The sequence below is a fragment of the Cherax quadricarinatus genome, chromosome 21 (genome assembly GCF_038502225.1).
Source record: "Cherax quadricarinatus isolate ZL_2023a chromosome 21, ASM3850222v1, whole genome shotgun sequence".
Classification (NCBI taxonomy): Eukaryota; Metazoa; Arthropoda; class Malacostraca; order Decapoda; family Parastacidae; genus Cherax; species Cherax quadricarinatus.
Genome location: NC_091312.1, coordinates 31,982,512 through 32,054,600, shown reverse-complemented (window position 1 = coordinate 32,054,600; position 72,089 = coordinate 31,982,512). Strand labels below are relative to the sequence as shown.

General features: G+C 41.5%; 1 protein-coding gene across 1 annotated transcript; it reads right to left on the bottom strand.

Moving 5' to 3' along the window:
• Nucleotides 1-35,662: 35,662 nt before the first annotated feature.
• Nucleotides 35,663-68,323, bottom strand: LOC138853036 (low affinity immunoglobulin epsilon Fc receptor-like; the record flags this gene model as incomplete). Its single annotated transcript, XM_070087354.1, is given in 2 exon segments — nt 35,663-35,897; nt 68,263-68,323. Coding segments are annotated over 2 exon segments (224 nt in total), but the record flags the coding sequence as incomplete, so codon positions are not given.
• Between the last annotated feature and the right edge of the window lie 3,766 nt (nt 68,324-72,089).

Sequence of the window (72,089 nt, the reverse complement as noted above, 5' to 3'; positions counted from 1 at the left end):
TGCAAAGTCATGAAGATTGGGGAAGGGCAAAGAAGGCCGCAGACGGAGTAATATCTAGGGGGCCAGAGACTACAAACCTCACTCAGGGAAAAAGATCTTTGGATGAATATAACACCAGGCACATCTCCTGAGGCGCACATCAACCATATAACTGCTGAAGCATATGGGCGCCTAGCAAGCCTAAGAAGAGCATTCCGTCATCGTAATAAGGAATCACTCAGGACCCTGTACACTGTGTACATTGGGCCCAAATTGGAGTATGCGGCACCAGTTTGGAACCTACTTCTAGCCAAGCACGTAAAGAAACTACAGAAAGTACAAAGGGTTGCAAGAAGACTAGTCCCAGAGATAAGGGGTATGCCATACGAGGAGAGGTTAAGGGAAATTGACCTGACGACACTGGAGGACAGGAGAGATAGGGAGGACATGATAACGACATATAAAATACTGAGGGGAATTGACAAGGTGGACAGAGACAGAATGTTCCAGAGATGGGACACAACAACAAGGGGACACAGTTGGAAATTGAAGACTCAGATGAATCACAGGGATGTTAGGAAGTATTTCTTCAGCCACAGATTAGTCAGGAAGTAGAAGAGTTTGGGAAGCGCTGTAGTGGAGGCAGGATCCATACATAGCTTTAAGCAGAGGTATGATAAAGCTCACGGTTCAGGGAGAGTGACCTAGTAGCGACCAGTGAAGATGCAGGGCCAGGAGCTATGAATCGACCCCTGCAACCACATCTAGGTGAGTACAACTAGGTGAGTACACACTTACACTTATACACACTAATACTTATACACACCTATACACACACTCTCATATACACATTTGTACGCACTAATACATACACGCACGCTAATACACATACACACACTTATGCACATTTACACACTTCTGTACACTTTAACACACACATAAATACACTTAGACACATTCATACACACCTATACACATTTATACACTTACACAACGCCTCAAGAACAAGATCCACATAACAACATCTAACTGCAGCTTCTCTGGTCGAGAGTATCCTCTCATACCCCTTTAAAGGTGTCCGTAGCTCGGTCTCTAGCGTACTCAGTTCACACACTGAAGCCTGGGGATCGAATCCCCAGTACGGCTGGAAAACATTAGGACGTGTTTCCATAAGGCACCTGCTGTCCCTTTTCACCCATCAGTAAAATGGGTACTTGGGTGATAGTCGACTGGTGCTGGTCGCATCCTGGGACAAAATTTACCTAATTTGTCTGAAATGCTCTGCATAATAAGGGGCTTTCTATATAGTAGTATGTCAGTGATGTCAGCTACGCCGGCACACCTTGTGCGTGTACTTGTAGAAGTAAAGATATTATTATTATTATTAAATGCCATACTACATGTGGTTCAAAACTTAAACATCAATAAATCTCTATAGTTTACCCCTATATTTTCAATCAAATTTTCAAAGATTACTCCACATTTTAATTAAAACATTATAATTTACCACATATTTCCAATAAATATTTTAATTGATGGTACATAAAATCCAATATATTTTTTTTATTTAATCTCGTGGAACTCCGTGTTCATCAAAAACTGCCTTTAGCGTTCGTTGGAGAGGGAGCATGGACACAAGGGTCATCTCACAGTGACTATAAACAACAGAAATATCCCCACTCCACAAAGATGGCAGTAAAGCAATTGCAAAGAACTACAGACTGATGGCGCTAACTTCCCATATAAAAATCTTTGAAAAGGTTTTAAGAAGCAAGATCTCCAACCACCTAGATACCCATCAGTTACACAACCCAGGGCAACACGGGTTTCGAGCAGGTCGCTCCTGCCTGTCTCAGTTACTGGACCACTATGACAAGGTCCTGGATGCGCTAGAGGATAAACAAAATGCAGATGTAGTATACATAGACTTTACAAAAGCCTTCGACAAGTGCGACCACTGTGTAATAGCACACAAAATGCGTGATAAAGGAATAACGGGAGAAGTTGGTAGATGGATCTTTAACCTACTAGCAAATAGAACACAAAGAGTAATAGTAAACAGAGTAAAGTCTGAGGCAGCTACAGAGAAAAGCTCTGTTCCACAAGGCACAGTACTCGTTCCCATCTTGTTCATCATCCTCATTTCTGACATAGACAGAGATGTAAGCCACAGCACCGCGTCTTCCTTTGTGGATGTCATCCATAGAAGAAACTGCAAGACTCCAAGCAGATATCAACAAAATCTTTAAATGAGCCGTAGGAAACAAAATGAAGTTCAATGAAGAGAAAATTTAATTACTCCGATATGGAAAACTTGAGAAAATTAAAACTGTATCAGAGTATAAAACAAACTCCAGCCACATAATAGAGCGGAAAACTAATGTAAAGGACCTAGGAGTGATAATGTCAAAGGATGTCACTTTCAAAAACCACAACAGAGTATCAACGACATATGCTAGGAAAATGATAGGATGGATAATGAGAACCTTCAGTACTAGGGACGCCAAGCCAAAGATGATTCTCTTCAAATCGCTTGTTCTCTCTAGGCTGGAATACTGTCGTACACTAACTGCCCCCTTCAAGGCAGGCAAAATTGCTGACCTGGAGAGTGTACAAAGAACTTTCACGGCACACATAACTACGATAAAGCAACTAAATTCCCTGGAACGCAGGCGAGAAAGATACATGATAATATACACTTGGAACTTCCTGGAGAGATTAGTACCAAATTTGCACACGAAAATCACTCCCTACGAAAGAAGACTTGGCAGAAGATGTAACATTCCTCCCAAGTGAAAAGCAGGGGCGCCACGAGTACACAATAAGTGTCAGAGGCTCAAGACTGTTCAACTGCCTCCCAGCATACATAATGGGAAGTTACCAATAGACTCCTGGCTGTCTTCAAGAAGGCGCTGGACAGTCACCTAAAGTCATTACCTGATCAGCAGGGCTGTTGTTCGTACGTCGGTTTATGTGGGGCCAGCGATAACAGCATTAGTGATCAGGCCCTGATCCACCACGAGGCCTGGTCACAGGCAGGAATGCGGGGGCGTTGACCCCCAAAACCTTCTCCAGGTATACTCTATGTATAGACTTCTTTATATATTTATATAATATCCTATTTTTTCATTTTCTTCGTAGTCTTCTACATATTTTTTCATTAAAATATTCATAAATTGTCACATATTTTCATTAAAATATCCACAAAGTATTCATAGGATATCCCATATTTTTATTTAAATATTCTAAGCTTACTCCAGAATTTTATAAAAATATTCATAGAATTCTCATAAAATCCTCTATATATTAACCAGGCCCGGTGGCCTGGTGGCTAAAGCTCCCGCTTCACACACGGAGGGCCCGGGTTCGATTCCCGGCGGGTGGAAACATTTCGACACGTTTCCTTACACCTGTTGTCCTGTTCACCTAGCAGCAAATAGGTACCTGGGTGTTAGTCGACTGGTGTGGGTCGCATCCTGGGGGACAAGATTAAGGACCCCAATGGAAATAAGTTAGACAGTCCTCGATGACGCACTGACTTTCTTGGGTTATCCTGGGTGGCTAACCCTCCGGGGTTAAAAATCCGAACGAAATCTTATCTTATCTTATCTTATCTTAAATCTTCATAAAATTCCATATTTTCAAAGAATATTCTTACCATACCTTATATGACAGAAACTAAGATTCATTGAGATTTCATCATTTTAGAAGTACTAATCCACACACATTTTTACCGACCAGTGACTTCAATACATCCATTAACTACTAATCCGTCCATTTCTCACATATAAATTTCTGTCACCAATATTTTTCTCAGGAGATATTTTGTTTATGACAGTAATTATTCCCAGATCACTAAATAACTCGCACCTCTCTCTCTCAGAGACACTTTCCAACCAGTTTAAATTTGTGGTCATACAATAATTCTTTTCACACAATCCAACCATTATCACCTCCATGCCTACATTTTTGACTCTACCCTTCTTTTCTCAGTACCCAAAATTACATCAAGAATGTCATCACAACCATCAACACTATCATCACACAACTGTCACTGCCATCACTATCACAACCACCATCACTAACACCACAACACTATCACTGCCGCCACCAATACATTCACTATTACATCCATCACCACTATCATCACACAGCTGTCACTGCCATCACTATCACCACCATCATCAATAACACCACAACACTATCACTGCCATCACCAATATCTTCACTATCAGATCCATCACCACTATTACTACACTACTATCGTCATCACAATAATCATAACAGTTACTATCATCACCGACTTTATTACTGCCAAAATTAACACCATCATCACCACCCGTATCACCATCACATTCAACATTATCACCATTATTACCATCATAACCATCATTACTATCGCCATACCATCTCTATCTTTAACATCACTATCACGAAAATTACTATCAACAATATCCATACTGGCTCTTCTACCATCACTATTAACACTATCGCCATCATCATCATTGACCTAAAATTACATCAAGAATGTCTTCACAACCATCAACACTATCACCACCGCTGAGAGGTTCCATCCTACTGTGACGTCATTCACCTGATAACCTTTTTTCTACCTCTGACGTCATTTGTCAGGGGGTGTTAGGTAGGCCTGGCATTTTCAGGTGTAAGGGTGAAAATAGCGTTATGTAATCTATCAATATAGATCTTATAGTAAATTTTAGAAATGGGTGATAGGTACCTTTATTCGATTAGCATATGATGATGTTGGTGTTTTACCAGATTTAATGTATGTTTTACCGACTTAATGTGATGATGTGCTGGTGATGATGGTGATAATGCCGGTGATAGATGTAATGTGTGAATGATGATACTTGTGATAGTATCGGTGGTGATGGTTATTACGAACACAGGTGTAGAACGGCCTGCTCACCTTGTTGTAACTGAACAAACAGCGGAGCAAGCAGAGGACAATATCAGTATATGACTTGTATTTCCTTCACTAAATAAACAAGCTTGTATTTACAATATGTACAATAATGTAAGAGTAAGTGTACAACACGGTGGTCAAAGGAAGCAAAATGCAAGAGATAAAGAATGCACCGTGAAAGACCAGCAACCCATGCTGCTTTGGCCTGCCTCATGGTGGGCGAAAACACATGAAGCAGGCCAAAGCAGCATGGGTTCGAGTCCTTTACTAGTGCAGTGTTGTTACTGATCAATACCACTAGTTAGTGGTCACATTAATATAAAATACTGCTCGGTGAACTAGTACACTAAACAGGGACTAGAATGACATTAGCCTAGAGTCATCCACACCATCGTGTGTCCTTGGGTAGGGAGTACCACATCCATTTCCGCTAGATGCCCTACTCTTAAGGATCGCATGGTTCAGTGGATAAGGGCGTCATGTGTTTTCGCCCACCATGAGGCAGGCCAAAGTAGCATGGGTTCAAGTCCTTAGCTAGTGCAGTGTTGCTATATATATATATATATATATATATATATATATATATATATATATATATATATATATATATATATATATATATATATATATACATATATATATATATTATTTTTTTTATTTTTTTATTATCACACCGGCCGATTCCCACCAAGGCAGGGTGGCCCGAAAAAGAAAAACTTTCACCATCATTCACTCCATCACTGTCTTGCCAGTAGGTAGTAGGTTGGTAGACAGCAACCACCCAGGGAAGTACTACCGTCCTGCCAGATGACTGTGAAACAAAAACCTGTAACTGTTTTGCATGATGGTAGGATTGCTGGTTTCTTTTTCTGTCTCATAAACACGCTAAGATAACAGGGATATCTTGCTACTCCTACTTACACTTTGGTCACACTTCACAGACACGCACATGCATATATATATATACATACATCTAGGTTTTTCTCCTTTTTCTAAATAGCTCTTGTTCTTTTTTATTTCTTCTATTGTCCATGGGGAAGTGGAAAAGAATCTTTCCTCCGTAAGCCATGCGTGTCGTATGAGGCGACTAAAATGCCGGGAGCAATGGGCTAGTAACCCCTTCTCCTGTATACAATTACTAAAAAAGAGAAGAAGAAAAACTTTATATACATATATATATATGTATATATATATATATATATATATATATATATATATATATATGTATATGTATATATATATATATATATATATATATATATATATATATATATATATATATATATATATATATATATATATATATATATATATATATATATATATATATATATATATATATATATGTTATATATATATATATATATATATATATATATATATATATATATATATATATATATATATATATATATATATATATATATATATATATATATATGTTATATATATATATAACATATATATATATATATATATATATATATATATATATATATATATATATATATATATATATATATATATATATATAGTTGCAGAGATTGGTGGATGAATTTGGTAGGGTGTGCAAAAGAAGAAAATTAAAAGTGAATACAGGAAAGAGTAAGGTTATGAGGATAACAAAAAGATTAGGTGATGAAAGATTGGATATCAGATTGGAGGGAGAGAGTATGGAGGAGGTGAATGTATTCAGATATTTGGGAGTGGACGTGTCAGCGGATGGGTCTATGAAAGATGAGGTGAATCATAGAATTGATGAGGGGAAAAGGGTGAGCGGTGCACTTAGGAGTCTGTGGAGACAAAGAACTTTGTCCTTGGAGGCAAAGAGGGGAATGTATGAGAGTATAATTTTACCAACGTTCTTATATGGGTGTGAAGCATGGGTGATAAATGTTGCAGCGAGGAGAAGGCTGGAGGCAGTGGAGATGTCATGTCTGAGGGCAATGTGTGGTGTGAATATAATGCAGAGAATTCGTAGTTTGGAAGTTAGGAGGAGGTGCAGGATTACCAAAACTGTTGTCCAGAGGGCTGAAGAAGGGTTGTTGAGGTGGTTCGGACATGTAGAGAGAATGGAGCGAAACAGAGTGACTTCAAGAGTGTATCAGTCTGTAGTGGAAGGAAGGCGGGGTAGGGGTCGGCCTAGGAAAGGTTGGAGGGAGGGGGTAAAGGAGGTTTTGTGTGCGAGGGGCTTGGACTTCCAGCAGGCATGCGTGAGCATGTTTGATAGGAGTGAATGGAGACAAATGGTTTTTAATACTTGACGTGCTGTTGGAGTGTGAGCAAAGTAACATTTATGAAGGGATTCAGGGAAACCGGCAGGCCGGACTTGAGTCCTGGAGATGGGAAGTACAGTGCCTGCACTCTGAAGGAGGAGTGTTAATGTTGCAGTTTAAAAACTGTAGTGTAAAGCACCCTTCTGGCAAGACAGTGATGGAGTGAATGATGGTGAAAGTTTTTCTTTTTCGGGCCACCCTGCCTTGGTGGGAATCGGCCAGTGCGATAAAAAATATATATATATATATATATATATATATATATATATATATATATATATATATATATATATATATATGCAATAAGATCACGGTAAACAGGTTATTTCAGAATATGCAAAACAACCACTCTGAAAGAATAGAGAAATTCCAAGCGCGTTCGTGACTACTCACATTATCACATTGATAATGTGAGTAGTCACGAAAGCGCTTGGAATTTCTCTATTCTTTCAGAGTGGTTGTTTTGTATATATATATATATATATATATATATATATATATATATATATATATATATATATATATATATATATATATATATATATATATATATATATATTTTTATAAGAATTCTATGAATATTTTTATAGAATTATGGAGTAAGTGGTCAGTCCTCAGGGACTAGCCACCTTAAATGCTGTTTCTCCAAGGTTTATGGACATCATTGTTTCCTTACTACACCTGCTGACTCTATGTTTGAATGAAGAAGTCTACTGTGTAGGCGAAACGTTTCAACAATAAAGCAAGCTTTGAATATTTAAATGAAATTAACGGCTATCCTATTAATATTTTATGGGTATGAAAATATGGAAAAATCTATGAATATTTTAATGAAAAATATGGAGAAGTCTATTAATAAAATTTTCAAAAATATAGAACTTTGTGGATATTACTATGGAGATAAAATAAAAAAAATATATAAGATTTTATGTATCTTCTGTGAATGTATTTATTCAAAATATGTGGTAATCTATAAATATTTTAATGGGACTGTGGAGCAATATTTGAAAATTTTATTCAAAATATGGGGATAATCTTTCAGCATTTATTAAAGTTTTTCAAAGGGAATGGAGTACGTCGGTCTTGAGCCAGGTGAAGTAAGGCATTTATTGAGGTACGAGAGGATGTTCTCTTTATTCTGAAACATTTCTCCTACACAGTAGGCTTCTTAATTGAAATACAGAGAAGATAGTAGAAAGAGTAGATAAGTAGAAATGATGTTATCAGCCCATTCACCCTCGAAGATGTAGTTTCGAAGTGGTCAGTTCATCAGCCAGGAGAAGATTTCTGCTCCATAGTCTGGGACTGACCACCTTAAAACTATGTTTTCGTGGGTGATGGACTAAATATATTGTCTTTTCATCTCTGCTTCTTCCTCAACTGCTTAATATAAACATCACCACTAGAAACACTGATTTTATCATCACCATTATCAGCAACAAAAGTAAATAACCTAATATGAGACAGTCACAATCAAAGCTACGTATACAGATTTTGTATATATCTGAATTTACTTACAAAATTAAATAACTTACTTCTCAGTGGCACTCACGGTGACCTCCCGTCAAGGTACAATATTCTAATTTAATTTTCAGCCTTAATAAATTCTTTTGCAGCAGCTACTAGCTTACTGTACATGCCGCATCCATCCTGTGGACGGTAGAGTAAGACAATATAGATACACAAAAAGCCTAGGAACTAAGCACTAAAAAGGTTAAAAGCAATTCAAACTTATTTACTAGCATTATATTGTATCTTAATATTGTGGCTTCATCCTCATGGTTGATCTAAGGATTCTGCTCACTTCAATGAGGAGTAAATGATATTGTATTGCATAGAAACGAAGCAGCAACAATCAGAAACCATAAGAGCCGAGCCAATGGAATTATCAGGATCACTCAACACATACTGAAAAACACACGGAACAATTTAGTGTTCCTTTAGAGCTAAACAGTATAAGTCACGTGATTTTTACAAAGTTTTTTTGTGTGAAACCGTTCATTTTCTTAATATGAGCACTGAAAATACATTACATTAAAAATGTTGTAGAAAATATTGTATATTTTCTAAAAATACAGCGTATTTTGTATGTAAATTGATGGCATATATTGTAGGTAATAAAAATTAATTTGTAAATAAATAAAGAACCAGCGATGGGTGAGCATTGCTGGGGAGGAGGCGCCATTGTTTTGAACGGGGTAAATTCACGCTAGTGAAATGTGCATATATTTCGTCGCTCTGGAGGTTAAATTGTGGTTGGAACCTCTCAAATAGGAGCCGAAATTGTTGGATTTGCAGTCCTGCATAACGTGAGCATTAAGCAGATGGACAGGGCAGCTTTGGAACCCCAGATAAGTTGTCTATTTATGTTTGAAATTCTGGCCAGTATTTTCTTCATATTTTAGACAGGGAGTCTGGTGTATGACACACCGTAATCTCCATACTAATTGGTGAGTGGTATTAAGATAAATTCTCCTTCAATGTATATGTATTCACATTTTAAATTTAATATACAGTCCACATATTTATATTAATGTTTTTACCAGAATTCCTGGTGATGTATATTTTATTTAAAATTAATATAGGTCCAGAGTGACTTGTCTCTGTAACTTTGATAAAGAATAATTATTTTTGTTACCATTTACTGGTATGTATCTTATTAGTTACATACAGGCATATGGACAATTAAAGACTCAGCTCCGCGAACTGAGTAAGACACCAGAATTGTTGACTGCTTATAATGATATAATTACTGAAGAATTAATTAATAAATTTATAGAAGAGGTACCTCCTGAGAAAGCCAAAATTTATGGTCACTATTTGCCACATCACGGAGTGAAGAAGGATTCTAAGACCACTCCTCTGAGAATTGTGTTTAATTGTAGTGCCAGGATTAACAAAAATGTATATAGTTTAAATGACTGTTTGATGACAGGTCTGTCGTGACGGAAAAATTAGGAGATATCTTATTAAATTTCAGGGTGAAGAATTTTGCCTTTATGGCTGACATAAGTAAAGCTTTCCTAAGAGTGGGTTTACAAGAGGCTGACCGGGATTATACCTGCTTCTTATGGTCTGAGAACGCTAGTGACCCACTTAGCCCTCTGAAAACCTTTTGCTTTAGGAGTGTATTATTTGGTGCTACATCCAGTCCGTTCCTACTTCAAGCGACGATAAATGCACACCTTAAACGTACAGGAAGTCCACTGAGTAAAGTAATGAGCAAACAATTTTATGTGGACAATTTCCTGGGTGTGACGTCAACTGAAGAGGAACTGTTAATGACTTATAAAGAGGCTAATTAAATAATGAAAAGTGCAAATATGCCTTTGAGGGAATGGAATAGTAATTCATCCAAATTAAAGGACAAAATAAGTAAAGATTACCCTGGAGATGAAGTACCAAAATGTAGTAATGCATTGGGATTAACTTGGGATACTGAGAGAGATTTGTTAATGTTAAAACCTAATAATTACAGTATGCCCAATAAATTAACTAAGAGAGTTTTGCTTGCTGAAGTTTCCAAATGTTTTGATCCACTAGGCTTAGTGTCACCCCTTACTATAAGAGGGAAATTATTAATACAAGAAGCATGGAAGCTTAAATGTGCTTGGGATGAAACTCTGCCTGAGGAATTCATTAACAGGTGGGATGAATTAATTGGTGATTATGAAAAAAATCCAATGTTGGAGTTCCCACGCCAGGTGACCAATCCAGATGGGAAAAATATACTCCACATTTTTTGTGATGCTTCAAAATTGGTGTATGTAGCAGTTGCTTACGCTAGTGAAATGTTCATATATTTCATCGCTCTGGAGGTTAAATTGTGGTTGAAACCTCTCAAATAGGAGCCGAAATTGTTGGATTTGCAGCCCTGCATAATGTGAGCATTAAGCAGATGGACAGGGCAGCTTTGGAACCCCAGCTAAGTTGTCTATTTATGTTTGAAATTCTGGCCAGTATTTTCTTCATATTTTAGACAAGGGGTCTGGTGTATGACACGCCGCAATCTCCAGACTAATTGGTGAGTGGTATTAAGATAAATTCTCCTTCAATATGTATGTATTCACATTTTAAATTTAATATACAGTCCACATATTTACATTAATGTTTTTACCAGAACTCCTGGTGATGTATATTTTATCTGTGTTGGCACTTGAGTTGGCGAAAATCAATCTTGAGCAGACTAGGGAACAGAGGACATTTGCCAAGGAAGAGTTTGATAGGGAAAAAGAAAGAAGGCACTTTTCGCAAGTTGTAAATGACTAGTTTACAGAAAGCAGTACAGCTTGTTCCCCGCTTCAGTGAGGCAGAACCAAAATTTTTTTTCGAAACTTTCGAAAATCAGGCTCGAGCCTTGAGGTGGCCGGAACAGCACTGGGCGACATTGGTTCACACAGCATTGTTTGGTAAGGCACAGGAATTTACGTCAGTGTTAAATGACATTGATTTTTCCGATTATAAAGTAGTGAAGACCACAGTTTTGGGAGCATATACATGTATCCCAGCTAAGTACAGAAAGTCGTTTAAATTAGGCAGACGACAGCTTGGTCAATCCCTGGTTGATTTTGTGCAACAGCAGACCAAAGCTTTTACCAGCTGGTATAAAGCAAGTGGTGTTGCTACCTTCGATGATCTTGTGCATCTTATTCTGGTTGACAGCCTGCTGGAGTCTGTGGGACTAGAGGTTAGAGTCTGCAGGATCGTGACTTAACCACTGCATTGGAGGCAGCCAGGTTCGCTGATACCTTTAAAACTAACAGCTCCTTATCCGAGCAGTCCCCTCTCTCTTTTCAACAGCCTGGTGTGACCAGAGATCATCAACCTTGGAGGATGAAGTGCCAGCCGGAGGGAGAATGTCTACGGCAGCCAACTAAGTCACCTGGTGAGCCATGCTACTCAACTTATGGTCCACCTGGTGAGAGACAAACCACTCAACATGGTGCAACTCGACAACAGTATCCAGAGAGACACCAACCAGAGCGACACCAATTGCAACATCAGCAGGTAGTTAAGGACAAGCCTGTCGTCTGCTTCATCTGCAGTAAAGTAGGTCACATCCATCCCAACTGCCTCCAAAAACCCCAACCCATAGGGAAAATCTATAGTGTCCCTAGTAACATGTCCCTGAAAGAAGTAGAGAAAGGGATGGCTCCTTATTACTGTCAGAGTTGTATTTCCCTTCAGGAAAACTAAAAAACAACTGAAGTCAGAACCTTTAGAGATACTGGAGCATATTGCTCACTTATAAGAGAGGGAGTACTTCCCCTTTCAGAGAACACCTCCTTGTAATCCTTTGTTTTGCTTGGAAGCATTTGGAGGAGCTATATTTTTTGTCCCCTTGCATAGAATTTATGTACATTGCAAATATTACACTGGATACTTGACTGTGGGTGTATCCGACGGATTCCCCATGAAAGATGCAATGGTATTACTGTACATAGTCTTGAAGCATGGTTTACTGCCATTCGTTCTCATGTTAATGCTCTAGTTGACGGTCCTCCTTCAGAGGAAAGTCTTATCAGACTTGCAAAAGAAGCTCTTCATTGGTCCCCTGCTGCTGTTCACTTTGTGGATCTCCTTGAAATGCGAGACTTCATGAATCTTATTAAGTGGTCATAATATGAGGAACTGATTCATTCTTTCCTTGTACCAGTAAAAACAGCTGATCCATATGTTGTTCTTCGGGAACTCGTGAATGCTAAACCCATGACTAATGAATCGTTGAGTGCATTTGCTGTTAGATTAGATAAACTTTTATCATCACTTATCAATGCTGTCCAGTCCACAGCCTTTGTCCTTGACGAGGATAAACGATCCATAGCATTGTTTGCTAAAATAGCAGTTCTGGAGCAATCAAAGAACTAATGCTGCCTGCTTCTGTGTGTGCTTATGAGGCTAATCCTCTAAATGTGAAGATGAAATAACTTACAGCCCTAAATCATGTACATTCCTTGTGCCTCCAGGGTACTTTCCTGTGTGTGAGGGAGAAGTTCAATAGATAGGAGTAGCGAGGGAGTATATAGTAATGATAGTTTGACTGCCAGCTGCTTGTTAAGGTAGGGTCAGTCTAGCTCCCGCTATCCCTTCCCCTCCTTCTGCCCCCCCCCCGAAAGGTGACGTGTGGGGCTCCGGTCCAAACAGTAATCACTAGACTCACAGCTCCCAGTACTACTGTAAGTACATGCCTGCCTTGTATTCTAGTGGATTTATTGGTTAAAAGCTTCACTTTTGACCAATAATAAACTTAGTCCTTTCAGTCTTGCTCTAAGTTGACTGTTGTAATAACCACCACATCTTTTAGGTATTGTACTTATAATGGAGAGTGATTTCTTAAGCAGTGGGTAACCTGTCTATCTTTCCAGCTTGGATGACAGAGAGGGTCACCTGCCAATCAACGAGCAGAACTGATGGAGATGGACTAACGTCCTGAGACTTCCCCTTTTTGGATTTAATTACCTGTGCACCTGTATGAAATTGCAGGACGTAACCCCTCATCATTGCAGTGGTAAAGAACCTGCTTTCCTGTCATCGGGATATAATACTCACGGCTATACTGTGAAGAACGAACCGGTGGGTTGTAACCAACACCTGCGACCCCTTCCCTATCATCAGCAATGGCTACAATTTCAACAACACAGTGTCACCAACACCAGACACCCAAGTTTTAAATTAGCATTGAATTCAGTTATCATTTATATTTTTCATTTTTCATTTTCTTTAATGTAGGATTAATATTACATATTTAAGTGTTTTATATTTTATATTTTCTATATAATAAAGTGTTTATGTTTGTCTGTTATTATTTCTTTTTCTATTCATTAATTTTCCTGAGGAGGAGATTTATGACGATGTTTGTTTGGTATTCTGGTAGCGGGTGTGAATGATATACTTCTTCGGAGGCTTCTTTCTTTATTGATAACTAGTGTTGGGTTACACAGGCTTGTGTGTTTGTGCCCATGGCCCGGGCAGGGCCATGCCCACGAGAGAGAGCTGGGAGGTCTTGTGTGTTGTTGCTAGGCCGCTGTGAGAGTGAGGGCGAGGCAAGTCTGGGCATACTGAAGTGGCAAGGCCTAGGTGGCAGCACCAGCATAGCGCAAAATATGAACTAAGCTGGCAGACAGCATGGGCTGTCTGTGCAGACAGTACAGGCTGTCTACATACGCTCGGCCACCTACCGCGCGTCGTCCCGACATGACAATGCTGGTAGTAAAAGAAACTCGGTCTCTCTCTCTCATAGGAACAGGGCACAGAACACAAAATAAAAACATATATATACATATGAACATGGAAAAAAAACTTCCTACAGGGAGGGAAGAAAAAACATGTGGGGTGTGCTAAACATTGTGGTCATAGGCAGTGAGCGTCGAAGGGCATCACTGCACGACTTCCTGCGTCTAGACAGATACTGCAACACGGGAGACATTGCTGCGGCTGAGCTGTGACGTAACAGGGTACGGTCTCCTCTGGAACGGTGAAGCAGACATCGTAGGAGTCGCTGCAGGTTTTCACTCAACCTGGGGCACGACTTGCTGGTGCCCTCGAGTGAGGAGTCGACAAAACTCGGCAACTGGGCAGGACTTCTGGCAAGCGACTCAGGACACTTCTCGACTGGTACTGTCGCTGGGCTGTCACTGCCGGCGAGCGTGGAGCGAGTTGTGGAGCAAGTCGTGGCAGAGACGACTGGGCAAAACATCTGGGAGTCGTAACATCATACACCAGACTGCAGTGAGCGAGCTAGCAGTCAAAGTGACATCATCTTTGTGCAGGCTGCTCACTGAAGCTTGTGACACGAGGCTGACACAGCGCCTGCCGACAGGCCTGGCTGCAGCTTGACGAGTATCATCTCTCGACAGTTGGAGTTATAGCAGAGGTTAGCCTAAGCGTCCCCAGACTTGTTTCTCTATATATAACTGCACTCTGACGGTCTGGAGGTGAAGTGAAAGAAATCTCGATGGGAATCGTAGCAGGTACGATTCTACAGAACATCACGAGCGACGAGCATAAAAGCTTTCTGTACAAGGGGGCTCATACGCTCAGGGCTGAGTAATCAGCTGTCAAACACTGGTCACGCGGGTGACTTAGCACAGTGGTGCAACTCAAGGGTCTGACCACAGACCTCACTGGACACACGGAAAACTTACAAACACACCGCTGTACATACGGTACAACATGACTTAACTAGCAAATGATGCTTTTCTGTGCATAAAACTGACTAAGACATACTAAAATGTGAGAACACTGACTGAGAGGAATTAATTAACACACGACATATATCTTCTCTCAATCTTCTCGACAATACTGAAATAATTACTAGAAACACTCGATGTTGACATCATGTGATGTCTGGCGTGATGTCGCGAGGTGACGTCAGCAGACATCTCGAGGTGACATCAGCAGACATCTCGAGGTGACGTCAGCAGACATCTCGAGGTGACGTCAGCAGACATCTCGAGGTGACGTCAGGCAGACATCTCGAGGTGACGTCAGGCAGACATCGTGACGTCATGAAGTCGGGCAGCATCGTGGGTGACGTCAATGTGATGCAGGCAGCAGACCACAGCATGAGGCCTGGGACATCTGGTAACTCACGTGGCTTTGTAGGTCTACGTGACATCGCCCACACCCACGTGACGTCGTGATCCACGTAGCTTCGAGGGATACACAGCACTGGCAATGAATTCATACGAAAAACAGCAGAAAACACAGCAGAGGGAGTGGGCAGTGGTGAGTGGTGTATGGTAGACGGGTGAGCATGAGTAGGGCGAGCATGGGCAAGGTGAGGAACAGCCACTTCCTCTCCTCTCCTCCCCCACCCACAAATACGTAGAGCTCACACTGGACGCAGAAATCACCACAAAACTCACCTCTGGCTTGCTGAAACAGCTGTGCTGAGCTGAACAACAACAGCAACATACAAGTGACGCTGAACACGTGACTTGAGAAACAGCGTGGGACACTGTAGCGTGGAGTCACTGGGACGCCACGTACAATTCTCGAAGAAAATTCGGCAAATATCGGCTGGATCCTGCTAGTACCTGTGTCTGGATGCTCAAACGTGCAGACACGACAGAGAAGGGAAATAAGCACCTGCTTGTAATGGTAGATAACTTGACGCGGTACAGTGAATTAGTACCCATTCCTGATAAAACCGCCGAAACGGTCGCTAGTGCTTTCCGTGAGCATGTTCTTCGTCATACTTGCCCACGTGTCCTTCTGTCAGACAATGGGTCTGAGTTTATAAATGGCATAATGCAGGATCTTTGCTCCAGATTCAACATTCATCAAGCGCCAGTAGCTCCACGCCACCCTGCGAGTAATGGTCTTGCTGAACGTACAAATCGCAAAGTCCTGGAGGTGCTCAGAGTAACCGTTAACCCAAGTTGTACTACATGGGATGAGGCTATCCCAGATGTTCAGTGTACATTAAATTCCTCCCTCAACAGCTCGATCGGTGAGACACCTCATTTTGCTTTGTATGGCTATGACAAGCGCTTACCATATGAAATTCTGTTTGCTCCACCTAGACCTACTTATGATACTGAACCCCAGTGTAGTAAAGATGAGGACAACGCAGCTTGTCTTCCAGCGGGTACGAGAGAACCTTATGAAAGCTACTGATAGGTTCACGTCTGAGCGCAATGCCCGCACCAAGGAAAGCAAAGTGGAACCAGGTTGCAAAGTTATGTTGCTCAACCCAGTGCAGACCCCAGGTATGCACAAACTTGTCCCAAAGTTTGTGGGTCCTTACCGTGTCCTACGACAACTCCGTGGCAATAAGTTCGAGGTGAGGGAGATTGCTACGGGAACTATCAAGGAAGCCCACCTTGATCACATGAAGTATGTGGACTATATGCAGGCCGAAGCAGAGCTGGAGGCGCGTGCATTGCAACGCCACGATCAGACTAATGTTAGGGACAAACCATCTATCCCTTCTCCCACTACTACTGGTACAGAAGACGGCCCAGTAAGGCTCCATACTTATGGCCTGCGACCCAGGACAACAGTACATTTCTGTGACATTGACGTACCTACTGACTTGTCTGACTCCTACGCTAGTTATGCTAATTGTTTGCTTGCAGAAATGGGTATAAATGCACACACATTGTATAGCTAGTCGATAATAGAGTCAGGGTGGACAACATCATGTAATTAAGTAAATACTTTTAGAAGGGTACCCAGAGTGTAATGAATTCCATGGATATAGTATTATTGTACGTATGTGCACCAGTGTTTTATAACAAAAGGAAAAAAAGCCTGTATTACGGTCAGGGCAGTGCTGCCCTCTGAGTCACATGTCACACCTTAGGAAATGCTACTGTCAGTCATTGTTTGCAGATGTGAGGGTGCAACAACGTTCGTAGACGAGTGGTCAACTGATGTTCAGCTCTGCGGACAACCTGTATATAGAAGATTTTAGTTCCAGTGCTGACGTCTCCGGACTCTCTCCTCGATGAAACAGCGCGGGCAAACCCGTTTTCTCTTCCCCTGGATGGGAGAGTTTTTTTTTTGCCTGTTGCATTTTTATGTCCATTTTTGATTTACTAGTGAGCGAAAGCCAGTCCCTCTCTGGGGTAGCTAGTGTACGTAATTCCTTTATACCTACGGGCCCACCAGTATTGTCGCGTCGGGATGATGCGCGGTAGGTGGCTGAGCGTATGTAGACAGCCTGTACTGTCTGCACAGACAGCCCATGCTGTCTGCCAGCTTAGTTCATATTTTGCGCCACTCAGGTGCTGCCCTCTGTAGCCAGGCCTCTAGGTAGGCACGCCACCCTGCCGGCCCATGCCTCTCCCTCACTCCTAGGCCGATCGACTTGACAGACACAAGTGCTCCCCCTCCACGGACTGGCTTGTGGTCACTCCCTCACACTGCCCGTTGTGTACTCACTCCTACCCAATTAAAGCCAAACTAGTCCACGGCCGTATCATTGCTACCTACGCTACCTCCATCGGCACTAAACCATTGTTCAGCAGTAAGAACAGTAATAACACCAGCCTTAGTAATACTTACTGAAGTTGTTACAGGGCTGAGTAAGCCTTCACAAGTGGCGACCTTGCCAGGATCAACTCGACTGAAACAAGATTCAACTCCATCTCGAATCTACCATTGGAACTTCAACGCCGCATACCACAGACGGTTACCACCAGCCATGAGTAATCATTCTCTATGGTTGGACTACAGTACAGGTATTTAAAAGATCTGGTGATTGTTAGTCTCAATTTATTGTAAGTCAAGTCATGGCAGGAATACTAGTTAATTCTGCCATCTATTTTTGTGTGAGCTTGAAACACTTTGGAGGATTAGACTCTAGGGACCCGAGATTTTCCAGTGACAATTTGTTTCATTGAGCTCTTTATTATATCAAGGGAACTGTCATAGGACACTCTTGATTTGTTGGTGAGAAGATTGGTTTGTCAAGTGACCCCAATCTACTTACTGTTTGCTTGGAGCCGGCATAGAACCCTTCGTTTTAATTAATACATATTGTTTAATTGAAGCAGGGATCAAGCCCTCTGGTTTATTTACAGTTTGAGCAGAGCAGGAATTGAACCCTCCGTTTTCTTTAATACTCATTTCATTTCCCCTGATAGTTTAAGTTATTCTTGCAAGCATGGAGGAATACCAGTTTTGAATGAATGCTGGAAGTAAGTTAGGAATAACAGGGAAAAATTTAGAATCTTTCATTAGTGCTAAGATCCAGGAAAGACTTGAAAGAGAGAGAATTGAGAGAGAAGAGAGACAGAAAGAGAAAGAGAAGAAGAAAAGGAGAGAGAGAGAATCGAAAGAGAAGAGAACAAGGAGAGAGAGAGAATCGAAAGAGAAGACAAAAAGGAGAAAGAGAACCTTGAAAGACAGGAGAAAAAGGAGAGAGAGAGAATTGAGAGAGAAGTCCAAGAAAGACAGTTAGAAAGAGAAAGAGAAGACAAAAAGGAGCGTGATAGACTTGATCGTGAAGCAAGAGCTAGAGAACGTGAGGAACAAGCTAAAATACGTGAGGAAAAAGCTAGAGAACTTGAGTTAATAGAGAGAGAGGAAAGGATTGCGAGCTCGAAAAATCTCTCCTTGAATTGGAGAATAAAAAGTTAACTCTTACACAACAGCAATTAGAGGAAGGAGTAATTGAACATCATGCAGCTAGTTCACATATTCCAACACCTAATTTACCTCCCTTCACAGAGGGGGAAGACATAACTTCATACATTATCAGGTTTGAAAATACCGCTACCCTCTGTGAATGGCCTGCTGACACCTGGGCTACCAGGTTAGGAATGTTATTTTCTGGTACAGCCTTGAATATCTATGCAACTTTGTCGCAGGATATCATATGTAATTATAACCTACTGAAGAAAGCAATCCTTAAAGCATATCAAAAAACCACTAATTCTTACAGGAAAGATTTCAGGTATGCCATCTTACAGCCTGGCCAGAACTTTCAGCAGTTACAGGTAACACTCTTTCGTTTGTTCAACTTTTGGATAGAGAGTTCAGGAATTGATCGCAGTTATGAATCTCTTAGAGACTTCATGGTTGCTGACCAGTTCCTGACAGCTCTTCCCCATCAGATACGAACATTCATCAGAGAACGTAACCTGATTAAAGCTGAGGAAGTTGCTGAGGCTGCTGACCTGTATGCTGAGGCTCACAATTCCTATAAAGACCTAAAGGGATCGAACCCTAAGGGCAAGGGTTCATCAGACCTTAAGAAATCAAAGCCTCTAGTGGGAAGTAAAATGACTTCTTTTATTCCTGTTTGTCATTTGTGTGGTGTTAAGGGACATAAACGTCCAGATTGTCCTTCTAAGAAGGTCCAAAAAGTTGGAAGATGTTTTAAAGACTGTAATGACCAAGCACCCTTCTGTTCAGGAACAGTTAATGGACTTAATGTATCTACCATTTTACGAGACACTGGATGCACATGTATAGTCATTTCTGATAAGCTGTTCCCTAACCTTAAAGAAACTCATTCCTCTGCTATACTTTCAGACTACTTGGGGCCATACGGACACTTTTCCTACCATCCGTTGTTACATTAGGTCTAAATGGTTCACAGGTTGGTCTGAAGCCGTACTAGCTCCCATCACTTCTTGCTCCGTACTAATAGGTAATGTAAAAGGTGCCATTCTTCCTTCTGAGGTTGACCTTTCATCACCAAAGATGGACATAGGTGTTTCAGATCCTCTTTCTGTAGAGTCAGAGAAGCCCCTCGAAAGTTCAGATGAGACAATGTCTCGTGAGATTCATGTGAGATTAAAAACCAGTCATGATACTCTCGTAAGCGAGGTAGTAGGATCACCGGTTCACTTATTAGATGAAAGTGAAGATATCACCTCCGATACTATAAATGTCTTGACTAGGGCTCAGACCAAAGCCCAGGCTTCTCCTACTATCCATCCTTTGATTTTTCCTGACTTTAAGCCTTTAGACATATCAATTTACAACGTAATTGCCCTTCTCTTCAGAATTGCCATAATGCCGCTAAACGAAATCAAGTTATCCAAAGGAAAAACTTTTCATATAAATTTGAATATATCAAAGATGTACAAGTCAGTATTCAAATTAAATTCAGATGAGAGAGACTATTCCATCTTAGTTGTTCCAAGTCAATGCAGAGAGACTGTTCTTAAAATGGCTCATGACCTGCCAGTGGCCGGACATTTCTCGCATCGCAAAACCTTAAATAAAATTAGGGAAACCTATTTTTGGCCAAAAATGTCCTCAGATGTCACCACCTATTGTAGATCGTGTAAAGTTTGCCAACTGTCATCCTCCCGAGGTACCAGGCGAGTACCTATGGTCAAAATGCCAGTCTTTACGGTACCTTTTGAAAGAGTAGCTATTGACATCGTTGGTCCTTTATCTCCACTTTCATCTGGGGGACATAGATATATATTAACATTAGTTGATTATGCTTCGAGTTTTCCTGAAGTCGTTCCCTTAAAGACCATAACTACTACTGAGGTGGCTGAAGCCCTTTTGTCCATCTTCTCCAGAGTGGGCATCTCTAGAGAAATTTTGTCTGACCGTGGGACACAATTCACATCTGACTTAGTGCAACATCTATTCCAACTTCTGGGAGTGAAACCTCTCTTCACCACACCCTATCATCCCAGCTGTAATGGGAGGATTGAGCGCCAGCATTCGATTCTCAAGTCCATTTTAAGGAAACTTTGCTCCCTTAAACCTAAGGAGTGGCATCGTTACCTACCCTGTGCTTTGTTTGCCATGAGGGAAGTTCCCAGTGACTCTTTGGGGTTTTCACCTTTTGAACTTCTCTATGGTAGACAGGCCAGAGGTCCATTGTCCATCCTTCATGACTTATGGACTAATGAGGAGGTGAGTGCTGAGGTTCAGTCTTCTTACCAGTTTCTCCTTGACCTTAGATCCAAACTTGAGGAGACCTCTGACATAGTTTCGAAAAACCTAAGCTTGTCAATGGACCAGTACAAAACCTATTTTGATTCATAAAGTCAGAGGAGAAGTTTTAAAGTAGGGGATGAAGTTCTTGTACTTTTGCCGATCAAGTCAAATAAATTATTAGTAGCATGGAAAGGTCCATATAAAGTATTAAAAATTTGTGGGAAAGTTGACTGCCTCATAGAAGTCAAGGGGAAACCTAAGCTTTATCATATCAACATCCTTAAGAAATATTACCGAAGAAATTCGGTTAACTGCCTTAATAGCTTTGACTTAGTTTTTCCACACTAACTTGATACGACAACTGAAGAATGTAAAGTGTACGTAATTGACACCTCTAACTTAGACTATGATGAAGAACTACATGACTTGGTGACTCTTGACCACTCAGGCGCAACCAACATTAATATTAATGAATCTTTGGATGACCATAAGAGACATGAACTACTTCAATGTGTGAGTAACTTTTCAGATGTCTTTACTGATATTCCAGGTGTTACCTCCACGGTAGTCCATAAGATTGACTTAGTGACGGACAATCCTATCAAACGAAAATTATACCCAGTTCCAGTTCACCTTAGGGATGCATTTGACAGAGAGGTAGACAAATTATTAAAACTAAAGATCATTGAACCTTCAGTATCTTCATATTGTTCACCAGTAGTCATGGTTAAGAAGGAGGATAATTCACATAGATGTGCTATTGACTTCAGAGGCCTTATTGCTATAACTCGGTGGGATGCTGAGCCTATGCCCTTAATAGATAGCGATCTACACAAATTTTATGACTCTTCCTTCTTTTCAGAGATTGATATTGCGCAGGCATATCATCAAGTAATGTTAGATCCTTCTTCTAAGCAGTACACCGCTTTTCCTACACACCAAGGACTGATGCAATATAGAACTATGCCCTTCGGTTTGGTAACTGCCTGTGCTACCTACGTGAGACTGATGAGAAAGGTCTTGGGTAATATGTCAAATGTTTCAGTTTATTTTGATAACATTTACGTAATGACATCCACGTGGGGCGAACATATCCAAACATTAACATCAGTTTTGCGTAGGTTATGCTCGCATGGCCTCACTGCCAAGCCGAAGAAATGCTATAAGAAGATTAGATATCTTGGACTGATACTTTCTAATAACTCTCTGCAGCCTCTCCCCAGTAAGATCAAAGCTTTATTAGAATTTAAATTCCCCAAAACCAAGAAGCTCATGCGTAGCTTTCTTGGTTCTGTAAATTTTTATGCACGGTTTATCCCGAACCTTACTGATCTTACAGGCATCTTATCCGACTTCCTTAAAAAGTCTGTGAAGGAACCTCTTGAACTTTCCGACGTAGCTCGGGAAAAGTTTAATGAAATTAAAAGTATCTTTTCGAAAGACCCTATACTTAAGATTCCAAATATTAATAAAACATTTTGTTTAAGAACTGATGCCTCCAATACTGGCTTAGGTGCAGTGTTACTACAATACCATGATGGTACTCCCTTCCCTGTATGCTTCCTAAGCCGGAAACTCCTTCCCGCAGAAACGAGATACTCCACAATAGAAAAGGAATGTGGGGTATCTCCAAACTTAAATTTTATTTGCTGGGAAAAGAATTCATTTTAGAAACGGACCACAAACCTTTGACATACCTAGAAACTTTTAAGGGAACCAACAGTCTCCTCTTGAGGTGGACATTGGCACTCCAGGCTTTTAAGTTCCATATTGTGTATATCAATGGTTCATCCAATTATTTCTCTGACTGGTTATGTCATGACAGTCAGTAGAAGATTTCTTGCCTTACACGACTTCCATATGTTAGAACTTTTTCCTCGCCTATTCTTCTTATACTCCTTGACTATAAGTCTTGGTATGGGGGAGTGTGAGGGAAAAGTTCAATAGATAGGAGTAGCGAGGGAGTATATAGTAACGATAGTTTGACTGCCGGATGCTTGTTAAGGTAGGGTCAGTCTAGCTCCCGCTATCCCTTCCCCTCCTTCTTCCCCCCCCCGCGAAAGGTAACGTGTGGGGCTCCGGTCCAAACAGTAATCACTAGACTCACAGCTCCCAGCACTACTGTAAGTACATGCCTGCCTTGTATTCTAGTGGATTTATTGGTTAAAAGCTTCACTTTTGACCAATAATAAACTTAGTCCTTTCAGTCTTGCTCTAAGTTGACTGTTGTAATAATCACCACATCTTTTAGGTATTGTACTTATCATGGAGAGTGATTTCTTAAGCAGTGGGTAACCTGTCTATCTTTCCAGCTTGGATGACAGAGAGGGTCACCTGCCAATCAACGAGCAGAACTGAAGATGGACTAACGTCCTGAGAGTTCCCCTTTTTGGAATTAATTACCTGTGCACCTGTATGAAATTGCAGGACGTAACCCCTCATCATTGCAGTGGTAAAGAGCCTGCTTTCCTGTCGTCGGGATATAATACTCACGGCTATACTGTGAAGAACGAACCGGTGGGTTGTAACCAACACCTGCGACCCCCCCCCTATCATCAGCAACGGCTACAATTTCAACAACACAGTGTCACCAACACCAGACACCCAAGTTTTAAATTAGCGTTGAATTCAATTATCATTTATATTTTTCATTTTTCATTTTCTTTAATGTAGGATTAATATTTCATATTTAAGTGTTTTATATTTTATATTTTCTATATAATAAAGTGTTTATGTTTGTCTGTTATTATTTCTTTTTCTATTCATTAATTTTCCTGAGGAGGAGCCAGCCTGGGTAATACTGTCTGAAGTTGTTACAGGGCTGAGTAAGCCTTCACACTGTGTATCAAAAGTAATTTCAAACCTATGCCTTAGTCTGCCCCATCTCTTGTTTGTGCCACAGTGGCAAATCGTGGTAGTCACCCATCGCAGCGATCACCAAGGACCAGTGTACAGAGTCATTATAAACCTAGTAGTATTTACAGTACATTCAGTAATCATAGTCAGCAGACTTGTTACAACTGTTGTTTCTGTGGTAATATTGCAATTAATTGCCCCAATAGTCATCCTAAAAAGGCATCGTACTGATGATGAGTACCAGTCTGATCTGCTGTATTGTACTTATCATAGAACACATTGACATGACACATCTGAGTGCAATGCTCTCTACAACCTTTAGTAATCTAGATCTTTCCGTGGCCATTCCAATCGCAGAACCAGGAGAGGTAACACAGGTCGTGGTTCTCAGAATTAACCAGAACCAGGCTCATTCTTCCAATTCGGGGGAATTCGAGCACCCCAGTCAAGCCGTCCCATGGTGACAGTAGGTGATAATGAGTACACAATCCCCGAGAATGCCAATCCTGCTGATGATGTTGCTTCACACGTCTCTGACGTAGATCATTTTGGGGATGAAGTGGAACAAATCTTTTTTGATGACAATCTGCCTTTTAGTTTGCACATAACTTCCAATGCAACGATATGTCCTATAGTGCAAGCATCTGTTCATAATGCACCCGTTCATGTGTTCATGGACTCTGGTGCACAAGTGAATATTATCGGGTCTAGTTTGTTTAAGGATAAGCAGTTACAACATGTCCTTCTTGTAGAACCGACTCATGTGTCCTCATTTAGTGGAGTAGCTGGTTCTCACCTGCCCGTCCAGGTCGGACTTCCCTCACCTTTTCTATCCAAGGTAAAGACTTTACTCCTTCCTTCCTTGTTGTTGACCAGATTACGTTTCCTGTTGATCTTTTACTGGGATTTGCTTCCATGAAAGATTTATGTATTGTGCTCGACCCTTACCGATGGCATGCCCAAATTGATGACTTGATCGTACCATTTTGGGGTTACTAGCTTGGATCCGAGCTCTGCCATACTTCCGCAGAGTACGACTTTCAGATTAAGTCCTTACGAGCCAGTGCATTTTCCAGTAGCGTACCTAAGCGGTCAGGCACTGGTGATCCTGTCACTCCTGTCTGTGTTCCACCTACAACTTCAGGCTTGTAAGATAGTGTCCAGTTGCCTCTAGTGTCCGAGGATGCTCTAACTACTTTGAGTGCTGAGCCTATCTTTGCAATGTCTGCTAGCTCAAGTAGTTTCTCCACAGGGGATGCCTTGTCAGAAAACGATTACTTGCAACTAGTAATGCCATCTCTTGTTGATGTCACATGCTGTCTGCAGAAAGACGTTTCTGTCATAGCTAGTGCCCTCATTCGAGTGTCAGTTGTTGTTCCTAGTGTTCCAGATGGTGATAATGTCCTAGTTGACGGCGATTCCTGCAAAGTAAAGGGTTTATTTGTTAAGCCATCCTTACATGTTGTGAAAGATAGTAAGATCCATTTCTTCATTGCTAACACTTCTGGTCACAGTGTTTGTCTCAGAGCAAATACCAATCTTGTTGACCTTGTTCACTATCCTTATCCTGTTCAGGTAGAGGATGAGTTGTCACCTGACCAGTGGGTCAGTGCTATTTCTACCGGGGAGACCCCATCCACTTCACTGGAGCAATCCATTCCACCAGTTGAGGGGAAAGACTTAGCTCCCACTGACTTCCCAGACGAGGTCAAGCGTTTGTTGACTCTGTTGAGCAAACGTCGTAAAGCCATTGCCATACCAGGTGAGAAGATGGGTACAACAAACTTACTGTTCCATCGTATCCTGCTTGAACCTGGTACTAGACCTATCTATATACCTGCTTACAGAATGCTTCATTCACAAGTTGCTGTCCCAGAAGAATTAATCAATCTAATGCTTGATGATTGAGTTATTGCACCTAGCAATTCACCCTGGAATGCACCCTTAATCCTAGTACCTAAGAAGGATGATACTTGGCGCCCAGTGATTGACTTTAGGAAATTAAATGTGAAAATTCTTCCAGATAGCTTTCCACTTTCTGTACATGGTGATCTTTTACGTAACATTGGAGATAACAAAGTCTTTTCGATCCTAGACTTGTTACAAGTCCCTCTTGACGAGGACAGCCAAGAGCTAACCGCATTTTCCTCTCCTACAGGTCATTATCACTTCCTCTGTATGGCCTTTGGGTTACAATCTTACTCTATCACATTCTCAAGGCTCATGACTACTGTTTTTAGAGGTCTCATAGGTAATGCACTTATGATGTACTTAGATGACGTAATTGTCATGTTGGAAGACGTGGATACACACTTGAAAAGACTTGATGTAGTACTTGGTAAGCTTGAAGAAGCCAATTTAAAGATCAAACTGTCTAAATTTTAATTTTTCAGATCAGAAATCAAGTTTCTTGGTCATGTAGTCATTCCTAGAGGGGTTACAACTGACCAAAGTAACTGCAGTACTAAATTTTCCATCTCCCAAAACTGCTTATGCCATAAGATCCTTTGTGGGCTTAGCAGGTTTTTATAGATCTTTCATTGCCAATTTTTCTTCCATAGCAGCACCTCTAACTGAGTTGCTTAAGAAAAATGCTCCTTTTGTTTGGACCTTCTGTCAAGAAAGAGCATTCCAAACTCTAAAAGATAAGCTAACATCTGTTCCAATTTTTAAATTTCCAGATTTTTCAAAGCCCTTCTCTCTGACAATTGATGCTAGTTCAATTGGCATAGGTGCCGTAATAGCTCAGAAGACTGATGGCAAGTACAATGCAGTTGCATTTGCTAGCCGAGTCCTTATGAAGGCTAAACGTAATTATGCAATAATTGAGCAAGAAGCTTTAGCAATAGTATGGTCTTTAAAACAATTCTGAGACATTATTTATCAGTACTCTGTTTATGTCTTGACAGACCATGCTCCACTGATACCTTTATTCCAGAACAAACAATCTACTGGAAGGTTAGCCAGATGGACCTTAACTATCCAAGAGTTCAATCCTACCTTTGAACACTTACCTGGCAAGTCAAATGTAGTCGTAGATGCTTTATCGTGACATGTTAGTATAGTAAATGCAGACCCTCCATTTACTGCCGAGGATGTAAAGAATGCTCAAAGAACAGATCCCATGTGGTCTTGTGTGAATTGATTCCTTCTCCAGGAAGATCTTATTCTGACTGAAGCCACCAGTACCCATCGGTGACTTTGTCATGAACCAAGAATTACTGTATCGAACAGCCGAGTTAGGTACTCCTAGCAGAAGGGTATACCGGTCAGTAATTCCACAGTCTAGTTTACGATGTACCAGGTGTTGCTCACCTGGAGTTTACCTGGAGAGAGTTCCGGGGGTCAACGCCCCCGCGGCCTGGTCTCTGACCAGGCCTCCTGGTGGATCAGAGCCTGATCAACCAGGCTGTTGCTGCTGGCTGCACGCAAACCAACGTAAGAGCCACAGCCCGGCTGGTCAGGAACCGACTTTAGGTGCTTGTCCAGTGACAGTTTGAAGACTGCCAGGGGTCTGTTGGTAATCCCCCTTATGTATGCTGGGAGGCAGTTGAGCAGTCTCGGGCCCCTGACACTTATTGTATGGTCTCTTAACGTGCTAGTGACACCCCTGCTTTTCATTGGGGGGATGTTGCATCGTCTGCCAAGTCTTTTGCTTTCGTAGTGAGTGATTTTCGTGTGCAAGTTCGGTACTAGTCCCTCTAGGATTTTCCAGGTGTATATAATCATGTATCTCTCCCGCCTGCATTCCAGGGAATACAGTTTTAGGAACCTCAAGCGCTCCCAGTAATTGAGGTGTTTTATCTCCGTTATGCGCGCCGTGAAGGTTCTCTGTACATTTTCTAGGTCAGGTGCTGTTAGTGTGCAGCAATATTCCAGCCTAGATAGAACAAGTGACCTGAAGAGTGTCATCATGGGCTTGGCCTCCCTAGTTTTGAAGGTTCTCATTATCCATTCTGTCATTTTTCTAGCAGATGCGATTGATACAATGTTATGGTCCTTGAAGGTGAGATCCTCCGACATGATCACTCCCAGGTCTTTGACGTTGGTGTTTCGCTCTATTTTGTGGCCAGAATTTGTTTTGTACTCTGATGAAGATTTAATTTCCTCGTGTTTACCATATCTGAGTAATTGAAATTTCTCATCGTTGAACTTCATATTGTTTTCTGCAGCCCACTGAAAGATTCGGTTGATGTCCGCCTGGAGCCTTGCAGTGTCTGCAATGGAAGACACTGTCATGCAGATTCGGGTGTCATCTGCGAAGGAAGACACGGTGCTGTGGCTGACATCCTTGTCTATGTCGGATATGAGGATGAGGAACAAGATGGGAGCGAGTACTGTGCCTTGTGGAACAGAGCTTTTCACCGTAGCTCCCTCGGACTTTACTCTGTTGACGACTACTCTCTGTGTTCTGTTAGTGAGGAAATTATAGATCCATCGACCGACTTTTCCTGTTATTCCTTTAGCGCGCATTTTGTGCGCTATTACGCCATGATCACACTTGTCGAAGGCTTTTGCAAAGTCTGTATATATTACATCTGCATTCTTTTTATCTTCTAGTGCATTTAGGACCTTGTCGTAGTGATCCAATAGTTGAGACAGACAGGAGCGACCTGTTCTAAACCCATGTTGCCCTGGGTTGTGTAACTGATGGGTTTCTAGATGGGTGGTGATCTTGCTTCTTAGGACCCTTTCAAAGATTTTTATGATATGGGATGTTAGTGCTATCGGTCTGTAGTTCTTTGCTGTTGCTTTACTGCCCCCTTTGTGGAGTGGGGCTATGTCTATTGTTTTTAGTAACTGTGGGACGACCCCCGTGTCCATGCTCCCTCTCCATAGGATGGAAAAGGCTCGTGATAGGGGATTCTTGCAATTCTTGATGAACACGGAGTTCCATGAGTCTGGCCCTGGGGCCAGGTATGGATCGTTCTGCAAAGCAAGCCAGATTGAAATACTTTTGGCTTCATATGGCAACTGATATTTCTGAGTATGTTAAGAAATGTTGTGTCTGCATGCAACGTAAAGGTAATGTTAATGGTCCTAATCCAATCTAGGTGTATCCAACTACTAGCGAACCATGGAAAAGAGTTGCACTAGATCTGTTAATTAATTTCCAATGTTCCCTCCAGGGCAATAAACATCTGTGTGTTATGGTAGACCATTTCACCAGATATTGTGAGTTAGTTCCTATTGCAGATAAGACTGCTGAGACAGTAGCTAAAGCGTTTAAAGAATGCATTATCTGCAGGCATACCACCCCTAAGTCCCCTAACAGATAATATAGGTGAATTCTGTAATGATATTCTTGAAAATTTGTGTACCTTGTACAAGATCCCTAAATCCACCACTGTTCCTCATCATCCTGCCAGCAATGGGTTAATGGAACGGACCAATAAAAAAAGTACTTGATATCTTGAGAGCCACTATCAATCCCATCAGTGAAACCTGGGATGAAGTTATACCTGATGTTCAGTGAGCCATAAATTTTGCTTACAATGCTTCTATAGGCGACACTCCACATTATGTACTGTGTGGTGTAAATAAACGTTTGCCTTATGAGTTGTTACATTTTAACCTGAAACCAAATTACAATCCTGATGATTTCATAGCAACTCGTACCAGCTTAGCTCAAAGTGTCTTTAGAAGAATTCGTGAAACACTTCATAAATCAACAGCAGAATTTACAAGAGTCGCTAACACTCGAGCAAAGCCATCCAAAATTACAGTGGGTTCGAGAGTTATGCTGACTAACTTTAACAAAACGTCTGCAATGCCTAGGCCTGATCAAAAGTTTGCTGGTCCTTATCGAGTAGTTGAACATATCACTGGCAGTAAGTATAAGGTTAGAGAAATTAGCACTGGTCAGTATAAAGAATCGCATTTAGAGCATATGAAGTTAATATGTGATGATAATGATGTTCCAATTCAGACTAATGTGACAGACTCTGACAATCCTCCTGATCCTGTACCCTCTACCTCTAATACTCAGTCAGACGATCAACTTAAATGTCGTTATTCCTTACGTACATGACAGGTATTGAGAAATCCTCAAGTATCATTTGTAACTACCAATTAAGATCTGCCTCAACCACGGCATGCGTTAGCCAGTGCAACAGAGTTTGATCCTCCCAGAGATGACACCCATTCTGCATATGTCAATCTCATCCTAGCAGAGTTTGGGTTAAATGTAAATAACCTGTATAAATGAATAATTAAAGTATCAACTTATTAATATTCAAGAATTGTTTTTTGTGTTCATGTTCTCTCCGAATTCTGAGATTTAATAATCTAGATTTGAGTGCACCAAGTCTGCCTTTCTGTTTAACACTTCTTTCTTTGTATATATTCCTTCCTCACAATCCGTAGATTGCATGAATACAGATCGATCGATCAACCTTTTTTTAATCACTTCTATTGTGTAATCCCATTGTTGAATCTCATTCTATGAGTTTGCTATATCATACCTTGTAATGCATTACAGTAAGTTACATTCGCTTCCATTCCGATATTCTCCTTATGTATGTTATAATGTTCAATTGTTGTGCACTTTGACATTGTATAGAATCAGCCCAAGCTGTATGCCTGTCATCTCTAGTTTGTATTAGCTAGACCATGAAGTCCGAACTGATCAGCTGTCGCCCTGCCGCAAATACACCTATGTTCGGTGAGGATGGGGCAGCTAGGCGAAGAGCAACAGCAATCTGAATGGCCTGTGGGTCGAGATGGGTGCCCAGGGAGGAACTGGGAACAGTTAACAGGAAATCTCCTGAGTGTGGTGCCTTCACTGCCAGGAGACGAGCTTTGTCCTTTCCTGAAGCATTGGAGAGCATTGTGTTGTCGATTTTTTCCATGATCGGTTTGTCCCAGTGGGACTGTTTGTGCTCTTTGGGAGGAGCTGGTCTACTGGAGGAGTCTGTAAGGGTGTCCCACCAAATCGCTTCTTCAGTAAACCTGGGGTCTTGAGCTCCTACCACATCTCTCAAGCGTTCGGGAACAATCTTCTTGACTAATGCACAGGAAGCCAAACACGACGACAGAAAAGCAGATAAAGCAACATGCGTTGCTTTGCGCACCCCTATACCTCCCAGTCGCACTGGGAGGGTTGCCTGATCCCATTGCTGATCCTCTAGTGACAGGTTCAGTGCCTTCTTAAAGGTTGATCTCAGGTGTGCGTCATATTCGTCGAGTGTTGGGTTGTCAAAAGAGGGTGCACACCTCAGGAAGTAAGTCTTGGCACAGTAAAATACCTTGTGAGGAGATACAGAGCATCATGGGCATCAAGACTGCTTATTCTCTCCTCAATTCTCATCAGGTTATTCAGTTTTTCCTTGAGGATAGTGTCGATGGCCTGGTGACCCAGCTGTGCTCCCAAGAGGGTTCTGTAGGATGGAGTGGTAGTAGAGACTTCTGGGAGGATTCTTCGCACGGAATTGATTATTTCCTGGTTCGCTGTGATGATTTCACACTTGGAGGAATTGAGGATAAGTCGCAAGTCTTCTCCCTGTATTTTCACCAGTTGTTGGTCCTCTAACAGGGACTCTTCAGTACCTGCCATTGTGCCATCATCCAGGTACCAGATGTTGAGCTCACTGCATAGGCTGGAAGCTAGTTCTCTTACTGCCAAGCAGAAGATAAGTGGAGCGAGTGGGTCACCCTGCTGAACACCCTCTGATGAGAGAATTTCATGTTCTCCAAACAAAAGAATTGAGGGTTTGTTGTAGCCGGCTGAAATGAAAGGAAAAAGGCTGGGGAATCGATCCCAAACAGCTGGCAAGACAGCATCTCTGTTCACCATATTAAAGGCATTCCTAAAACCAAGTTTGACTACGGCCTTGTCTTCTGATGTAGGCCCTTGCCACATGAACTGTGGCTTCACTGCCCTGAGAGACTCCAAAGTTCATTTGGTTTGGCTGGAGTAAACTGGCAGCTTCTAGGCGAATATTCTTACTGCTGCTTTGGCATCGAGATGGCGAAGAGTGTTACCAACAGCAATGGGTCTGATTCCCCCATCCTTCTTTTTTAATTAAAGCACGAAGTGAGGCTCCAAAAAAGAAAGGTTTAATTTCTTCTGGGATTCATCCAGCCAGGCAGTTGTTTACGAAAGTTGTTAACTCGGTGAGAAGAATTGATGCAGATGTACCTAGTACTAGATTTACCATCTCTTTGAGGTGTTGTGGTCGAATTCCAGTGTAACCTCCTGCAGATCCTGCTGGAAATGACATAATCGCCTTACAGTCTTCTGATTCTGGCAAAATTAATTGTTCAGTGATTGTTGAGAAATGGTACAACTAAGGTTAAAGATTAAATATAGGGGGAACTTAGCTTGATAGACAGCTTTTGCCTACATTGCCTCCTTTGTAGGCGAGGTCTTGTAGGCGAGGTCGTAGCCACTTCTCAACAGGCTGAAAAAGATATGTATTAGAAATAAATTACCCCTAGGGGGTATTATGTCAGCATATTTCCATAACTGACTGCTGACTGGAAAACTTACTTGTGTGGACTCAAAGGTCCGCTCCTCACCGGGGTTTATGATAAGTTACTAGATAGTAACTCTGCACTCAACTGCGCAGTGAACAGTACTCATTACATCTTAGTACACTTACCTGGGTATATGTATCTGACCCATAGTTACACCCGATATCCGATGACTTGATTGAAGAATAGTGTTCTTTGAATAATGTCACACTACACTCTGTTGGTTCGCAACACTCGTTACACCGTTCATTAAGATATGTTCATTTATTCACAATCTGTTTACTAAAGAAGCTGATCACACTTCTATGTAAGTGTTTATTGTGTTTTGTGAGACACTTTGTTCACACTAACACACGGATCAGGGTTCTTTGTTGGTTATTCCGGCGTCAGTGTGAGTACCAGTATGGTCAAAAGAAATCTGATGTCACAGCGTCTCCCCGCATCTCACTTGTGCCCAGCATAAAGGAAAAGCTGACCTGGTAATTTTTTGCTTTCTTGCCAAACTTCCACTATGAAGCAAAGCAGAATGCTTGATTCTTGCTGTCTTAAGCATAGACAACAATGTACACTATCTTTACTGTGGTAATAAAATGGAAGCAGAATTTTCCTTAATTGTCCTGCTAAGATAAAAGATGGACTATCTTTCATTAAACTAAGCTACATGCAACATGCTCGTACTGCATCTGGGATCAATTACTCGCTGTAGCAGTAAACAAGATGTTTGCCCCTTCTGAGAAGGTTGGGCCCCTCAGGGCTGAAAGGGGCTGAAGGGAGCTGAAAGGGGCTGATACCTCCCTCTTGGAGAAAATTTCTCCACACTGGGGGGCGGCAGAGGCTCGCTGCAGGTGAACTATTCATCACTTAACATTAATTTGATTTTCTCACTCGCCACCAATGCTGCTTGTCTTTTCTTAACAGCTTTAACCTGTGTGGTTTCTGGAAAATCACTAATTTTGTTTCGAACACTCTGTAATTCTAACGGCAGTAGTTTATTTATTGTCCGCTTATTCACTACACCTTTGCTTAAAACATTCAACTGTCCTGATGATTCCATTTGCATCAGGATATATGGTCACAATTTTTCCAAGTGGCCATTGAGACCTCGGACCATCATTGTCAATACTCACTATGTCACCAGGACTTAAGGACTTATGATTTTCAGGAACACCAGCTCCAAAGAAGTGTTCTCTCAATGAGGCAAGATAGTCTTCTCGCCAAATTTTGTCCCAACGTTCAATCACTTTATTAAGGTGTTTGAATTTACATCTGAGTTGCTCAGGTTCGAAATAAGTAGGATCCTCTATGATTTCTGTATCATTCATGGGAGGAACAGGTTCGAGCCTTCTGCCATGGAGCAAATGAGATGGACTTAATACTTCTAAATTGTCCAGATGATCGGTAACATAAGTCAGAGGTCTGTTGTTGACTCTATCTTCTATTTCAGTCACAATTGTACGGAATTCTTCGTACGTTTTACAGTGCTGAACATTCTTTCATAAAATCCGCCATGCCATGGAGATTTAGGAGGAATGTATCTCCAACGACAACTGCGTTGATTCAGCATCTGTTGTACTTCTGACTTATCAAAGATCTTGCTTATATAAGCAACACCAGCAACAAAGTTTGTTGCACTGTCTGAAATCATCAATCAGGGACATGCCCTTCTGGCTGCAAACCTTCTGAATAATTTGATAAAGGTTTCAGCAGACATATCAGTGGCTACTTCTAGATGTACTGCTCTAGTTGTAGCACAAGTTAACAAACAGATGTACGCCTCGATGGGAACTTTATCAACTGTTTTGGTTAGAATTATTGGTCCAGTGTAATCTACACCTGTCACCTCAAATGGAGTGACATGACAAACTCTTTCAGAGGGGTATGGAGGTCGACCAGGATACTGACATACTCACATATCGTAGTGACGACAAAATAACAGCTATATCTAACTGTACTTTGGGATAGGGTTGTTTATTCAGTTTCTGCAATACTGTTCTTCTTATGAAGGACCTTGGTAAGCCTTGATCATATAGTGTTAGCACATTGGTTTTGTGTAATTTGTTAGATAACTCAAGCTATCGGGAGAGCAGTCGCTTTAAATTTATCTTATGCTGTTGCTTGATTACTTCCTGATTCTGTGGAAGTCTTCTGCTGCTCAGCAAAAGTATTTGGGAATAATGCTGTATGATGCATACCCTTGCATTTAAAACACTTCTTCAGTGAGCATTTTCCTCCCCTGTGTTCACCTAAACACTTGGTGCACCTTTTCAGCTGATGAGTACGTTGTTTTCGTGCCTCCATCGATGTGTATTGACTATAATACTGTGCCCAATATGTTCCGTCACAAAGTACACATTTTGGAGTACGTTAAGTGTGACAGTCTGTTTACTGTCTGTTGTGTTCACAGCTTGATAAATGCCTACATGGGATTTCCCATTCTGTGATTTAGTGGGAGTAGGTATACTCTTTTTATACTGAGTTGAAGGTTTGTTATCCACAGGATTTGTGGATGTTTCATCTTGTCTCGTTGTTTGCATGCAAGAAACTATTGCTAATTTCTTCAAAAGTGAAATAACGTTTATTGAACATAATATTTAATCGTTCAGTAGTTTGTGGTGACAACTTATCTTGTACAATACCACTGATAAACCAATCACATACCCTTGGCTTTTTACCCTCTGTTTTTACAGTTACTGTCTACCAGGACAATAACTGCACCAGGGGCGATAGCACCATCTGGCCCAGTCCATGGACTCATTTTCTTATATATGGAAAAATAAAAACTACGTAGTTATTTTAATGTGTGTTTTAATGAACGTTGTCTCTTTCAATGCCACTTGAAAGTGTCACAGGGCATGGTTATTTAAATCTGGCACAGGCCATAGATCTTGATATCGTTGTCACAACTGTGGATGTAGAAGTCAGGTGTGTAGATACAGGCGTAGTTGGCGTTAGTTCCTCCATCAGGTTGGCCTGGCCACCAGTTCGCATCGTCCATAGGTGAGTTGTCGCTAATCCATAGCCATCTGCAGAGAGAGTGATAGGGAGAATATTGTATTTTTGTTGTTGGAAAATGAGGAATGATATTAATATCCTGCGAAGGCAGAATATTAGTGTTGGAGATGATCCGTAAGTTCACTTCATTTTGTACTTAGACTGCAACCTATATTCAAACACTTAAAGGAGGCACTTTTTTTTCTCATTAATATGAAGAGGAGGTGGAGGGTGTGTTTTCCTGAACCTGGGATGCAAGATGCTGTTATCCGTCTTGAGAACATCATGGAAAGCAATGGCAGCAATCCTTTACCTGCTGGAGGCAACGATGTCGGCAAGCATAGGAGTGAGGACCTCATTACTAGGTATAAGTCAGCAATAGTCTTAAGTTGAAAGGGTAAGTGCCCAGTATTATGTGGCAGTTTTCCTAGAATGGGTAATGGAAATGAATGGTTCCCCAGATCAATTGCTATTGATTGTTGGCTAGACAAACGCTGATGATATTACAGGACTACATTGACAACTGGGAGCACGTCTACAGCAGAGAAATGACATGTATGCCAGAGATGGGGTTTACTTATCTAAATATTTGAGTTCTAGTTAATCAGTGAAGAGTGTTGTTTGGGTTATAAATTAGAAACAGTTAGAAGTATGAGTTTTGGTAGGAAAGAATGGATTGTAGTAATATTAATTTAGGGTTCCGATATTATGAATTTTAGGAATAAAAGCCACTCAGTAACACTGGGAAAAGATAATAACAGAAATTGTTGAAATGCAGCGTTGAATAGTGGAAAAGGTACAAAAAAATGATCTTAAAATATTTTATGTTAATAGTCGAAGTGTCAGGAAAACTATGAATTGCGTCTGTTTGCGTATGTGGGAAACAATGATGCTTTTGCAATAACTGAGTCATGGTTTAATTTGAAGAGTCGGGATATGATTGCCGAGTTCCACAATCAAATATTGTTGCATGAATATAAATATAAAAAAGCTGGATTAGTTACAGAATGTGTTTGGGTAGAATTTCTAGGACGGCAAAAAATATTGATTTTAGGTGTAATATACCGATGCACAAACATAGAAAGTGACAGAGAGAGACTTTTTTGGGAAGCGATTGTTAGGGCTTCCAGATATGATAACGTAATAAAAGAAATGGAATTTTACTACAGCCAAATTGACTATATTTCTTTGGCCAGTAATATGGACTCCAATGATTTTCTGGAAGTAGTTAAGAACTGATTTTTTAAATAGTTTGTACAGAACCTATCAGAGGTAATATGCTCTACTTGGGGTCATCGAATAGGAAAATTCTCGATAATATTCAAGAGATCACTGGAGTATTATTATAATTAAAATCATGGGGGGTGCGCTAAACCCGTAGGATTATACAGCGTGTTGCGAACGCAGAAACAAATAAAGGGAGGTGGTTGGCTGACCACTTGGGTACTGCTATGATTGTTACCGGTCGGCAGTACCCTGTGTGATGTCAGCACACCCAATGTATGGGGCTGCTCAGCCGGCCTCAGTGTTGGAGTGTATTTATCACAGAGTGTGTTCACCACCGCTCACTAAGCCTGACGGCCTCAGGCAGGGACAGAGTGTATTCACAAGTGTTCACCAATGCTTGATACACACCAGCCGGACTTAGTTTACTGCTGGTTTGACATGCACTGGCTGGACTTGGTTTCCTGCTGCCTGTCCCATGACGTTGTGAAGACACAGGCGAGGTAGTGTCTTGTGAAGACACAGGCGAGGTAGTGTCGTGTGAAGAAACAGGCGAGGTAGTGAACATAAGAACATAAGAACATAAGAACATAAGAAAGGAGGAACACTGCAGGAGGCCTGCTGGCCCATACTAGGCAGGTCCTTTACAATTCATCCCACTAACAAAACATTTACCCAACCCAATTTTCAATGCTACCCAAGAAATAAGCTCTGATGTGAAAGTCCCACTCAAATCCAACCCTTCCCACTCATGTACTTATCCAACCTAGATTTGAAACTACCCAAAGTCCTAGCCTCAATAACCCAACTAGGTAGACTGTTCCACTCATCAACTACCCTATTTCCAAACCAATACTTTCCTATGTCCTTTCTAAATCTAAACTTATCTAATTTAAATCCATTACTGCGGGTTCTCTCTTGGAGAGACATCCTCAAGACCTTATTAATATCCCCTTTATTAATACCTATCTTCCACTTATACACTTCGATCAGGTCTCCCCTCATTCTTCGTCTAACAAGTGAATGTAACTTAAGAGTCTTCAATCTTTCTTCATAAGGAAGATTTCTGATGCTATGTATTAATTTAGTCATCCTACGCTGAATGTTTTCTAACGAATTTATGTCCATTTTGTAATACGGAGACCAGAACTGAGCTGCATAATCAAGGTGAGGCCTTACTAATGATGTATAAAGCTGCAGTATGACCTCTGGACTTCTGTTGCTTACACTTCTTGATATAAATCCCAGTAATCTATTTGCCTTATTACGTACGCTTAGGCATTGCTGTCTTGGTTTAAGGTTGCTGCTCACCATAACCCCCAAGTCCTTTTCGCAATCTGTATGGCTAAGTTCTACATCATTTAATTTATAAGTACTAGGGTTATGGGCACTCCCAAGCTTCAGAACCTTGCACTTATCTACATTGAACTGCATCTGCCACTTTTCTGACCAAGAATAGAGTTTGTTTAAGTCCTCCTGAAGTTCCCTAACATCTACGTTTGAATCAATTATCCTACCTATCTTTGTGTCATCGGCGAATTTGCTCATATCACTAGTAATTCCCTCATCAAGATCATTGATATATATTATAAACAACAACGGGCCCAAGACTGATCCCTGTGGAACGCCACTTGTTACAGATCCCCACTCGGATTTAACCCCATTTATGGACACTCTCTGCTTCCTGTCAGTGAGCCATGACTCGATCCACGAGAGCACTTTTCCCCCAATGCCATGGGCTGCCACTTTCTTTAACAGTCTATGGTGCGGAACTCTATCAAAAGCCTTACTAAAATCTAAGTAAATAATATCAAATTCTTTATTGTGGTCAACAGCCTCAAAAGCTTTACTGAAGAAAGTTAATAAATTAGTTAGACAAGACCGGCCTCTTGTGAATCCATGCTGAGTATCATTAATCAAGCTATGCTTATCGAGATGGCTTCTTATAATCTCAGCTATAATTGACTCTAGTAATTTGCCTACAATTGAGGTCAGGCTTATTGGGCGGTAATTTGACGGTAACGACTTGTCCCCTGTTTTAAAAATAGGAGTTACATTAGCCATCTTCCACATATCAGACACTACACCTGTTTGAAGAGATAAATTAAAAATATTAGTTAATGGTTCACAGAGTTCCATTTTGCATTCCTTAAGAACCCTTGAAAAAACCTCATCAGGACCCGGCGACTTATTTTGCTTCAGTCTGTCTATCTGCCTCACAACCATCTCACTAGTGACTGTGATGTTACATAATTTATCTTCTTCTAGCCCACTGTAAAAATTAATTACTGGAATATTGTTAGTGTCTTCCTGTGTAAAAACTGAGAGAAAATAATTATTTAAAATCAAGCACATTTCATTCTCATTGTCAGTAAGGTGCCCATAGTTATTTTTAAGGGGACCTATCTTATCTCTAACTTTTGTTCTATAGACCTGGAAAAAACTTTTTGGGTTAGTTTTAGAATCCCTAGCAACTTTAATTTCATAGTCCCTTTTAGCTTTTCTTATCCCCTTTTTAATGTCCCTCTTAATGTCAATATACTGATTCATAAGATGACCCTCACCTCTTTTGATACGCCTATAAATTCCTTTCTTATGCCCTAGTAGATATTTGAGCCTATTATTCATCCATTTTGGGTCATTTCTATTTGATCTAATTTCTTTATATGGGATAAACGCTCTTTGAGCAGCATGTATAGTGTTCAGAAAACTGCCATATTGATAGCTCTCTTCGTTACCCCAGTCAACAGATGATAAGTGTTCTTTAAGCCCATCGTAATCTGCTAAGCGAAAATCTGGGACTGTTACTGAGTTATCGCTACTATCGTACTTCCATTCAATGCTAAATGTAATTGATTTGTGGTCGCTAGCACCCAGTTCCTCTGAAATTTCTAAATTATTAACAAGGGATTCATTGTTTGCCATAACTAAGTCAAGCAGGTTATTTCCCCTTGTAGGTTCTGTCACAAACTGCTTCAAAAAACAATCCTGAAATACTTCTAAGAAGTCGTACGATTCTAAATTCCCAGTCAAGAAATTCCAATCAACATGACTAAAGTTAAAGTCTCCTAGAATTACTACATTATCGTGCCTTGTGGCCTTAACAATTTCCTCCCATAGTAGTTTCCCTTGGTCCCTATCTAAGTTAGGGGGACGGTATATCACTCCTAAAATCAGTTTTTCATGCCCCTCTGAAAATTCTATCCAAACAGACTCTGTATGTGTTACTTCAGACTTAATACCCGTTTTTATGCAACAGTTCAAGCGATCTCGGACGTACAATGCCACCCCACCCCCCCTCCCAATACTTCTATCTTCTTGGAACAATTTAAAACCCTGAATATGACATTCCGCAGGCATGTCCCGACTTTTTGAATTAAACCACGTCTCAGTTAAGGCAAATACATCAATGTTACCTACACTAGCAACTAATCTCAACTCGTCCATCTTATTCCTAGCACTACGGCAATTAGCATAATAAACATTGAAAGACTCTCCTTTCTCTTTACCCTTCCTGCTCATTTCTATTTTTCTACTAAACCTATTACCGTCTTTATCACCCAAGGTCCCTGGCTTTTCAATATCTATCTCGTTCTTATTATTAATAGTTCCCCTAGAACTCGTAATATTACTACACTGGGACTTCACTGTTTTCCTGCCAAAACCCATACCACTAACTATTCCTAGTTTAAAGTCCTAACTGCTCCCTCCACTGCAGTTGCCAGTGCTCCCACCCCACACCTAGATAAGTGAACCCCATCCCTAGCATACATGTCATTTCTGCCATAGAAGAGGTCCCAGTTGTCAATGAATGTTACCGCATTTTCCTTACAGTATTTGTCCAGCCAGCAATTGACACCAATTGCCCTGGACAACCATTCACTTCCAACTCCCCTCCTTGGCAAAATACCACATATGAGAGGGTTCCCACCCTTACTTCTAATTATTTCTATTGCTGACCTATACCTGCTAATCAGGTCCTCACTCCTACGTCTGCCAACATCGTTGCCTCCAGCACTGAGGCAGATAATAGGATTGCTCCCATTACCTCTCATGATGTCATCCAGACGGCTAACAATATCCTCCATCCCAGCCCCAGGAAAGCAAACTCTCTGTCTCCTACTCCTGTCCTTCAAGCAGAACGCCCTATCCATATACCTAACTTGGCTATCCCCAACAACAACAATATTCATACCTTCCTTAATGTCTTTCGTCGTGTCGTTCCCAGTAGTCAACTCACATTCGTCGGGTAGCACTGAGAATGTATTGGATGTTTCCACAACAGTTTCCACGGCAGTCTCTTTCTTCTTCATCGTTTCTACCTTTCCATTCGTCTTCTTGATCGTCAACTTCTTTCCCTGCTGTCCAGCCACTGACCAGTTTCCCTTCTTGACCTGAGGACTCAAAACAGGAGGACTACTACGAATCTTCTTGTTCTCCTCGGTCAATCGTGTGAAGACGCAGGCGAGGTAGTGTCTTGTGAAGACGCAGGCGAGGTAGTGTCGTGTGAAGACGCAGGCGAGGTAGTGTCGTGTGAAGACGCAGGCGAGGTAGTGTCGTGTGAAGACGCAGGCGAGGTAGTGTCGTGGGAAGACGCAGGCGAGGTAGTGTCGTGGGAAGACGCAGGCGAGGTAGTGTCACGGTGTCGTGTGTGAGTCTGTGTCATTTGTGAAGGGTGTTGCACAAATCATATGCCATTATCAAGGTGTCGTGTAACCCTGTACGAAAGGTAGTGTCTTGTGACACAGAGGAGTATCATGACACAGAGAACAAAGTGTCGCGTGACAGAGAGGAATGTCATGTGCCACAGAGAGCATGAGCGTCGTTACAGAAACAAAGGTGTCTTATGACACGGAGTAGGTGTGTCACGAGACTTGGGGAAAGTTTTTTTTTTATATTTTATTTAAAAACAATACAGTTTAACATAAAAATAAAAATAAGGAAACAGTATTTATCTCATTCAAATTAACTGAAAAATGGATTGCACCTATATGCTCTCAAGATATTGCTGCAAAACATACAACAACCATACGGCAAGAACATAACTACAAAAAAAAAATACGGTCACAGGGTCGTGAACTGAAATATATGCACATTCTGGATTCAAAACCTTACATATATATAAATTTTACATATAACATGACATCTGACAAAGGCTCAAATACTAGAAAAGAAAATATACAAAGAAATTATATCTATCAAATACCAACCTTCACATTAATCAAAAAACCAAAACCTAACATCATAATCTTACTAGAACATCTACATACGTATCCCTAATAATACAGCTTTACATATACCAACATATGAATAAACATAAAAAGAAAACAGCTTAGAACTCAAAAACTGAAGGCGCATTACTGTTACAATAAACCCATATACAAAATTTTATATTATTTATTATCACACTGGCCGATTCCCACCAAGGCAGGGTGGCTCGAAAAAGAAAAACTTTCACCATCATTCACTCCATCACTGTCTTGCCAGAAGGGTGCTTTACACTACAGTTTTTAAACTGCAACATTAACACCCCTCCTTCAGAGTGCAGGCACTGTACTTCCCATCTCCAGGACTCAAGTCCGGCCTGCCGGTTTCCCTGAACCCCTTCATAAATGTTACTTTGCTCACACTCCAACAGCACGTCAAGTATTAAAAACCATTTGTCTCCATTCACTCCTATCAAACACGCTCACGCATGCCTGCTGGAAGTTCAAGCCCCTCGCACACAAAACCTCCTTTACCCCCTCCCTGCAACCTTTCCTAGGCCGACCCCTACCCCGCCTTCCTTCCACTACAGACTGATACACTCTTGAAGTCACTCTGTTTCTCTCCATTCTCTCTACATGTCCGAACCACCTCAACAACCCTTCCTCAGCCCTCTGGGCAACAGTTTTGGTAATCCCGCACCTCATCCTAACTTTCAAACTACGAATTCTCTGCATTATATTCACACCACACATTATATTCACACCACACTGGCTCTTCCTCACTCCTACAAGATGTTATTTCTCCTTGCCCTATACACGAAATCACAGCTTCCGTATCTTCATCAACATTTAACAATTCCTCAAAATATTCCCTCCATCTTCCCAATACCTCTAACTCTCCATTTAATAACTCTCCTCTCCTATTTTTAACTGACAAATCCATTTGTTCTCTAGGCTTCCTTAACTTGTTAATCTCACTCCAAAACTTTTTCTTATTTTCAACAAAATTTGTTGATAACATCTCACTCACTCTCTCATTTGCTCTCTTTTTACATTGCTTCACCACTCTCTTAACCTCTCTCTTTTTCTCCATATACTCTTCTCTCCTTGCATCACTTCTACTTTGTAAAAACTTCTCATATGCTAACTTTTTCTCCCTTACTACTCTCTTTACATAATCATTCCACCAATCGCTCCTCTTCCCTCCCGCACCCACTTTCCTGTAACCACAAACTTCTGCTGAACACTCTAACACCAGGCCCGGTGGCCTGGTGGCCTGGTGGCTAAAGCTCCCGCTTCACACACGGAGGGCCCGGGTTCGATTCCCGGCGGGTGGAAACATTCGACACGTTTCCTTACACCTGTTGTCCTGTTCACCTAGCAGCAAATAGGTACCTGGATGTTAGTCGACTGGTGTGGGTCGCATCCTGGGGGACAAGATTAAGGACCCCAATGGAAATAAGTTAGACAGTCCTCGATGACGCACTGACTTTCTTGGGTTATCCTGGGTGGCTAACCCTCCGGGGTTAAAAATCCGAACGAAATCTTATCTTACCCCATACCTCTTCGACCCCCATTGCCTATGCTCTCATTAGCCCATCTATCCTCCAATAGCTGTTTATATCTTACCCTAACTGCCTCCTCTTTTAGTTTATAAACCTTTACCTCTCTCTTCCCTGATGCTTCTATTCTCCTTGTATCCCATCTACCTTTTACTCTCAGTGTAGCTACAACTAAAAAGTGATCTGATATATCTGTGCCCCTCTATAAACATGTACATCCTGAAGTCTACTCAACAGTCTTTTATCTACCAATACATAATCCAACAAACTACTGCCATTTCACCCTACATCATATCTTGTATACTTATTTATCCTCTTTTTCTTAAAATATGTATTACCTATAACTAAACCCCTTTCTATACAAAGTTCAGTCAAAGGGCTCTCATTATCATTTACACCTGGCACTCCAAACTTACCTACCACACCCTCTCTAAAAGTTTCTCCTACTTTAGCATTCAGGTCCCCTACCACAATTACTCTCTCACTTGGTTCAATTGTTCCTATACATTCACTTAACATCTCCCAAAATCTCTCTCTCTCCTCTACATTCCTCTCTTCTCCAGGTGCATACACGCTTATTATGACCCACTTTTCGCATCCAACCTTTACTTTAATCCACATAATTCTTGAATTTACACATTCATATTCTCTTTTCTCCTTCCATAACTGATCATTCAACATTACTGCTACCCCTCGTTAGCTCTAACTGTCTCAGATACTCCAGATTTAATCCCATTTATTTCCCCCCACCGAAACTCCCCTACCCCCTTCAGCTTTGTTTCGCTTAGGGCCAGGACATCCAACTTCTTTTCATTCATAACATCAGCAATCATCTGTTTCTTGTCATCCGCACTACATCCACGCACATTCAAGCATCCCAGTTTTATAAAGTTTTTCTTCTTCTCTTTTTTTAGTAAATGTCTACAGGAGAAGGGGTTACTAGCCCATTGTTCCCGGCATTTTAGTCGGCCCATACGACACGCATGACTTACAGAGGAAAGATTCTTTTCCACTTCCCCATGGACAATAGAAGAAATAAGAAGAACTAGAGCTATTTAGAAAAAAGAGAAAAACCTAGATGTATGTATATATATATATGTATATATATATATATATATATATATATATATATATATATATATATATATATATATATATATATATAAATATATATATAATATATATATATATATATATATATATATATATATATGCGTGTCTGTGAAGTGTGACCAAAGTGTAAGTAGGAGTAGCAAGATATCCCTGTTATCTAGCGTGTTTATGAGACAGAAAAAAGAAACCAGCAATCCTACCATCATGCAAAACAGTTACAGGTTTCTGTTTCACAGTCATCTAGCAGGACGGTAGTACTTCCCTGGGTTGTTGCTGTCTACCAACCTACTACCTACAAGAGGAAGTGAATGTGTTCAAATATTTAAGAGTGGATGTGTCAACAGGTGAGTCTATGAAACACTAGGGAAGAAGGTGAATGGTGAATTAAGACATCCATGAAGATAAAGAACATTATCCATGAAGGCCAAAAGAAGTCAGTATATGAGACCATAGTGGCACCAACGCTCTTGTATGGGTATGAAGCACGAATTTTGAATTGCAACAAGGAGGAGTCTGAGTCAGTAGGTAAGGCAATGTGTGGTGTGAGTATTAGGCAAAGAATTCGTAGCCTGGAAATTAGGAGGTACGGAGTTAAGGGAGTTAAAAATGAATGGCTGTCCAAGGCAATTATTGTTAATTGCTGGCTGAACAAACACTAAGGACTTTGCAGTCTCATTCATCGACAACTGGGACCTCTTCTTTGGCAGAAATCACATATATAGGTTGGGATGGAGTACACTTGTTTAGGTGGAGGGAACTGTTAGGGCATTAAAGTAGAAATAATTGCATGGGTTTTTATGAGGGGAAAATAGATTGCAGAATCAGCGGTTTGACCTATTTAAATTATCAAGATTGTGTTAATATAGAATTTAGAAATAACCTTTATCATTTAAAATTCGGTAAAGGTAAAAATAATTACAACTGAAATTGTAAACAGGAAATGACGAAAAGGGGAAAGACATTGAGGAAAACAATAAAAAAATATTTTACTCAAATAGTAGAAGTACCAGAAATAAGATGAACAAATTATTTCTGATTGTATATGTGGGAAACGTTGATGTTATTGCAATTCCTGAGACTTGGTTTAATTTATATTCGGGATGTGATATACAGGTGTCACATTCAAGGGTTTACATAATTTCTCGTAGAGAGAAATAATAGGTTGAGGATGTAACTTATATGTACGAGAACATGTAAATTATTGCATAAAACGGGTACAAAAATCAGTGAATTTGTCACAGAATCTGTTTGGGTAGAATTTCTAGAAAGTCAAGAAAAAATATTTTTAGGTGTAATAAACACACCCTCAAGCTGATAAAGTGATAGTGGGAGACATCTTTTTGACGAAATTGTTAGGGCCTATAGACACAGCAGCATAGTAATAGTAGGGGATTTTAACTTTACATAAATTGATTGAACTTCTCTAATCTGTAATCTGAATCCAAAGACTTTCTTAAAACAGTTCAAGGCTGCTTTATGAAGCAGTTTGCACCAGAAAATACCAGAGGTAATAATTTGCTTGACCTAGTCTTGTAAAAAAACGGGAAACCCTTGTAAACAATCTTGAGATCACTGAAGAGCTTTGTTTAAGTGATCATTAATCTATTACCTTTAATACTACCTGGGGTGCCAGGGGTAAATGATAATAAGGGCCCTTTGATTGAACTTTGTATAGAAAGAGGTTTGGTAATAGGTAATCATATTTCAAGAAAATAAGGATAAATTAGTGTATGAGATATGATACAGAACGTAATAACTGTAGTTTATTGGACTGTGTATTGGTGGATAAAATGTTGATGGGTAGATTTCAGGAAGTGCATGTGTATAGAGAGGTAACAGAAATGTCAGGTGTTTTTTTAGTTGTAGTTACAGTGAGAGTAAAAAGTGGATGGGGTACTAGTAGAATAGTGTCAGAAAGTAAGAGGTGAAGGCTTATATATTTGTGAGAGTATAGGCAATGAGGACGAGGATAGGTACCTGATAGAATTAAGAATGCAATGACGGAGTGTTCAGTAGAAGTGTGTGGATGTAAGTGTGGAAAATTGCATTTATCTGAATGTAACTCATTATGTACATAACAGTAAATGATAAAGATAATTATTATTTATCAGAGTTACATAGACAAGTAGGAATTTAGGACACCTAGGTCGCAAAAATGTTCCCCTTCGATACCTACCACTGTCATATCCACAAGTTGCTCTGGACCTATTAATTATCAAATGAAAAATACATCACCAGGAATGCTGGTAAATATATAAATTTGTGGACTGTATATTAAAAATAATAAATGGTTATATATATACACAATTACATAACAGAAGGAAAATATATCTTAATATCACTCACCAATTTGACTGGAGATTAATGTGAATCATACTCGGAAAACCTCACTCTAACTAAATCTATGAAAATAATGCTGGCCAGAATTACACACAAATCTAGAGAGCTTATCTGAGGTTCCTGGAGCTGTCTTGTCCAGTCGTCTGATATCTCAAGTTATGCAGGAATGCACATCCACCAATTTCGCCTCCTATTTGAGAGGTGCCAACACAATTTTAACCTCTAGAGCACGAAAAATTCTTCCCATTATACCAACGTTTGTACAAAATTCAAAACCAAGATGGCGAGCCTCGTCTGAGCAGACGCAGGCTTTCCGTTTTCTATGACATAAATATTATTAAATACAGTATGGCCATCTATTTACATATAAATACTGAATTTCTGGAAAATATATATACAGTATTTTCCACAGTAAGAGTGTGGGTGAAGGAGGGAAAAGAAGCAACTAGTGGAATGATGAAGTAAAGAGTATATTGAGAAAACGTTACCAGACGAGTTTTTTTTTTTCAAAGCAGAAGTGATATAAAGAGGGAGGAGTATGTGGAGAGAAAAGAGGTTACTGGCGTGGTGAAGGAATGTAAAAGGAGAGCAAAAGGAGATGCTGTCAACGAATTTTTCTGAAAATAAGGAAAAATTTTGGAATGAGGTTAATAAGTTGAGAAAACCTGGGGAACGAATAAATTTGACAGTTAAAAATATAAAAGGGGAGTCATTTGACGAAAAGTTGGAGGTATTGGGAAGATGGAGGAATATTTTGAGGAAATATTAAATGTTGATGAACTTATGAAAACTCTGATTTCGTGCATTGGCCAGGGAGGTACATCATCTTTTAAAAGTGAGGTAGAGTCAGATATGAGTGTGATTGAAGTGCGTGATTCTGTGGGTGGAATGAAAGGGAGTGAAATAGCAAGGAATGATGGGCTCAAGACAGATATATTAAAAGCAGGTGGGAATAAAGTTTTCGAATGGTTAGTGCTTTCATTTAATAAAAGTATGAAAGAGGGGAAGGTACCAAGAGATTGGCAGAGAGCATATGTAATTCATTTGTATGAAGGTAAAGAGGAAAAAAGAGTTTAAGAATTATAGACGAATAAGCTTGAGTATACCAGGTAAAGTTTATGGTAAAGCTGTTATTTAAAGAATTAAGACTAAGACTGAAAGCAGGATCGTAGATGAACAAGGTGGCTTTAGGAAGGGTAGGGATGTGTAGACCAAGTGTTTACAGTGAAGCATATAAGTAGGGGTAAAGAGGTTTCAGTTGCATTGTATGTTCGAGAAAATATTAATTGTTGCATAAAAACAGGTATAAAAATAGATGGAGCAGTAACAGAGTCTGTTTGGGTAGAGTTCGTGGAGGGTCAAGAAAAACTAATTCTAGGTGTAATATACCTACCTCCAGGCTTGGATCACGATAGAGGGAGACTTCTTTGGGACGAAATTGTTAGGGCTTCTGGACACAGTAACATAGTCATAGTAGGGGACTTTAACTTTAGCCAAATTGACTGGAATTCTTTGACAGGTAATCTAGAGTCCAGTGACTTCATGGAAACAGTTCAGGACTGTTTTCTGAAACAGAGTGTAACTGAGCCTACCAGGGGTAATAATTTGCTAGACCTAGTCTTGTCAAATAAGGAAACACTCGTGAATAATCTGGAGATCACTGAAGAGCTTGGCGCAAGTGATCACAAATCCATCACCTTTAGCATTAATTGGGAATGCAAGAATAATGATAATACAGTAAAAATCCCTGATTTTCGTTCTGCCGATTATAATGGACTTAGGGAACATCTGTCTAATCTTGATTGGGGTTATCAAGCTAATGATTTTATTGACGATAATCATACTTATGAATATGAAGGGATCTGCTTTTATGATTGTTTTCTTAATAATGTACACAGTGCCCAGAGTATATACATTCCCCAGAGAGAAATTAGGTCTAATAATAACGATCCCAAATGGGTTAACAGGAGGCTAAAGCATCTATTAGGGGAGAAAAGGGGAATTTATAGGCGCATCAGAAGAGGAGAGGTTAACATTACTGACCAATATGTTCAGCTTAAAAGAGAAGTAAAAAAGGCGATTAGAAAGGCTAAACGTGACTATGAAATTAGAGTTGCTAATGAATCAAAGACTAATCCAAAGGGGTTCTTTCAAGTGTATAGGACGAAGGTGAAGGAAAAAGTAGGACCTCTGAAATCTGGGAATGAACAGCTGACGGATAATGAACTGGAAATGTGCTCCTTATTTAATGACTATTTTTTGTCAGTTTTTACACAGGAAGATGTAAATGAGATTCCAGTAATTAACAATTATTTAGTTCCTGATGAATCTAAGTTAACTAATATTACTGTCACGAGGGACATGGTTATTAAACAGATAGACAAACTGAAACAAAATAAGTCCCCGGGACCCGATGAGTTGTTTTCAAGGGTACTTAAGGAATGCAAGATGGAGCTTAGTCAGCCATTAACGAGTGTATTCAATGCGTCCATCCTTACCAGTGTTGTGCCAGAGTTGTGGAAGATGGCTAATGTGGTTCCTATATTCAAATCAGGGAATAAGTCCATTCCTTCAAATTACCGTCCAATAAGCCTGACATCTATAGTGGGCAAGTTATTAGAGTGATGAATGGTTTTGAAAACCGACAAGTTGAAGAATTGAGACACTTATGCAACACATGGGAATCTTTATTGAAGAAACGTTTCGCCGCACAGTGGCTTCATCAGTCCAATACAAAGTAGAAATGGGTAAGGAGAGTAGAAGTATGAGGTAATCAGTCCCTCAACCTGGATTCGATGTGTTCAGTCCATCACTCTTGTAGTAAGTGCAGCATAGGGCCAGAGAGGTGGCTTATATACTGCGGTGAGATGAGTTGAAGCAGGAGGAGGCGGGATCTTAGTGGGACCTGCCACTAATGTAAGTAGGTCATCGTCCAAAGGTTTGGGCAAGCGTTGAAGTCTTTGTACCAAGATTCCATGATGTTGCAGTGTCTGACAGATGTGATGAATGGTTTTGAAAACCGACAAGTTGAAGAATTGAGACACTTATGCAACACATGGGAATCTTTATTGAAGAAACGTTTCGCCACACAGTGGCTTCATCAGTCCAATACAAAGTAGAAATGGGTAAGGAGAGTAGAAGTATGAGGTAATCAGTCCCTCAACCTGGATTCGATGTGTTCAGTCCATCACTCTTGTAGTAAGTGCAGCATAGGGCCAGAGAGGTGGCTTATATACTGCGGTGAGATGAGTTGAAGCAGGAGGAGGCGGGATCTTAGTGGGACCTGCCACTAATGTAAGTAGGTCATCGTCCAAAGGTTTGGGCAAGCGTTGAAGTCTTTGTACCAAGATTCCATGATGTTGCAGTGTCTGACAGATGTGATGAATGGTTTTGAAAACCGACAAGTTGAAGAATTGAGACACTTATGCAACACATGGGAATCTTTATTGAAGAAACGTTTCGCCACACAGTGGCTTCATCAGTCCAATACAAAGTAGAAATGGGTAAGGAGAGTAGAAGTATGAGGTAATCAGTCCCTCAACCTGGATTCGATGTGTTCAGTCCATCACTCTTGTAGTAAGTGCAGCATAGGGCCAGAGAGGTGGCTTATATACTGCGGTGAGATGAGTTGAAGCAGGAGGAGGCGGGATCTTAGTGGGACCTGCCACTAATGTAAGTAGGTCATCGTCCAAAGGTTTGGGCAAGCGTTGAAGTCTTTGTACCAAGATTCCATGATGTTGCAGTGTCTGACAGATGTGATGAATGGTTTTGAAAACCGACAAGTTGAAGAATTGAGACACTTATGCAACACATGGGAATCTTTATTGAAGAAACGTTTCGCCGCACAGTGGCTTCATCAGTCCAATACAAAGTAGAATCCAGGTTGAGGGACTGATTACCTCATACTTCTACTCTCCTTACCCATTTCTACTTTGTATTGGACTGATGAAGCCACTGTGTGGCGAAACGTTTCTTCAATAAAGATTCCCATGTGTTGCATAAGTGTCTCAATTCTTCAACTTGTCGGTTTTCAAAACCATTCATCACATCTGTCAGACACTGCAACATCATGGAATCTTGGTACAAAGACTTCAACGCTTGCCCAAACCTTTGGACGATGACCTACTTACATTAGTGGCAGGTCCCACTAAGATCCCGCCTCCTCCTGCTTCAACTCATCTCACCGCAGTATATAAGCCACCTCTCTGGCCCTATGCTGCACTTACTACAAGAGTGATGGACTGAACACATCGAATCCAGGTTGAGGGACTGATTACCTCATACTTCTACTCTCCTTACCCATTTCTACTTTGTATTGGACTGATGAAGCCACTGTGTGGCGAAACGTTTCTTCAATAAAGATTCCCATGTGTTGCATAAGTGTCTCAATTCTTCAACTTGTCGGTTTTCAAAACCATTCATCACATCTGTCAGACACTGCAACATCATGGAATCTTGGTACAAAGACTTCAACGCTTGCCCAAACCTTTGGACGATGACCTACTTACATTAGTGGCAGGTCCCACTAAGATCCCGCCTCCTCCTGCTTCAACTCATCTCACCGCAGTATATAAGCCACCTCTCTGGCCCTATGCTGCACTTACTACAAGAGTGATGGACTGAACACATCGAATCCAGGTTGAGGGACTGATTACCTCATACTTCTACTCTCCTTACCCATTTCTACTTTGTATTGGACTGATGAAGCCACTGTGTGGCGAAACGTTTCTTCAATAAAGATTCCCATGTGTTGCATAAGTGTCTCAATTCTTCAACTTGTCGGTTTTCAAAACCATTCATCACATCTGTCAGACACTGCAACATCATGGAATCTTGGTACAAAGACTTCAACGCTTGCCCAAACCTTTGGACGATGACCTACTTACATTAGTGGCAGGTCCCACTAAGATCCCGCCTCCTCCTGCTTCAACTCATCTCACCGCAGTATATAAGCCACCTCTCTGGCCCTATGCTGCACTTACTACAAGAGTGATGGACTGAACACATCGAATCCAGGTTGAGGGACTGATTACCTCATACTTCTACTCTCCTTACCCATTTCTACTTTGTATTGGACTGATGAAGCCACTGTGTGGCGAAACGTTTCTTCAATAAAGATTCCCATGTGTTGCATAAGTGTCTCAATTCTTCAACTTGTCGGTTTTCAAAACCATTCATCACATCTGTCAGACACTGCAACATCATGGAATCTTGGTACAAAGACTTCAACGCTTGCCCAAACCTTTGGACGATGACCTACTTACATTAGTGGCAGGTCCCACTAAGATCCCGCCTCCTCCTGCTTCAACTCATCTCACCGCAGTATATAAGCCACCTCTCTGGCCCTATGCTGCACTTACTACAAGAGTGATGGACTGAACACATCGAATCCAGGTTGAGGGACTGATTACCTCATACTTCTACTCTCCTTACCCATTTCTACTTTGTATTGGACTGATGAAGCCACTGTGTGGCGAAACGTTTCTTCAATAAAGATTCCCATGTGTTGCATAAGTGTCTCAATTCTTCAACTTGTCGGTTTTCAAAACCATTCATCACATCTGTCAGACACTGCAACATCATGGAATCTTGGTACAAAGACTTCAACGCTTGCCCAAACCTTTGGACGATGACCTACTTACATTAGTGGCAGGTCCCACTAAGATCCCGCCTCCTCCTGCTTCAACTCATCTCACCGCAGTATATAAGCCACCTCTCTGGCCCTATGCTGCACTTACTACAAGAGTGATGGACTGAACACATCGAATCCAGGTTGAGGGACTGATTACCTCATACTTCTACTCTCCTTACCCATTTCTACTTTGTATTGGACTGATGAAGCCACTGTGTGGCGAAACGTTTCTTCAATAAAGATTCCCATGTGTTGCATAAGTGTCTCAATTCTTCAACTTGTCGGTTTTCAAAACCATTCATCACATCTGTCAGACACTGCAACATCATGGAATCTTGGTACAAAGACTTCAACGCTTGCCCAAACCTTTGGACGATGACCTACTTACATTAGTGGCAGGTCCCACTAAGATCCCGCCTCCTCCTGCTTCAACTCATCTCACCGCAGTATATAAGCCACCTCTCTGGCCCTATGCTGCACTTACTACAAGAGTGATGGACTGAACACATCGAATCCAGGTTGAGGGACTGATTACCTCATACTTCTACTCTCCTTACCCATTTCTACTTTGTATTGGACTGATGAAGCCACTGTGTGGCGAAACGTTTCTTCAATAAAGATTCCCATGTGTTGCATAAGTGTCTCAATTCTTCAACTTGTCGGTTTTCAAAACCATTCATCACATCTGTCAGACACTGCAACATCATGGAATCTTGGTACAAAGACTTCAACGCTTGCCCAAACCTTTGGACGATGACCTACTTACATTAGTGGCAGGTCCCACTAAGATCCCGCCTCCTCCTGCTTCAACTCATCTCACCGCAGTATATAAGCCACCTCTCTGGCCCTATGCTGCACTTACTACAAGAGTGATGGACTGAACACATCGAATCCAGGTTGAGGGACTGATTACCTCATACTTCTACTCTCCTTACCCATTTCTACTTTGTATTGGACTGATGAAGCCACTGTGTGGCGAAACGTTTCTTCAATAAAGATTCCCATGTGTTGCATAAGTGTCTCAATTCTTCAACTTGTCGGTTTTCAAAACCATTCATCACATCTGTCAGACACTGCAACATCATGGAATCTTGGTACAAAGACTTCAACGCTTGCCCAAACCTTTGGACGATGACCTACTTACATTAGTGGCAGGTCCCACTAAGATCCCGCCTCCTCCTGCTTCAACTCATCTCACCGCAGTATATAAGCCACCTCTCTGGCCCTATGCTGCACTTACTACAAGAGTGATGGACTGAACACATCGAATCCAGGTTGAGGGACTGATTACCTCATACTTCTACTCTCCTTACCCATTTCTACTTTGTATTGGACTGATGAAGCCACTGTGTGGCGAAACGTTTCTTCAATAAAGATTCCCATGTGTTGCATAAGTGTCTCAATTCTTCAACTTGTCGGTTTTCAAAACCATTCATCACATCTGTCAGACACTGCAACATCATGGAATCTTGGTACAAAGACTTCAACGCTTGCCCAAACCTTTGGACGATGACCTACTTACATTAGTGGCAGGTCCCACTAAGATCCCGCCTCCTCCTGCTTCAACTCATCTCACCGCAGTATATAAGCCACCTCTCTGGCCCTATGCTGCACTTACTACAAGAGTGATGGACTGAACACATCGAATCCAGGTTGAGGGACTGATTACCTCATACTTCTACTCTCCTTACCCATTTCTACTTTGTATTGGACTGATGAAGCCACTGTGTGGCGAAACGTTTCTTCAATAAAGATTCCCATGTGTTGCATAAGTGTCTCAATTCTTCAACTTGTCGGTTTTCAAAACCATTCATCACATCTGTCAGACACTGCAACATCATGGAATCTTGGTACAAAGACTTCAACGCTTGCCCAAACCTTTGGACGATGACCTACTTACATTAGTGGCAGGTCCCACTAAGATCCCGCCTCCTCCTGCTTCAACTCATCTCACCGCAGTATATAAGCCACCTCTCTGGCCCTATGCTGCACTTACTACAAGAGTGATGGACTGAACACATCGAATCCAGGTTGAGGGACTGATTACCTCATACTTCTACTCTCCTTACCCATTTCTACTTTGTATTGGACTGATGAAGCCACTGTGTGGCGAAACGTTTCTTCAATAAAGATTCCCATGTGTTGCATAAGTGTCTCAATTCTTCAACTTGTCGGTTTTCAAAACCATTCATCACATCTGTCAGACACTGCAACATCATGGAATCTTGGTACAAAGACTTCAACGCTTGCCCAAACCTTTGGACGATGACCTACTTACATTAGTGGCAGGTCCCACTAAGATCCCGCCTCCTCCTGCTTCAACTCATCTCACCGCAGTATATAAGCCACCTCTCTGGCCCTATGCTGCACTTACTACAAGAGTGATGGACTGAACACATCGAATCCAGGTTGAGGGACTGATTACCTCATACTTCTACTCTCCTTACCCATTTCTACTTTGTATTGGACTGATGAAGCCACTGTGTGGCGAAACGTTTCTTCAATAAAGATTCCCATGTGTTGCATAAGTGTCTCAATTCTTCAACTTGTCGGTTTTCAAAACCATTCATCACATCTGTCAGACACTGCAACATCATGGAATCTTGGTACAAAGACTTCAACGCTTGCCCAAACCTTTGGACGATGACCTACTTACATTAGTGGCAGGTCCCACTAAGATCCCGCCTCCTCCTGCTTCAACTCATCTCACCGCAGTATATAAGCCACCTCTCTGGCCCTATGCTGCACTTACTACAAGAGTGATGGACTGAACACATCGAATCCAGGTTGAGGGACTGATTACCTCATACTTCTACTCTCCTTACCCATTTCTACTTTGTATTGGACTGATGAAGCCACTGTGTGGCGAAACGTTTCTTCAATAAAGATTCCCATGTGTTGCATAAGTGTCTCAATTCTTCAACTTGTCGGTTTTCAAAACCATTCATCACATCTGTCAGACACTGCAACATCATGGAATCTTGGTACAAAGACTTCAACGCTTGCCCAAACCTTTGGACGATGACCTACTTACATTAGTGGCAGGTCCCACTAAGATCCCGCCTCCTCCTGCTTCAACTCATCTCACCGCAGTATATAAGCCACCTCTCTGGCCCTATGCTGCACTTACTACAAGAGTGATGGACTGAACACATCGAATCCAGGTTGAGGGACTGATTACCTCATACTTCTACTCTCCTTACCCATTTCTACTTTGTATTGGACTGATGAAGCCACTGTGTGGCGAAACGTTTCTTCAATAAAGATTCCCATGTGTTGCATAAGTGTCTCAATTCTTCAACTTGTCGGTTTTCAAAACCATTCATCACATCTGTCAGACACTGCAACATCATGGAATCTTGGTACAAAGACTTCAACGCTTGCCCAAACCTTTGGACGATGACCTACTTACATTAGTGGCAGGTCCCACTAAGATCCCGCCTCCTCCTGCTTCAACTCATCTCACCGCAGTATATAAGCCACCTCTCTGGCCCTATGCTGCACTTACTACAAGAGTGATGGACTGAACACATCGAATCCAGGTTGAGGGACTGATTACCTCATACTTCTACTCTCCTTACCCATTTCTACTTTGTATTGGACTGATGAAGCCACTGTGTGGCGAAACGTTTCTTCAATAAAGATTCCCATGTGTTGCATAAGTGTCTCAATTCTTCAACTTGTCGGTTTTCAAAACCATTCATCACATCTGTCAGACACTGCAACATCATGGAATCTTGGTACAAAGACTTCAACGCTTGCCCAAACCTTTGGACGATGACCTACTTACATTAGTGGCAGGTCCCACTAAGATCCCGCCTCCTCCTGCTTCAACTCATCTCACCGCAGTATATAAGCCACCTCTCTGGCCCTATGCTGCACTTACTACAAGAGTGATGGACTGAACACATCGAATCCAGGTTGAGGGACTGATTACCTCATACTTCTACTCTCCTTACCCATTTCTACTTTGTATTGGACTGATGAAGCCACTGTGTGGCGAAACGTTTCTTCAATAAAGATTCCCATGTGTTGCATAAGTGTCTCAATTCTTCAACTTGTCGGTTTCAAAACCATTCATCACATCTGTCAGACACTGCAACATCATGGAATCTTGGTACAAAGACTTCAACGCTTGCCCAAACCTTTGGACGATGACCTACTTACATTAGTGGCAGGTCCCACTAAGATCCCGCCTCCTCCTGCTTCAACTCATCTCACCGCAGTATATAAGCCACCTCTCTGGCCCTATGCTGCACTTACTACAAGAGTGATGGACTGAACACATCGAATCCAGGTTGAGGGACTGATTACCTCATACTTCTACTCTCCTTACCCATTTCTACTTTGTATTGGACTGATGAAGCCACTGTGTGGCGAAACGTTTCTTCAATAAAGATTCCCATGTGTTGCATAAGTGTCTCAATTGTTTATTTGGATTTTAGTAAAGCCTTCGACAGAGTACCTCACAAGAGACTCTAAAGAAAAGTGGCAGCTCATGGTATAGGAGGTAAAGTTCTAGCATGGATTGAGGCATGGCTTACCAATAGAAAGCAGAGAGTTACCATTAATGGAGTGAAATCTGAATGGGGATTAGTCACTAGTGGCGTTCCACAAGGATCAGTTTTAGGCCCTCTATTGTTCATAATTTACATTAATGACCTTGATGAAGGGATTACTAGTGACATGAGTAAGTTTGCTGATGATACAAAGATAGGCCGTATAATTCACTCTGAGGAGGATATCAATGAACTCCAGGACGATTTGAACAAATTAATGTCTTGGTCTGAGAAATGGCAGATGAAGTTTAATGTGGATAAGTGTAAGGTACTTGCCCTTGGTAATGAAAATAACCCTCGAAGCTATAATCTAGGTGAAGTAGAGCTTGGTCATACAGAATGTGAAAAAGACTTGGGAGTCATGGTAAGCAGAAATCTAAAGCCAAGACAGCAGTGCCTCAGTGTGCGCAACAAGGCCAACAGATTACTTGGATTTATCTCAAGAAGTATAAGTAACAGAAGTCCAAAAGTTATTTTACAGCTCTATACATCACTAGTGAGGCCTCATTTAGATTATGCTGCTCAGTTTTGGTCCCCTTACTACAGGATGGACAGACTCATTAGAGAACATACAGAGAAGAATGACTAAAATGATTTACTGTGTAAGGAACCTCCCGTATGAAGATAGACTTAAAGCCTTAAATCTCCACTCTCTGGAGAGGCGTAGAATGAGGGGAGATATCATTGAAGTGTATAAGTGGATGACGGGCATAAACAAGGGAGACATTAATAAAGTACTGAGGGTGTCGAACCAGGTAAGAACCAGGAATAATGGATTTAAGTTGGATAAATTTAGATTTAGAAAGGACATAGGTAAGTACTGGTTTTCTAACAGAGTTGTAGATGCGTGGAACAGTCTTCCCAGTGGGGTGATAGAGGCTAGGACCTTGGGTAGCATTAAGAAGAGACTGGACAAATATATGAGCGGGAGGGGCTGGGTTTGATTGGTGTTGGGGGGTGCGGGAGTTGTTTCTTGAGTAGCTTTAGGTAGATGTCGTTTTGATAAGGACCTGCCTCGTATGGGCCAGTAGGCCTTCTGCAGTGTTCCTACATTCTTATGTTCTTATGTTCTTATGAGTGGAACAGTCTACCTAGTTGGGTTATTGAGGCTAGGACTTTGGGTAGTTTCAAATTTGGGTTGGATAAGTACATGAGTGGGAGGGGTTGGATTTGAGTGGGACTTGCACATCGGAGCTTGTTTCTTGGGTGGCATTGAAAGTTGGGTTGATCAAATGTTTGTTAGTGGGATGAATTGTAAAGGACCTGCCTAGTATGGGCCAACAGGCCTGCTGCAGTGTTCCTCTTTTCTTATGTTCTTATGTTCTTATGGGTTTTAGAAAAGGCATATAATAGGGTGGATAGGAAAGCAACGTGCAGATGTTGTAAGTGTGTGGAATAGGAGGTAGGCTACTGCAAGCAGTTAAGAGTTTTTACAAGGATAGTGAGGCTCAGGTTAGAGTATGTAGGAGAGAGAGATTATTTCCCAGTAAAAGTAGGCCTTAGACAGGGATGCGTGATGTCACCATGGTTGGAGCTGTAAGAAAAGTGATTGGTTGGGTATGGGATGAGGAGTGGGATTAAAAGATAAAAAATCTAACAGGAAGTGGAAGTTATCACAGTTGCTTTTTTGCTGATAACACTGTTGGGAGATTCTGAAATTCTGATGAGAAGTTGCAAAGGTTGGTGGATGAATTTGGGAGGATATGTAAAAGAATGAAATTTAAAGTAAGCATAGGAAAAAGCAAGGTTATGAGGATAAAAATAAAAATAGGTAATGCAGGAGATTTGATATAAGACTGGAGGAAGAGAGTATGGAGAAAGTGAATGTGTTTAGATATTTTGGAGTGGTGTCATGGTTATCCATGGAAGCAAAGAGGGAAATGTATGAGAGAATAGTGGTACCAACGCTTTTATATGGGTAGTGAATGTTGCAACAAGGAGAAGGATGGAGGCAGTAGAGATGTCGTGTCTGAGGACAATGTGTGGTGTTTATATTATGCAGAGAATCCATAGCTTGGAGATTAGAAGGAAGTGGGGAGTATCCAAAAGTAGTATTAACCAGAGGGCTCAGGAAGGGTTGAGGAGGTTCGGACATTTAGAAAGGAGGAATAGAGGGTATTTAAATTGTAGAGGGAAGGAAGATGGGGTAGGGGGTCTTCCTGGGAAAGGCTGGATGGAGGGGGTAAAGGAAGCAAGAAAGCATGTTTGAGCATGTTAAATAGGAGGCAAATGGTTTCTATGACTTGACATGCTGTTGAAGTGTGAGCAGAGTAATATTTATGAAGGGATTTAAGGTAAGAAGTTAGCCAGATTGAGTCTTGGAGGTGGGAAGTGCAATGCCTCTGGCAAGACAGTGATGGTGTGTGTGGTGATGAAAGTGTTTATTAATTCTTTGGTCACCCTGCCTCGGTGGGAAACAGCCGATCTGTTTATATATATATATATATATATATATATATATATATATATATATATATATATATATATATATATATATATATATATATATATATATATATATATATATATATATATATATATATATATATATATATATATATATATATATATATATATATATATATATATATATATATATATGCAATAAGATCACAGTAAACAGGTGATTTCAAAATATGCAAAACAACCACTCTGAAAGAATAGAGAAATTCCAAGCGCGTTCGTGACTACTCACATTATCAAGGAATGTGATAATGTGAGTAGTCACGAAAGCGCTTGGAATTTCTCTATTCTTTCAGAGTGGTTGTTTTGCATATATATATATATATATATATATATATATGTCGTGCCGAATATGTAAAACTGGTCAATTAGCAAGAACTCATTTAAAATTAAGTCCTTTCTAAAATTTTCTCTTATACGTTTAAAGATATGTTTTTTTCATTAATGTTAATGTAAAATTTTTTAATTTTGCTCCAAAAGAATCTTAGAAAACTTACCTAACCTTATTATAACAAGAACAATTTATTTTAGCCTAACCCAACTAAATATATTTTAGATTTGTTTATAATAATTTAATACTAAACAAACACAGTAAAATATATTTTTATCGTTAGGTTCAGAATGATTTTGGCGAAATTATTGCATACACAAATTTTCACTTGTTCTATATGGCAAGATGAGCGTTGCTATTTAAGCCAAGATGGCAAGTTCTGCCTATTCGGCACACCATATATATATATATATATATATATATATATATATATATATATATATATATATATATATATATATATATATATATATATATATATATATATATATATATATATATATATATATATATATATATATATATATATATATATATATATATATATATATATATATATATATATATATACATATATATAATTTAATAAATTAGGATTTTGATCTCTGTTCGGTATCTGTAGAATGCCTCTTTTGATCAGCTTAAAAACTAATCACCAGTGTATTGTACCCAGTGATAGTTTTGCGTTGATATTGTGTTGGTTGTTCAAATTTGCAAGTATTAATGAACAGATTGCGATACTGACTTTCGTTGGATAACTCAGGGGTGACTTTTTGAACCTGCTCCAAATTATCAACTAGTATATCCTACCTAAAGAAAGATTCTTATTGTTTTTTCGACTTTAAAATAATGAAATTTACTTTTTTGACCTCAAATTTGGCAAATTTATGCTTTGCTCCATTGGCTTAAATTTCTGAGTGTGTTACAGAGTAAATGTTTTCAGTTTTGGATTGAGTTAAGTTCTAGCTACTGGGCCTTGGATGGTGTTGATTATAGTTACTGGGCCTCTTGGGAGAGTTTAATCATAACATTTAAACTCTTGGAGCTACGTTCTTGTTCATCAAATCAAACTTTATTATCTCCCATTCCCCTCTTCAAGGGGGGCTCCTTGGCGTGGTGAAGAGGCTCTTGGTCTGAGGAATTAGACCTGTCGGTCTCCTTCCTCAGACCGAACCTAATTACCCCCCAATCCCCCCTTCCCTCTCCCATCCTCCCCATCCTCCCCTTTTTCCTTTCCTCCTCCTCCTCCCCACCCCTCCCTTTTGCCCTTCCTTTTTGGCCTTTGGGATTTTTCCCCACAGGCACGCTAGTTCCTAGGTAGGGGAAAGGGTACCGGGGTCCATCCCATTCCGTTGAGATTCTTGGCGGTGGCGTAGTTTACCGTGGAATCTGGATTGCCTGGGGATGTCAGGATCCCTCTACAGTATCCCGGAGGGTGGATTTGGTGTCTCTCGGGCGACGGGTGTATCTCTGGAAGCCACCTTTCGGATTCCGGGGGTGGTGGCCAAAGGAGGTATGCTTTGTGGTGGGTATCCGGCAGATGTGAGGTTGCTATCCCAGATTGCTGGTTTACTGGCATGTTGGGTAGGGTATGGCATGGGTTGCATGCTGCATCTGCGCTACTTGCGGTGCTGAGGTCCTCTTGGGCGCGGAGGGAGATTTCTGGCTCTTTCATTCCTCCTAGAAACTATCCCTCCCCGGTCCCCCCTTTTTTTTATTCTTTTTTATTTTTATTTTTTTTTCTATTTTTTTTCTTAAAAACAAAAAGAAAGAAGTAACCTAACCATGGCAGCCCTAGTTCATGAACCTGCTACCCCTGGGCCCCTTCTTGATACCGCACCCCGTTCTGACCCCGCCTCGTCTTTGGACCACTCTTCGGACATTCCTCATGCCTCTATACCTCTTGCCGGTGCTGTTTCCACACCCGCTTCAGGTACTGAGGTTTCGACTGACTCCTTCGATTTATCTGACCTGCGCTCTCCTTTGACTAAGGTTCTGGCCTCTCCCTTTAAAGTGTGGCAATTTTCGAATCGCCAGCCCGTTCCACGTCGGACCAACTCTGGTCCCACGCCTAAACACCAACGAGAATAACCTGCTGATGATACTTCTCCACCTTCTCGTTCTTCTCAGAAAAGATCGACACGTCCTGCACTCCCTTTCCACGATCAGTTTCAGAATTCACAATGGACTAAATTCTTAACTTTACGACCGACTTCCTCTACTGCCTATCTTTCCGACCATAGTATTGACAAGGCACTCCTACGCCATGTTGGTAAAGATATTTCTTTTCATGCTCTTAAGAGTGGTACACGCATCATCACTGTACAGAATGCTACCCAAGCTCATGATCTTTCTCTTCTTTCCCATATCGATACTGTTCCTGTCACTATTGAAACACATCATTCCCTCAATTCTTGTAGTGGTACCGTCATTCTGCCCCATACCATAGTTCAACAAAATTTCCAGACATGTGGCAATGACATTCTTGAACAGCTGGAACTCCAAGATCTCCCAATCCTCAAGGTAGACACTTATGTTCTTCCTGCCCATGGGCAGAGACGATACCCTAGCAATGTGGCTCATTTAACTTTTGACAGCCGAGAACTCCTATCCTCAGTTTATGTAACAGGACATCGGTTACAAGTTCGAAAGGTGATCCCTACACCGCAACAGTGTAGAAATTGCTGGCGATTTGGCCATCCAGCGAAATATTGCAGATCTATAGCCGAATGCCCAGTCTGTGTTGCCGATGACCATTCTAATATATCTTGCAATCGACCTCCCTCTTGCCTTAATTGTCATGAGGCTCACCCTTCGTACTCTCGCCGTTGCCAAGTCTACTTAAATGAGCGGGAAATCCGTTACCTCAAAGAGGCAGAAGGTCTCCTTTATGCCATGGCAGTTTCTCATCTCCACCTCCAAGGGAGACTCATGTTTCTTATTCCCATGTTTCGAAACATCCCCCCACTTCTGGGGTCCCATCTTCTGCAACCTCCTCTGTGGTTACCTCTCCCATAGTCACTCCTGTATCTAATTCTTTCGCTGTCCTAGGCTCAGACGTCCCTACTTCAATGCCTCAGTCTGTTCTCGCTTCTTCGTGTTCTCCCTCACAAGCCTCAGTATCGACGAGATCTCGTACTACACCTCCTCCCAATCGTCCCTCTACTTCTCAGAGGTCAAAAAAAGGTCCTTTAACCCCTCCTTCCCTTCTTCCACCTCCTCATTTTACCTTCCCTGTCTCTGTATCTGGTTCTTCCCCTCTCACTGGCTCTGTTACAGGTGTAGAGGTTCACCCTCCTCCTTGTACTGTACCTTCCTCCCCTGTTCCCTCCCAAGTTTCATCCTCTTCTGCCACCTCCCAGGTTTCTGCCTCTTCTGTCCCTTTCCACGCTTCTTCTCCAGTTCCCTCCACCCTTTCGCCCCCCCCTACCTTGGTACAGTCCATTACAGTTCCAATCTTTACTCATCCTCCCCCTACCATCTTCAGTATTGTCTCCCATATGACGTCTGTGAATTCCGAAACACTTGAAGCAATCTTTGAATATATTGCAGAGACCAAACCGTCAATGGACACTGATCCAGCCTCTGTTCATTCTCTCTCCTCTCCTCCATCTGCGCAACTCCTTTCTTCACAACACACCGTTCCTTCACTGCTTGAACGTTTTCCGCTGCCTCCGCATGTGGACTTTTATAACCCCTCTAGTCCATAGGAACCCTTACCTGCGGATTTCAGGTATCTTTATCATTGCCAATTATGGCCTATTTACAGTGGAATATATGCGGCCTCAGGGGTAATCGGGGTGAGCTTCAGATGTTACTCTCCCAGTTTTCCCCTGTTGGTGTTTGGTTACAGGAGCCAAAATTGCACTCTGCTGTTATATATCCCATCTCAGGCTATAATTTATTGTATTCTTCAGATCCTTTTCCTGATGAGACCTTTAATGAAAGTGCCCTTCTTCTACCCACTGATATTCCGTACCATCAGCTATTTGTTTGTACTTCGCTGCATTACACAGCAGCCCGTATCCACTTGCATAGGTGGTATACACTCTGTTCTTTATATCTCTCTCCTTCTCGGGCATTATCTATTCCGGATATTGCCTTTCTTGTTTCGTCATTACCGCCACTGCTTCTGTTACTTGGCGATTTTAATGCCCATCATTTCCTCTGGGGGGGTCTCACTGTGATTCCCGTGGCATTCAGTTAAAGGCTTTTCTTGCTACCCACCCCCTCCATGTTTTAAATACAGGTACTCACACCCATTTTGATCCTCGGACTCACACTCTCTCTTGCATCGATCTCTCAGTCTGCTCTTCCTCCACCGCATTAGACTTCACCTGGTCTGTTCTCCTGGATTTACATGACAGCGATCATTTCCCAATCATTCTTACTTCCCTTTCACATTCACCACCTCTTTGTGTCCCACGCTGGCAATTTGATCAGGCAAATTGGAACCTTTACTCACAACTGTTTTTAGTGAGGTTCCTTCTTTGTCCTCCATTGATGAGCTTTTACACCTCTTCTCGTCCTCCATTTTAACCACAGCTTCTCATTCTATACCCCAAACTTCGGGCAGGCATTCTCAGAAATGCGTGCCTTGGTGGTCTCCTGCTTGTGCTTGAGCAGTACGTTTGAAACGCGCTGCGTGGGGCAGGTACCGGTACAATAGAACCACGGAGAGACTTCTTGATTTTAAGCAGAAGCGTGTGATCGCTCGCCGTGTCATCCGTGATGCTAAACGCACTTGCTGGCGAGATTATGTCTCCACCATCACCTCTGCTTCCTCTATGAGTGCAGTCTGGAAAAATGTACGAAAACTGAGTGGTAAATATTCTCTTGACCCGGCTCCTGTTCTGCTGGTTGCCGGTGTTGATATAGCAAACCCACTAGATGTTGCCAATGAAATTGGCAATCATCTCGTCCGTATTTCTCTGGGGCTCCATCTATGCTCCTCGTTTCTTTCCTCAAAGTCTGCCAGAGAGTTAGCACCCTTGGACTTTTCTTCTCTCAGAGATGAACAGTATAATGTGCCTTTTACACTTCAAGAACTGGAGGCAACACTCTCAGCTTGCCGATCATCGGCAGCTGGGCCCGACGACATTCATATTCGTATGCTACAACATTTACATCAGTCAGCCCTTGCAATCCTATTACGCCTTTTCAATCTTCCACAGCTGTAGAAATCTGCCATTGTTCTCCCTTTCCGCAAACCGGGCACTACGAGACATGAAGCCTACCACTATCGTCCCATTGCTCTTACCAGTGCAGTTTGCAAAGTGATGGAACGCCTGGTAAATAGACGTTTAGTGTGGTATTTAGAGACACACAACAGTCTCTCTACTCATCAATATGGCTTTTGTAAGGGACGTTCTACCATAGACCCCTTACTACGCTTGGATGCATATGTTCGTAATGCCTTTGTGAATAACCACTCAGTTACTGCCATATTTTTTGACCTTGAGAAGGCATATGACACAACTTGGAGGTATAATATTTTGGCCCAAGCCCACTCCTTAGGCCTCCGAGGCAATCTACCATCCTTCCTTAAGAACTTTTTAACTGACAGACATTTCCATGTTCAGGTTAATAATGTACTCTCCCATAACTTTATCCAAGCTGAAGGTGTCCCCCAGGGATGTGTTCTGAGCACAACGCTTTTTCTCCTTGCTATAAATGATATGACCTCTAGTCTTCCATCAAATATTTCGTCATCACTCTATGTCGATGACTTCGCTGTTGCCTGTGCAGGCGCCGACTGTCACCTCATTACAGTTTCTCTCCAGCATGCGGTCGACCGTGTTTCCAATTGGGCCACCACACATGGGTTTAAATTTTCCAGTACCAAAACGCACCAAATTACTTTCACTAGACGCTCTGTCATCTCCGATCATCCTTTGTACCTCTATGGCTCCCGTATCCCTGAACGTGATAGAGTCAGGTTTCTGGGCCTCCTCTTTGACCGTAGGTTTTCCTGGAAACCTCACATTACCTCTCTGAAGGCAACTTGTCACAGCCAGCTGAACCTTCTTAAAACCCTTGCTCATTTTCATGGGGAGCTGATCGTCGAACTCTCCTTCGCCTACATTCTACCCTTATTTTATCGAAACTTGATTATGGTGACCAGATCTATTCAGCGGCCTCTCCTACTACTCTCTCTAGCCTTAACCCTATTCATCACCAAGGATTACGTTTATGCCTTGGTGTTTTTTGCTCTTCCCCTGTTGAGAGACTCTATGCAGAAGCGAACGTTCCATCCTTATCCGATCGCCGTGAAGCCCATTGCCTTCGCTACTATGTACGCACTCATGATCTCCGCAATTCTTCCATTTATAGAATGGTCACTGATATTAGTAGACTTTATTTGTTCGCCGCCCCTGTTTACTCCGTCCCTTCTCTCTTCACCTTCATTCGCTCTTGTCTTCTCTTCAATTACCACCTTTCTATGTTCATGTAGCATTTCACTTTACACTACTCCCCTGGGAAGTTCCAGCTGTTCGAGTCTGTTCTTTCTCTCTCCCTTGCTCGAAAGCCCAACTGTCTACGGTCACTTCCCGCTCTCTTTTTCTTGACCACTTCCACTCTCATTCTCATGCCATTGCTGTGTACACAGATGGCTCTAAGTCTTCTGACGGCGTAGGATTCGCAGCAGTGTTTCCGGACAGCGTCGTACGAGGGTATTTACTATCTTCGGCTAGTATTTTTACTGCTGAATTGTATGCCATTCTTGCAGCACTTATCCGTATTGCATCTATGCCTGTGTCATCATTTGTGGTTGACTCAGACTCCCTTAGTGCTTTACAGGCTATACAGAAATTTGATACACCTCACCCCTTAGTCCTCCGTATCCAACTTTGGCTATGCCGCATCTTTACCAAGCACAAAGATATTGTTTTTTGTTGGGTCCCTGGTCATGTTGACGTACAGGGCAATGAACAGGCAGACACTGCTGCGCGGTCAGCAGTACATGACCTACCAGTTTCATATAGAGGTATTCCATTTACGGACTATTTTGCTGCAATAGCTACCCACCTTCACACCCGTTGGCAACAACGTTGGTCTACTATGCTCGGTAACAAACTTCAATCTATTAAACCGAGTATAGGTTACTGGCCGTCTTCTTGTCACCAGTGTCGAGGTTGGGAGACTAATCTCTCCCATCTTCGCATTGGCCATACTCGTCTTACTCATGGATATCTCATGGAGAGGCGCCCTGCTCCTCTCTGTGAGAATTGTCAGGTTCCATTATCAGTCAGCCACATTCTGTTAGACTGCCCACTTTATCAACGAGCACGCAGAATTTACCTCCATCGTCGTCTTCGCTCTGCTGCTCTCTCTTTACCTTCCCTTCTCGCTGATGGACCCACCTTTCATCCGGACTCTCTCATTGACTTTTTGACAACAACTGACTTCACAAACTCTGATACCTTCAGCCCTTTCTACCTCAATCTCTTGCTACCCTCTACCCCCACACTATCCCCTGCCCCTCTGTTTTGTGTAACCTACTGATCATCCCTCCGCCCTTCTGCCGCCCAATACCCTCGCTTCCTTCCCTACCCTGTAGCGCTGTATAGCCCTTGTGGCTTAGCGCTTCTTTTTGATTATAATAATATCTCCCATTCCCCAAGTACTGAATAGTACTTATGGGTTAGCGATTCCCCTTGAATGTAATATTGTAGCTCCAAGGTACCTCTTCCAGACCACTGAGGTACAAGCGGCTGGGATTATGTGACAGGAGGGTTCTCTTCTTACGGATCACTGAGGGAAAAGAGGCTCAGGTTTTGTGATAAAGGGGTATATCTTTTGGATCACTGGGGTATGGTGGGCTGGGGTTATGTTACACGGGGTTGTGTGAAACGAGGGTGCCTCTTTCGGATCACTGAAGTACAAAGAAGGCCGGGAATATTTGTTTTGGGATACTTTAGAATCACATAGCGAACTAAGTCTAGCAGCTATGCAAGTCACTTACTTTCCTTCTTCCAGAGCGTCACTTCCTCCAATCCAGAAGCCTTCATCTTCGTATCCAAGCTCTAAAAGAAATAGTTTATATTACATAAATTATCTTAGAATAAAACCAGTATTAATGAAAAAAAAAAAACAAAAAAAAAACAAGTGAAACATTTCCTTAAACTGACTATTCAGTCATCCAACAATGGAGTTTCTAAACGATTTTTTGATGATTTGTTGATCGACGATATTCATTTTCGTGTGGAAAAACTTGCTTTTGACGAAAAGTTCCCTTTTTCGATAACCTGGATATCCCCAATTAGTAGAGTGGTCTAAATTTAGAAGTATATGTAGTATCTCCTCTTGTTTACTATACAGTTTATCGCTTTATATAGGGAGTTGTGAAGTGCATATAGAGTTTACACTCAAAACTATATAGCTGTTGGAGTGCTAGAAGGGTAATATTTTGTGAAGGGATTCAGGGACACCGGTTAGCTGGACCTGAGTCCTGGAGGTGGGCAGTACAATGTCTGCACTTTAAAGGAGGGGTTTGGGATATTGGTAGTTTGAACGAGTATCAAAACTCGTATCTGAGCGCCTCTGCAAAGACAGTGATTATGTATGAGTGATGGTGAAAGTGTTGTCTGATAAAAGTTTTTTTCTTTTTGGGAAGCCCTACCTCTGTGTGAAACGGCCGATATGCATGTTACACACACACACACACACACACGCACACACACACACACAAAACACACACACACACACACACACACACACACACACACACACACACACACACACACACACACACACACAAACATACACACACACATACACTCACACACACGTCGTGGAGTGGAGAAGTCACATGTGATTGAGTTCGTGAATTCGTGTTATTTTCTGACTATACCATAGGGAATAGAGCATGTGATATACGCGTGTGCAAACATAACAGTGCATATAATCACTTAAACCCCGCAAAAACGAAATATAAGTGATCACGGAAGAGAAAGCATAGATAATAGTGCCAAGTGCATGGTGCCGGCCAAGAATAAGACCGTTTCTGGCTGGTGCCATATAGGAAGCGGCTTGTTGTGATAGCGTCCGATACCCCAAGGAACCAATACAGTTAGGGGCTAGAATATTTCTCAAGAGCAGAAAAGTAAAGAAAAATACTAACAAAACCACAGGAAACAAAAATAAGATAAAAGTGTTGATAAATGTAGGAGGACGCAGGAAGGGTAGTGGCTGAACTAGGACTAAAAGTGTTTTTCTCACAGTAATAGTGGCGTATTTGAAGAATAAGTGCGACCCAAGGCAGGGAGATAAGAGATAAGTACAGATGTGTCAGTAAATACAGTGAGTGCAGAGAAAAAGTTAGAAGAGCTAGTGACTACAGTGACTACAGTGAAACAGGAAGGTAGGGGTAGCAAGTACTGCGATTGAGAAGAAGCATCACGCAACTGCAACTACGCAGAACCCGCCAGACGGAAAGTATAAAATTCTTTTTGCTTGTATGAGGGATTTTTGGAGAATTGGGTGGTTTGCGAGAGGAAAAAAGCATCCAGTCTAAGGGACAAACCAGAGTACCAGAGCATCTACCTCGACCGAGACTGAACACAAGAGGAAACGATGATACTGAAAGAGAGGGTGCAACGTCGCAAAGTGAAATGGGAAGCAAGGACGGAAGATAGCAGGAGACACCAGACCTAGGAAGAACAACAAACACAACCTTCTCCAGTACCACCCACAGAAGGAACCCAACCACGGCAACCCAAATGCAATTAAACAACCTAACCCAAAACCCACATACTGTATCTTCTGCCCCATCCTCTGCACCACAAACCCCACCCCCACAGTAACCCACACTTACCCACACACTGTACCCTCTGCCCATATCCCACTCACCACAAACCCCACCGTCACAGTAACCCACACACTATACCCTCTACCCCCATCCCCCTCACCCCAGTCCCCACCCCCATTGTATCCCCCATAGACCCTCTGACCCCACTCCCCTCATCAGAACCCCCACCCCCCCTGTAACCCCCCATTACACCCTCTGCCCTCACCCCACACACTACAAACCCCACCCCCACAGCAACCCTCTATAGGCCCCCACCAGGGCACCTGCTCCCCCAAACCCACCATTCTCCCCAGACCACAGTTATAGAAAAGAAGCTGAAGGTTTGGTACACAAACGTGGATGGAATAACGAATAAATGTGAGAAGTGGCATGAAAGAATCAAAATGTTCCCAGACATCATAGCAGTCACAAAAACAAAACTCATGGTGACAGTAACAGATGCAATCTTCCCATCTGGATATCAGATCCTGAGGAAGGATAGGAGCAGAGGGGGAGGTGGGTTTGTACTGCTCATTAAAAACCGATGGGGTTATCATGAAATGGAAGGAATGGACGAGACTGGAGAAAGGGATTACACAGTAGGTACAGTTCAGTCAGGGGAACATAAGGTAGTCATTGCAGTGATGTATAACACACTACAGAACTGCAGGAGGCCGAGAGAGGAATATGATGAGTGCAACAGAGGAATGGTTGACACACTAGCTGAGGTGGAAAGAAGAGTTCACTCGAGTAGAGCAAAGTTACTGGTTACGGGCGACTTCAACCTTAAGGAGATTGATTAATAAAACCTGGAGCCACATGGGGGTCCCAAAACATGGAGAGCCAAAATGATAGATGTGGTACTGGAAAACCTCATGCACCAACATGTTAAGGACACTACCAGAGAGAGAGAGAGGAAGATGAACCAGCAAGACTGGTCCTTGTGTTCACCCTGAGTAGCTCAGACATCAAGAACATCACATATGAAAGGTCTCTTGGAGCTAGCGACCACGTGGTTCTGAGCTTTGAATACATCGTAGAGCTAAAAGTGGAGAGGGCAACAGGAGTAAAAAGGAAAAAGCCAAGCTATAAAAGAGATGACTACACAGGTATGAGGACGTTCCTGCAAGAGGTTCAGTGAGAAAGAGAGTTGGTAGGAAAGTCAGTAAATGAAATGATGGACTACGTAACAACAAAATGCAAGGAGGCATAGAAAAGGTTTGTTCCCAAGGGTAACAGAAATAATGGGAAGACAAGAATGAGCCCTTGGTTTACCCAAAGGTGTAAGGAGGCAAAAACTAAGTGTGCTAGAAAATGGAAAATGTACAGAAGGCAAAGGACCCAGGAAAATAATGAGATTAGTCGACGAGCCAGAAACGAGTATGCACAGAATATTAGAGAAGCCCAGCAGCAGTACGAAAATGACATAGCACCGAAAGTCAAGTCTGACCAGAAACTGCTTTACAGCCACATTAGGCCGAGGAAAGAAGGCGGGGAGCTCACAAGAAAAGACCAGGAAGTATGTGAGGAGCTCAACACATGATTTCAGGAAGTATTTACAGGAGGCAGAAGGGATGCTGGAAAGACAAAACAGAGGGGTACGCCAACAAGGTATATACCAACAAGTGTTGGATGAAATACATCCGAGGAGGAGGTGAAGAAGCTTCTAAGTGACTTTCATACCTCAAAGGCGGTGAGACAGGACAATATCTCTCCATGGGTTCTTAGAGAGGGAGCAAAGACACTGTGTGTGCCACTAACCACAATCTTCAACATATTCCTTGAAACTGAACAACTACCTGAGGTATGGAAAACGGCAAATGTGATCTCCATTTTTAAGAAAGGGGACAGAAACGAAGCACTAAACCAGTGTCACCAGTGTCACTGACATGTATAGTATGTGTTATGCAGGGTTCTGCATAACATTGTAATGTTGTTATGCATGACATTGTAATGTATATACAGGAGAGAAGGGTGCCATAATAGTATGAATGTTATAATTG